The sequence below is a fragment of the Diplotaxodon limnothrissa genome, linkage group LG7, assembly GCF_057381915.1.
Source record: "Diplotaxodon limnothrissa isolate DT_005_m linkage group LG7, D_limnothrissa_male_GT1.1, whole genome shotgun sequence".
In the NCBI taxonomy this organism is placed as follows: Eukaryota; Metazoa; Chordata; class Actinopteri; order Cichliformes; family Cichlidae; genus Diplotaxodon; species Diplotaxodon limnothrissa.
In genome coordinates, this window is record NC_140602.1 from 57093500 (window position 1) to 57165438 (window position 71939).

Here is a 71939-nt window from a genome sequence, read left to right on the forward strand (position 1 = left end):
TTTTGAAGCTATAAAGATTGTCTACATACCAGTTGTCAGAAAATTCCTTTGCTTTTATAACTGCTATAACTGTTAAACCTCTGCAGCACTCCATCTCAAGCATGCCATCTGACACTGGATAAAGCTGACATATATGGATTGTGAAAAATGTATAGCATATATGTCTGTATACAACTCTCCGTGAGCTGAAGATTCTTTTAATTGGGTACAATTAAAAAAATATTTAAAATAGTTCAAATCAGACAGCTGTCAAAGTTACATCCCTTTTATTGTGAGTATCATGTGTTTTGCCTGATAATAATGGTGCTGCTGGTAATTTGAGAAAGGATACCTTGGCTTTGAAATAAATATTAACTGACAATTTTAAGCCATTGCAAGTCTGTTATGCTTAAGTATGAAGTGTATCGTTTACAAATGGTTAGGCTATAACGTTTTTTTCTGTACAAATTTAGTACAGACCATTTTAGTGATTAGACTGCCTGGTCAGAAAGTTTTCAGTGAGAATTCTCCATTCTCACTGTCATAAAAAATGAAGGATGTTCTGAAAGGCCAGACATTTAATATAAATAAAATTTTACTTATCATCTCCAAAGGATATGATCACTCTTCTTGAGTGATCAATCTGCATCTTTTGCTATCCACAGTTTAGAACAGTTAAGACTTGAAGATAAATGGTGATCCTAGTCTTTATTAAGGGTGGCTGTAGCTCAGGAGGTAGAACAGATCACCTACTAATTGGAAGATTGATGGGTTGATCCAGGCTGCATGACAGATGTCAGTGGGCAAAACACTAACCCAACGTTGTTCTCCGTGCATCCATCAGAGTGTGAATACTTGAAAGAAAGCGCAATATAGGAACCCGTCCACTTACTATTATGTGTTGGATATTGAAGTTTTCATCAATGATTGTTATTTTTGTTTCTCTGCAGCACCGACAGAAACTATGGCCTGTTTTTCCAGACCTCCTGCACTCCCCCAGTTTGGCACTCTTATGGGCTTGTCTGTTTGATGTGCGCAGTATTTCTCTGCCGTGTAAGTGGGGAGCCATTTTCACTCATGCGGATGACAATTATAATTCGACTAGAAAGAGAAACTGCTGAGTTGGCAAAGCCTGCCTGCCTTGGGAAGGTCAAAGCATTCCTGTGTCACTGACAAATGAGCTATATTTCAGGCCACTGCTTGCTACCGTTCTGCTCTGTTGTCCTTAAAATAGGAATGGCATGAGGAGGGGACACACCCACATGTGCTGGCATAGTGTAAAAAATGTACTCTGTTTATGTTCCTCGTTCTCGGTATTCAGTGCTTTACTCAGACATGCTGCATCCTTAATAGACAACATGCAGATTGATACCTAAAAATATTTCTCTTTATGTTAAGTCATATCAAATCAAATAACCAATGAAATTTGATTAAACAAGTTTATCAAATGAAAATGTTTTTCTTTTGGACAACATTTGATTATTGATGGGTTTAGATTTTATTATTGTCATTTGTATTAGGAAACATTTAACCATATATGCTTAGAGGTGTATAATCAATTGTGTAGTGATAGGATGTGTGATCTTTAGCAGGCTACAAAGGCTTGGTGTGTATTCCACACTGGAATGCACACCTACATCCTAGGAGCATGAGAGAGGTCGTACCTTGTTTTATGGTAGGATTAACGTAGCTACGTCTGTTCTAGTCTAAGTGCTTTTTGTTTAGATGAACTGCTGGACTTCTTCACCATGTTATCTAGGGTGAACCATCTAGGGTGAGGGGGAGGCTACCTTCTTCCTGACCAAGGATGTTTGCTTTTGTGCTTTCATGTTATATGACCCTTTGATCAGCAGTACCACACACACACACACACACACACACACAGTATTCTTTGTTCACATGTATACGTATGCAAGATGCTATATGTTAATGACCCTATGCATATTCATGTAACCACAATAAAAGGAGTGCTATGGGGAACCTGGCTGAGAGTCTGACAGAGGTCAAGTGGTGGGACGACACTTAGCTCCAGGCAGGTCTCCCTCATGTATGAGTAAACCAGAGAACTTTGGTGCCTTGTCTCTTGCTTTTTGCTGCGTAGCAAATTGTCCTTAACGTTCCAGCGAATAGGTTCAAGCTACAAACCTATCATTTATCTTTGATAAAAGTCACACAATTGACATTAACAACCCCAAAAGGAATGTTACCGGTACATAGATGTTTTGTCATTTATTCAAGAAAATGATCAATATATGTATTATTCTTCTATGGGAGACGCAAGTACTCCCTTGACATCAATTCAGTTCAATTTTATTTATTTATACAGTACCAAATCACAACAGTCACCTCAAGGCGCTTTATATTTTAAGGTAGACCCTACAATAATACATACAGAGAAAAACCCAACAAACTGAACTATGTCACTTTCAGCATTATAGATGGTCTGTAACCACATGTTTCATTGTATCTTGATACTGTTTTTCTTACTGGTTTGAGTAAAATGCTTTATATTTATAAATGTTAGCATTACATTTATGTGGTCTATGTAACTGTTCAGTTCAGGACTAAAATGGTATGTGGGGCCTAAAATAAGATTTTGAGGAACAACCTCTGATCTTTTGTTGCTTTATTTCTTCCACAAGCAAAAAAATCAATCCAAACTCACTCTTTCTTTGCCTCTTTTCCGTATTTAAAGAAGAGATGCCAACTCTGTCCCCATGTAGGTTAAAACAAACCAAGTAAAAGATGGCCTTGATTTAAACATGTCATCTGTCATAACTGATCAAAATATTTTTGCAAACTTTTGTTCCTTTCATTAATATAAAAACATTCAATCAAATTCTTGGCTTGAATTTTTTTCCTTCTTTTGTAGCTAATTCATTTCTTTAAACTCTCTTAGCTTTAACAACACTTAGTTAAACTTAATAAATTAGTCAGCAGCAAAACAGTAGGCAGCAAGTGGTAAATAACAGGAGGCAAATAGGCATCTCCATCTCACATGAGTAATCATGCTTCTCACGTGAAATAGCGCGACGGCTGGGATACTGCCATGCTTATTACAGCACCTGCGAAAGAGTGTCTCCACTGCGAGGTTTCACACAGTTCAGTGGCTCAGTGTATCCTCTCACAGGAGTCAAGCTTGATTCTGTAAATCAATTATGGAAAGGGCTTAGTAACTGTGGTTTGACAAAGTACGTTAATGAGTGACTGCAGGTGTGAAAGACTGAATGTGTGTGTCATGCCACCTCGGGCTTTTGGTTGGATTATCAAACAATGAGCCCGAGGGCACAGACCACTAATTATTATGAAAATACAGCATCTGGATCAAGCAATTTACTGCACTAAATCACTTTCGTCATTGCTTTCCTCTAATGCACGCTGTATTCTTTTTTTATTTCATATCTAATTTATAGATTAAACAAAAAAGGCTTATTTATAGTGCAATATGTGCAATAGTGCTGTATTTCCTTAGTATAGGGGAAATAGGCAGAGCTGATAAGGAGATGTTGAACATATACCCTACTTAACCAAACTACCACACTGCCTTCTACTGGTCTCACCTAGCAAAGACAGGTGCTTTCCTCCAATTGAAATTGGCTTCTTTAGTTCAGTATAAACTTCTTCAAAAAGTCCATTTACACACTTACTCATAAACAGCTCAACAATGAGGTTGTATTTTAATGCTTTAAACCCTTGATATACTAATTTTGTATTTTTAAAAAATCCTTTACAACTCCAGTTAAAGTTACAGTTAAAATCATAAAGAGTTCATTTGCAGGCCCCTTCAACATTATTACTAATAAACAGTTGTGTTTTACTGCTATTAAGCAATGCACAGCTGGATTTGAATGGTGCTATATAAACATCAAATTATAGTAATTATGATTATTTCACTTGTGACAGTATATTTACTGCTTTACTACATAATGGCATGTGTTTCAATTATTTTACCCACCATAATTTAAATATTTTTGATGGGACAGCATTTAACAGCCACCCTCCAACTAACTTTGACCAGACACACAATGCTGTGAGCCAGAGGGAATAAATAAGAGAATAGCAAAAGTAGAGCAACAGCTAAACTTATAAGCACAACCAATTGACCAAAGGAGGCCAACTTAGTGTGGAGCGTTTTCATATAGATCTTCAGCTCTCCCGTGAGGCCATTCTTGCAGATGTTAGGGCAGAACTCTGACTAGACACATAAACTAGAAACAGACTGTAGCAGAGGGTGGCCACTAACTGCTCCAGACTTCAGACTTGATAAATAACACCATTCAGATTTCACACAGCTTCTGGTAAAACTCTCACTGACTTCCAGGAAGTAAACAATGAATTTCAGTATCTTTACATAAGTCTTTGATGTCACCTGACATTTAAAAGTGATTTTCTAAGTACATGAAAAGTTCTGGTCTTAAAGAGCTTTGTGCTTTAAACAACCTAACATATGTAATTTAAAAAAGTATGCAAAGCCCTAAAACTGCAAAAGCTCAAACTTAATTTTCTGCATGTAGCAATCTGAAAAACCATGGAAGCCCTTTATGGACTTGAACTTACCCCACCTTCCCTTCATATGCTTTATACAACATCTCATGCACCAGTTTGTTTGTTTTTTCCCCAACAATTAACTGCTTTTCATCTCACCAATCTGGAGCAACTCATGGTTCAGTATCTTCTCCAAGTAAACATTGGCATACAGACTGAAGCAGCCAAGGTTTGAACTACCAACTTTCCAACTAGCACATGGCCTGCTCAACCTCCTGAGCCACAGTCACAGTCACCAAAGCTACAGTACAGTTTACTACAGTACAAATGTCATACCTTAAACATAATGACTCAGACATGTCAAAACCTGTTGCAGTTAACCATTATTGTGGTTAAACAAGCAACAACAACACTCTGAAAAAAGTGTAGGTTCAGAGTGCACAGGCAGTGAGAGTGAGCTGGGCGATTATACTAACAATGAAGAGAAACTATGTGAAGAGCAAGTATAAGAAGAGTAATTTCATATTAGACAGAAAAAAACTGAAAAAAGTGAATGATGAACAGTCATGTGAAAAAGAAAGCTTTCACTGGTGAAAAACTCTAATGCTTTTTTCTTATTTTCTCTGAAGAACCTTTCCAAGATATCAACTATACATAGTCCGAGCTGTTGGACCTGTATGGGATAAATCCACTCACCCATACACAGAGATAAAGAGAGGGAATTTTATCTGTTATCTACACCATAGACCACCAGCAGAGGGCATGCAAGGCAGATCATAGTCTGATCCAAGCCTATAGTCCGGCCTTCTGAACGAATTATTGTGCAAGAAATGCAACTGATCAACAATCACATCCGTATGGAGAAAGTTTCTTTTGTAACAGGTTGTAACAGGAAGAAAACTACAATCAGAGCTACCAAACAACCAACTGCTAAAAATCTCATGCCTTTTTAAATCTAATACTTTCTTTCACCTCGCTGAGAATAAATATTCCTGCCCCCAGAGAAGTGTGTGGCACCTGATGGAGCAGCTGTTTCCTTCCTTTTTACCCACTTGGAGCTGCTGACCCACGAGGAATATTCAGCTCGAAAGAGGATGTGATTTAATCACATTACTGCATGATCAGCCCTATCTGACTCGTGGTTCTAGTTCTTGACTCCTCACTTCTTAATGACTCACAGATTCTCCAAGTCTGAAATAATTAGTATGCCCCATTTAATCATCAGCTGAAATCCTCTCTAGTAAAACAACATGTTACAAACCCTTTCCCAGACCAGACCACCGAGTTGCCCAGCGACTGCCTGGATTTTCAGAGACTTAATATGAAAAGAAGGGATTGGCTTGTAGAAGCTCAGCCACAGCTGATTTCACTTGTAAAGTCCAATACTGCTTTTCTTACACATTTTTTTCCAATGAAAATACTCACTTCTTTCTGTCTCACAAGGTTAAACTACAGATAAAAATTTAATTGTGCGAACAGAACATATGAAAATAAATGCTTTAAAATGGCTCTGTTAAAAAGATTGCGATAAAATAATTCAATATCAGAAATTTATTTCTATTGAGTAAAGACTGATAAGCAAATTCACTTTACTGTAATGACTGCAGCAGTGAAATAGCTGTTGAAAATATGTCTAAAAGTTTAATCTTCCTGCCACTCAGATTTTTTCCTCTAATGGAAGAAAATAGTTGGATTGTGCTCCTAACAGGAGTCTTGTGGTTTCGAAGTCTCATGGTTTCATGAAAATGCATCCAACTAAAAAAAAAAACACCCATGACATGGTTCTTTTCTCCTCTCCTCTCCTCTTTCCTTCCCTTCCCTTCCCCTTCCTTTCCTTTCCTTTCCTTTCCTTTCCTTTCCTTTCCTTTCCTTTCTGTAACTGACAAAACTGCTGTTTGAATTTCACATGACAAGGCCTGATAGTCTGAGATAGATATATTGCCTAAGGATTATCATATGACTCAGGGTTGCCATAAGTACAGGTCTGTACAGGCTTATATTAAACAAGAACAGGAGACAGGGGGAAGGGATTTCTTATGAATGAATGTGTTATTCAATGTGGAATAAGCAACTAGAATTAGAGTGTTCAAATTCAAATTCAAATTTTATTTGTCACACACACAACCATACACAGTATGACATGAGGTGAAATGCTTGTAGCTGTGCAGTGCAATGCCCGACCATTAAATGACAGTGGTTTTACAGTATTTACAATTTACAGGTTATACAAAATTTACAGATTTAACTTAGAAATTTACAGTAAAAAAAATGTGAAAATAGCAGAAAGAGATTATAAATTATAGGAAGTGTGCATGAAGAAAAACCAGGTGTGTGTGGTGATGTGATGTGTGTGAGAGTCCAGTTATATAGTGATGTGATGTGTGTGGGAGAGTCCTACACCTGGCTCAGGGCCCGAATAGCCTGGGGGAAGAAGCTCCTCATTCTCTCTGTTATGACATTAAATATTTTATCCAGACTATTTTGTTTTGTATGTTAAATTGTATTTTCTTCATTGGGCTGTATTAACTAATTATCTTGTTAAGGAAGACTAATCAATTGAGGAAAAGTATAATGTATTTGCATCTGATTTACAAGATAATAAAGGCTAACTATACAATATATTAAAAATATCTGTGATTAAAGCCTCAACCTTGTTAAACTTATTAAAAACTATTTTCTCCCCAGCACACCTTAAGCTATTTTCTTTTCTCGAACTCCGGAGTGTATTTTTTAGCCCTTCTAAATGTATTTACAGTAAGCTACTATAAAAGGTGGGCGGGGCCTGTTTCCAATTTAGGAGGGGATTTGATGACGTGCTTCAGCCAGCGCCCCTGCGCACCACACAATTGAGAACAGGCGCTCTAGCACGAACCAAGAGGAAGCCCCAGACGTCAGTTGAACATGGCGTTGAGCTGGATAGCTGTCAAAAACCTACCTAGGAAAAAAAGCGCTGTAAGGGTCACGGCGTTTTTCTGAAACTCTACTGCGGATTAGTCGTAAATACTGAAGCTATTTTGAACACGTTTATCTGCTTTTCATCCGAGTCTCTTATTTCTGGGACTCAGTGAACGCTGAAGAAAAGGGCGGTAGAGCGGTGTTGACAGCTAAGGTACCGGACTCAGCTAACGTTGATCTCTGTCAGAAAATGTGTTGAAACCTCCTTTGCTAACTAACGTTTACTAGCTGGGAGCTAGCTGTTGATTTTGTGTGTCCTAAGATATTAGTCAGTCGATAAGAGCGCAACATGGTTCTATAAACTGTTGCTCGTTTTTTCTTTCTTTTTTGGTTTTGTTTTGTTTATTTGTTTGTTTTTTCGGGTCCAAGAAACTGGGCTACTATATTGTCATTCCAAACCTAACGTCATATGCCAGGTTTGTGTCCCCGGTGTTAGTGAGATAGGTTACGAAAATGTCAGATAATCAGAGTTGGAACTCCTCCGGTTCTGAGGAAGATATAGAGCCTCGAGAAGAGCCTGGACATCCCATTGGCATCGCCGAGTTCAGCGGATACCTTAGTAAGGTAAGTCACGTTTGAAAGCCTTTTTTATGTATTTATTTTCCTCGCTCAGTCTCGCTGTCATGTCCCGTGGGTCTAAGTGGCACAGCTGTGTCCGTATACGTATCAGGAAAAAATCTGGGTAATGTGGTGACAAATCGTGGTATGTCTCCTTTAGGAAAAGGTTATCCAGTGAATCCGCCCAACAACATTTCCATCAACGTTATAGCTATATCAGACCAGTAATCCCTCTGAAGTAAAAGGAAAGCCCCCAGTGAAACCAGATGACCAGCTTGTGTAATGCACAGGTCTTGTAGCCCTCAAGCTACTAGATGTAACATTTATTTAAAGCCTGTACTGTAAAGCAATTCAACAAAACGTTTGCTTAGTATAACTAGACTAGTATTGTTGTTCAACTGTCCTGATTTTCTTTAGTAAAGGGACTGTTAAGTCTTCTGGTAGACAAAGTCTAATCTCTGTAACCTATTTTGCCATATGGTTTTGCTCATGTGTGTCACCCTTTTTTGGGCAAATTGAGCAAGGTTTTAATTTGTTAAGCTGCTGACAAGCTAATGTGGTAATCTCACTGTACACAGGCTGTCTCTGAACAGATCGCACGCTGACCTGCTAACCAAGCATATTGTGCGATTAAGCAGATCTGTAACCAGATGAGCTCACCTGTTAAATCGAACTAAGCTATACATACGTCATAGGTCTTGAGGTTTAATGAGTCTAAACCTTAGATTAAATTCTATGTGTCAGAATGTTTTTCATGGAAAATTTAAGTTTGTTTTGATTTATTCAGTCCCCTACTGTGAAAATGCTTGCTGTTTTAGTGCAGTCTAATACCACAGAAACTATCTTGTTCAGATGGTACCAAACAGCAGTACAACTGCCAGCATCAGTATCTAGCATTTTGGCTAGATCACTCCTCATGGAGCCAGAACAGCTCAGTCCCATCTTGGGGTATGATCCACAGATCAGTCCATCCCACACATGCACAATTGGACTTAGATGCTTGGTATTTGAATGTTATCCTTGAACAGTTTTTACAGTTTGTGCAGGTAGTCCGCAACAGTGTTAATGCACGTGGTAGCTGTAAAAGTAACATCCTTATTAATGGACCTGAGGTCTCCAAGGAGAGCATTATGCTTCTTAAGCCTGCAGGCCTTTTTCCTAAGTGCATTCGGTAGGTAGCAGTCTCTTCCCCAGGTAAACAGCTCACCTGGCTGTCCTCATGAAGTAAAAGAAAACACAATCTATTAGGGCAAGTCACCTTGTTCAATTGCTCTAGGGTCCAGTTCTGGGTGTTTTGTGGTTGAAAGTGGTCAGCTTGGGCACTTGGCTGAAAAGTAGCCATGAAGTTTTCAGCAGTTTGTGCTACAGTAGCTCTTCAGTAAGGCTGAAATTCAACTTCACATAGATCAGCCATAATGAGCCTTGGGCAACTGGGAACCGAGGTGTTAAAAATTTAATTTTATTACTAAATTGCACGTGTTTGAACTTTCTTGTCCCCCAGTATAGAAAAGTATTGACGCTGCTAATTTTTATTTTCAGTGGACAAACTACATCCACGGCTGGCAGGACCGTTGGGTTGTGCTGAAAAACAACACACTGAGCTACTACAAGTCTCAGGATGAGACAGAGTATGGCTGCCGGGGTTCCCTCTGTCTTAGCAAAGCTGTTATTACTGTGAGTACTGCACTTGTAATTTACCAGAGGCGACTGATTACTGACCAGCTAAAGTTGTGAAACTTGTGCAAATGTGGTTCTTACAAAACATCTTGCAAGAATGGCTGCTCTTCTAACACTTCACTAAGAACTACATCATGTGACTCTCATTCTTGTGCAACTGTAATTAGGATAGACCAAAAAATACAACTCCAAGCTGTTAGAAGCAGAGATCACCATGCTCATCAGATCTTTCATATAATCCTGTCAGAGAAATTTATGTTCCCACTCTTTCACCTTTCATCTATTCTCACTGGGATCCCGAGGTCAGCTCTTTCTGACAGGCTCTTTCCAAACAGTAACAGGGGAAATGAATAAGTTATCGTTTCTAGGCAGCGCTTTGCTATTAGATCTGTTTGTTCAGCTTTAACCATTCCCAGCACATCTAAAAATTAACTTTTGCTCAGCACTCTCTAGGGAATTAGCTTCTCACTCCAGTGAAAACACCCCATATTTTTGGAAAAATAGCAGGTGATGTCCATTCACAGACAGTTATTGCAGTGTAGTGACAGGCGTGTTACTTACTTAGTGTATGTCATCTATTGAGTAACATGCTTCATTGCATTGAATCAGTTAGCCATATTTACAATCACACCATACTCACCGGTCAAATGTTTACAGTTTTCTGACTTCTTCCTTTTGTCATTTCTGTTATGGGCTCAAAATCAAAATTTTACATTGGAATAGAAACAAACTGAAGGTTAAAAATGTTCCACATAACAAAACATACATGAATGTCATGTCTGCATACTATGGCTGCAACTAAAGATTATTTTGGTAGTTGACTAATGTACCAATTTGAAAATAATCAAACGTATTTTTAAAATTACTCAATAGAACATCAGAACAAAAATGAAATAAATAACATTAAGTAATACAAATTACAGTGCTAGTAGTATTTAAAAAATAATGTGCAAATAGAAAAGTAAAAAAATGGCTTCTGTCAATAAGCTTAAATAAAGCTTCAAATCAAATAAAAAAGATTTTATTTTCCAGCCCAAAATAACAAGTTTCCAAAGTTTCCAGATGATTCAGTTCATGAATTCATGAATGCCGTGGACGTGCTCTGGAGTGAGGCTTGCTCTTATCTTTGAGATAATGTTCCCAGCTGCTGATAACAACCCTAAAGATGCTCTGTCATGACTTCAGCCATTTGAGAAGTGCATAAGCCTCTTTACAGGACAAACTTATCTATACACCTGTGCTTAATACTAGTAAAACAGAATTAGAATAGATCAGTACTAGTCACAAATCTTGTTGTATATCATAGTTTCTCAGATGGTGTAGTGTTCAAATATGGTCCAACCCACAAGTTAACGACCTAATGTTAGCTGGAAGAGATTTACTATTCAGAATAAATGCTAATATTATTGTGAAGGGGAAAAAGGAGGGGAAAACTAGGAGACAGTGTAGCTGCTTCTGTTTAATGGTTCAGTGTCATCAGTTATGCAAACTGCATACATATTATATCTTTATTCCAGAGGGAAGTAACGGAAGTCTATGTTGCACTCCTAATAGATTTTATTCAGGGTAATGACAGTTAAGAGATTTTGCTTAATGCATCATTTTGTGTGTGTGCGTGTGCGCATGTGTTTGAGACTATTTCTCTCTTGGGGTCAGTTTCCATAGTATCAATATTAAGTTTTGGGTAAACCAAACAAGACTCCTCCAATAACTCATCAGCTCATTCGTAGTGTTGGCATTGATTCTTTGGTGGTGTATAAATTATAGTTTGTTATAAATGCTTTGACTATGAGAAATTCTCAAGCAGTGAAACTGATAAAGGCTTACAGTTAAATCTCTGATATTAAAGTATTGTGTGGAAAATGTGGAATTGATAAGGAACTTCTTCTATTATCCTTTAATCACCTGCTAACTTTTATTAGCTCAAGATTTATTTCTGAGTCGGTCTGTTTTCTGTTTGTTGACTTGGTCCTGAACTGTTTTGTCATGTTGTTCCAAGTTGTGGTTATAATGTGATTGTAGGATAAGTGTATCTACAAAGGCTGACATGACCATTGCCATTTTTAGCTCCATGGTCAGTTAATAAGCACACTGGCCTACTTAGACTCTCTCACTGGAACTGGTGAGCAGTAGATGTTTTCGTCTGTATGAGGTAAATGCAAAAATGGATGGTGATATCCTGGGTCTTTCTGCAATGGTATTTATGTCACAATGAACCACTTGAAAGAGTTGGAGAAAAAGAAGAAGTTAAATAGACCAATGCCAGTGAAGCTTTGCAAGGTGCCTTTAGCCAGCAAGTGTGTCTCTTCCTGATAGTGTGTGACTTCCTTCACAGTGAAGAAACATGTGCCTTATTGTGTAAGTAACTAAGAAAATGTTCATGGCATCATTGACTCTTGCTGATTTAGCTTTCCTTTTCCCTTTGACCACTTGGTGAGTCAATGCTTCCTCTACTATGACTGTAAGTGAATCCTGTTTTGGTCCCAGACAGATGCAGAAAAATGTTCCTGGCACTTGGTCTTAGTTCAGTGTTGAAGGAATAAGAACATATTATATTGTTATATTGTGTTGTTATATGTCTGAAGTTCATTTAGGTGGAGAATTAATATATTGTTTAGATTACATTTAGCTCTTTCAAAGTTTAGTAGGGTGTTTCAGGGTTTACTGTGGTTTCACTCCCTCCTCCTTTTTTTTTCTTCTACTGAATTGTTGTGACTTCTTTTCTTGTACTCCTATTCATGCAGTTCGGGAGATTGTGACTGCAGACACGTACACAAGCTAAAAAGAGGTTAGATGGGAGAGGACAGAAGGGGACGCTTTTTGGTGCTTTGTAGGAAGTTTATATTTATAAGAGAATAGAGACAGGGTGGGGCTGTTTTGCCTCATCATTTTCATGACCAAACCATAAATATTTTAGCTGTAAATAAGTTCATAAAATGTAGTTATTTATCTACCGTGCTGGGTGGAAAACTACCAAACAAATAAGATTCATAGACACAGCCACTTGTATAATAGTCTCTGATACTAATTCACACACACACACACACATAGATGGATGGATGGATATCTATAGCTAGAGATAGGTGCGTGAATTATAAAGTACAGTAGCAATTCACATAAAGGCAGGGATTGTGGGGGATGCTGCCAGAGGCCTTTGGCAGCAAACACAGGCAAGGAGAACGGCACAATACCCTGAATAAAAAGAATCAAAAGAATCGCTGAAATAATCACTCACTAACACTCCCTCTTAAAGGCATCACTAATGGTCACAATCTGCTATCTAGGTTAAATAGTGAAAGTAACATTATGAGGCAAAGAGAACTGCATGTTTGAGCCAACCTTTATTAGATATTGGCCTTTGAAGATGTAAAAAAAAAAGTATCGATTTGTCAGGGGACCTTCAGAGCTTTACTGCAGTCACATCTAAAATATCCATCCCTTTGTTTAATGCCTGTTTGTTCTGTCCATGGTCACAGGGGACTAATAAGGTAATGGACTCTGGACAACATGTATTCACTAGGCCTTCATATTCACTTTGATAGTTAATTCATCAAACTGCACAAATAAACTGACACAGAATAAACAATCCATGCACTTTTATTTAATTGTTTTTTTCGTCTGCTTGCCTTTCTCATGTGGCTGTGTTTGTTGTCAGCATGCCATGTCATCTTGTGAAAGAGCATGTCAGAAATGGATTTTTTTTTTTTGTTTCCCTTGGATCCAAGTAACTTCTCAGACTTGGTGCAGGTTCCTATTTGCCATGATTATCTGTTAGTAGGCCAACATCCAGCAACCAGATGTCACCAGAATCCAGATTTATACACTTCCAAGTTTTGTGCATGACTGCAACCAGCTCTCTCACGTGTGTTTCCATAGTTTTAGTATAGTATAGTTGTAGTAGATAAGCAATATTTGTAGTAGTGGGGGAGCTTTTAACAAGTGATTTTTCTCAAAAAGAGTGGTCATTGCTTATATGGAGGTTAATCTCCCTCATTTAGATATATGAAAAATGCAAAGACAACAGCTACTTGTGATTTCTGTAGGTTTGAATCCAGTCCTTTGTTTCTTTTAACTGATACAGGGTCAAGGATGCCACATGCTTACTTCCTTCCTTGCATTTGTTTCCTCTTCACATGTGTCTCTGTGACAGCTGTTGGTTTTATGTAAGTGCTGCTGGTAACTCCTAAATGAGCGTTTGATTAGGAGGGCATTCAGTATTCACTCAGATGCTGTGGTATTGACATTGAGCATCTGCTCTTGGCCCCAGTGCTGCCCAGATGCCAGGCAATATAGTCAAACCACACTCTTCCAATGAAATCTACTTAAATTCCCTGTAGTGGGCCATTTCTTACTCTGCCAATGGACTCAAGCATTCTGCAGTTAAGCTCAAGCCATCTCGAAGCGTATTAGATCACACAAGAGCAAAGTATGGCCAGTAGACTGTCTTAGACTGGGGTGCTATGTGATAAAATCAAATAAAAATGAAATCCACAGACCAAAAATCATGTTAATGGTGATTTCAACAAATCAATCCGTCTTTGGTTATTTTTAACGGAGAGGTTATTATATGGAAGAGTTGCACATTAAATCTTGTTTTACTGTGAAGAGGGACAATAAAGGAATTCTATCCAGTTCATCTGTCCCTTGGACTGTATGTTTCAGTATCGCACAACATGCCAGACTGCCAGTCTTAGATTGTCCCGGGACATTAATATTCTAGGAACGTGTTGATGCAGAGCTGTATTAGGGTTGAGTCTATCAAGACAAAAGAAGTTTGATTTTTTTTTTTCACTGGAAAATATTTGACTGCTCTTTGGAAACAAATGAAACTGTCTGCCTTGAGTTCACATTTATAACATAAGTGTATGCACACTAAGTTTCATTCATGACGTGTGCAGTGGTACATATTTGACAATCAGTCCGATATAAACTACTTTAGAAGTTGATGCACCATGTAATCGTTTTATTTAAGTAATCTCTTCATTGTGACGACATGTTTCAACTCATATGTCCCAGTGTGTTGCCCTTTGCTTACTTTACCTTAGTATGAACTATTTCAAAAAAATAAATAAATTGCTCATCCTTGTATTAGACAGTGAGCTCATAATTGCTCGTAAATGTATGTAGCTCTATGTAGCTTGGTTCACAGAATTAAAAAAAATACTTTATAGTAGTGTTAATGTGTTATAGATTAAATGGAGGTTCATAGATTGGAATAATCAATTAAGTAAAATTACAATGTTTGCCCTCACAAGTTGATATTGATTCAGTAACCCAGGAAATCGATAATTGCATTAATTAAACACTAAAACTGTTAACTTCAGTCACTTTTTCTCCCTGGAAAAAAAATCATGGCAATGAAGTCTTTGCAGTGTTGGATCCCCTTATAGCCCTCCATTATAAAGGACTAAAATTGTTATATTTATTGCAAACACAATAAATACAGGTTACAGATGTGTTTATTTATTGTGGCGAGCATACGAAAGTAGAGATTTTTTTTTCTTTCCTTCTATTAAACTGCATTTCTGTTCATTAAGAATTTTCATTTCTCTGTGCCCTCTAACCTCTATCTGTGACTCTTTGAACAAGCCAGGCTTTTACTCATACTACCCTTTGCAATTAGACGTTGAAAGCAGTTTAGCTTTGGGACTTAACTGCAGAAGTGTCTTTTCACAAGGTCTGATGCTACATACGTAAATGCCATCATTACCTCTTCCATTACTGTCACACAAAGTCTGGTTGCATGCAACACCAACACAGTGGATTTGCAGTTCTGACAGTATACTGGAGAGCTATTAGGAGTGTGCTCCATTGTGCAAAAATGCTTTACAAGTTATCTGCCACTGCTCCACCTGTAATACACCATTTTAAAATTGAGACTTCTGTGCCTGTCATGCACTCTTCTTTGTCTTCCATCACTTTGTGATATATAGATTGGTCTAAACTAAAGACAGGCTATTATTAAAGGAAAAGCAGGAACAGATTGCTGCCCACCATGTAACATACAAGGGACAGCAGTTTGCTTTTGGACTGTCTTTTTAATAGCTACTTTCATGGGTGACCACCCCTCACATATGCCTTGCTGTGCTCTCCTAAACAGGAAAGTCAGCTGGTTTTCCTGTTGGATTGAAAATAACATGAAAGCAAATTCTGAATTTTATGGCTATATCACTACAGATATCAAGTCAGCTTGGTTCCCATAACTGGCCTCATTTACCAGAATCTCACACACTGATTAACCTAGTTTTTGTCCTATATTCTTTTTCTGTGTGTATATTTTTTTTTTTCAGCCTCATGAATTTGATGAGTGCCGGCTGGATATGAGTGTAAACGACAGTGTGTGGTACCTCAGAGCTCAGGACCCCGAGCACAGACACCAGTGGATTGAATCGATTGAACTGCACAGGGTAAGTCTTTAATACAGCAGACCATGAACTGGTGTTATCAAAAGAGATCAAATTCTTGTCATATTTAGAGATGTCATCTCATTCAGAGATTTGTAAGTGTGTGTTTATTGTTTGCTTGTGTGTGTGCTTGTATGTATTTCTTAGAGTATCAGAGAAGGGAGGAGAGAGAAGGGAGGAGTCCAGGGAAGAATAATCATCCCTCCACCACTGGTGCGTTTGTTGGCAAGACCAAAGGAGTGTAGGAGCTCTTGTGCATTTGTCTGTAGCACAGTAGTGTTACAGCACGTGTTTCTGTTTGCACAAATTCATATTTATTTATTTTTATCCATAATTGTGTACTCTGTGTGGGCACTTTAATCCTAGACGGTTCTCTACTGGTGCGTAAGGGCTTTTTAACAAAGTAGGTATACATAGCTCAGTTATTCTAACACTGGAGTTAGCTGAGGCTTAGCATGATCCTTTTTCAAACACAGACACTGAACACATAGGTAACTTGCTGAGGAAGCTGTTTGAAGAGCACAACTAAGATTTGTTTAAATCATTTTTGTTGACATTACCCAGATATCTCAGATAACCCATGACTATGCAATCTGTATTTATTTATTTTTTTTGCTTTGGCATCAGTGGCAGAGTGAATTTACACACTTTTAGAGTAGAAGTTTGTCATTTACATGTTTTAGTGCATGGAGAGCAACAGTGGTAGCCAGCATATTTATTCCATGGATAAAAGACAGTAGTGGCTTTGAGGACACTCTTATGTTTATGCATGTACATCCATATTACTCAATGTATGTCACATGTGTGAATATGTTTTGCATTTTTTGCCACAAAGATAATTCTTTGTGGCATGTGTGATTTAGCATTTATGCCTGTGTTTAAAAAAGGCAAGAAATCACACAAACTAATTTTTAAATAGAGATTTTGTGTGTGACTATTTAAAGGGGCCCTGCTACACTCATTTCAAATGCAATATTCCTTTACCACGCCTTCTGCCTCTCTGCTTACACACATGCTGCTCACACATGGTACTTGATTTTAGGAAATCCCCGCTCTTTACCCTCCTCCTCCCCGTCTTCGATCATCTAAGCACCAGTGACTCGGACAAAGAATAACAAAGAATGAATCTTCAGCATATACAAGCATACCCGGCCTTCCCACCCACAATGAGTCATTGCCTAAAACCCTTCTTCTTAGAAGGCCCCGCTTCCCTGTCTAAACTACATTACTCACAGCACTTAGCAACCAGCGTCTCCAGGGAGACACAACACACTACAAGCTCAGGGATCAGTCATCTTACACTTTGAAAAAGTGACACATCCTAAAATGAAGCAACTCTTGTTCCTAGGATACTGTCAGTGTTTAGATAAACTATGTTTGTTTTAAGTTCTGTATGTTCAGATATATGGCCTAACGTACTGTAATCTAATATATTGTGTCTGCCTTATACAATTATTTTATTATACTTATTCATTATTAGAAAATGATAAAGTCTGTTTCTGCTCAGGCAGAAGGCTTTCTATGAGGACCAGATGTTGCATCTTCTTTTTTCCAAAGAGCATGTTTATATGTATTCAGTGGGGCTGTAATCACCAGGCACACTAAATATTTGTACACCTATTATTTACCCTGCAGCATGCAACCTAATGACCTGTGCATGTGTGTGGGTCTTATTGACAAGGCATCCAACATCTGATACTTTATACTGTGTTAATTTGTATTTTCAGATTTTTATCCTGCCATGGATAGAAACCCTCTACTTGCTTGGATAGTTACTTTTTTGTCATCAAACAGGTTAAAATGTCTTTATATAAACATTTAGCAAGGGCCATTTGTACTGGTTAAGTCAGTGGGGCAGCAGAATGTTGGCTAAAGGGCAAGCAGCAGTGACAGAAATCCATCTGAACACAGGCAGAGCTACTTCTGGTCACTGACCGACAGTAACCCCAAGCTCTTGTGCCTGTCATGTGCGTTTACGTTTCATGCCCTCTGCTGGCTCAACTTGAAACTATCTTTTAAAGGGACAGGTACTGCAGCTCTTGTTTCTCGTCAGTGCAGCTGAACCTTTTCTCTGTGTTGTCATTACTGTCTATTTTGAGGGCCAGTCTATTATGTAAGAGGCAAATTGAACCAGCCTGGCTTACAGGAAGCCAGCTGATATTTCAGTTGTGCTGTCATGGTCACTAAAACCTTGTCACGTGCTGCTGTTGTCACGGTGTCTGAAAAATTGTTGTACCTGCTTGAATGTAATGTGAAAAGAATTTCAGTGTTTACTTACTGTATGTTGTTTTTCAAAGGGTGACAACAATTTTTATTAAAAAATTGACAACAATTTTAATTTTAATTTTTATTAAAATTGTTGTCATAGAATAGTAGGACTAATGGTGACTACATCTGAATGCTTTATAAGGAAAAAGCTAAAAAGATACATATTTGTTTTATAAAGAACTTGGTTAGTGTCTCTGATTTTGCTTAAAGGGGACCTATTAGTGTTGCAATATGCTCATATTAAACATGGCTTAAGTGTCAAACTGATCAGTGTATTTACACATAATTCCCAAGCTTTATGCTCATATCCTAAAAAGTTGATTCTGTTCATCTGGACGTAGTATTTTCAGTGGGAGAAACATGTTGTTGAAGAAGTCACTTGGATGACTTGAGACTAAACAGAAACAGATGAGTCATGAAACGTTTCTCCCACTGAAAACACCACATTAGTACAATATAGTTTATTTATTTATTTTTACAGATTTTTTTAGTCTTTTATAATTAACTGTTGTTTTCTGTATGTGTCTGATGTATTTGTTTGTTTGTTTTCGGTCTTTTTTTTTTGTCCTCCTGGAATATAGTTGCTTTGCTTTACAGCTCTCCTATTAAATAATTACAATCCATTTTCAAAGGTGTTGTAACAAACTAAATTGTTTACAGTTTGCTGTATTTATTTTTGCAGGCTGATTCTGGTTATGGCTCTGAGTCCAGTCTGCGGAGACATGGCTCCATGCTGTCTCTCACCTCAGCCACCAGTGGCTACTCTGCCACCTCCACATCTTCCTTCAAGGTGAGTTTTCCTGGTACTGTTTACTCGAGCTGAGGAAGTCAGTGGGTACAGTCTAGGATCTGTACACATGAGGGCTCTATTTGTGATGTTTGGTTAGTTGTAGATGCACAGGCTGATCATTTTTGTCTGGTTGCATGTTGATAATGTAAACTAAGGTTTATAGCTAAATCTGTTGTTTCTTCAGAAGGGTCACAGCCTGAGAGAGAAGCTGGCCGAGATGGAGACGTTCAGAGATATCTTGTGCAGGCAGGTGGACACACTCCAGAAATACTTTGATAGCTGTGCAGATGCTGTGTCAAAGGATGAACTGCAGAGGGATAAAAGTAAGAACCACAGCCACCCACACACCTACAAAACCATTGTTTTGGTGATCCAGTTTGGATATATATTTTGTCTTTTTAACATTTGAAAGAGAAAAAAAAATCCACTTGGTCAGAGCGTTTTAAACTTTTTAAATCAACTTTCTTTTTATGTAGCTGGATTTAAATAGTTGATCATTTCAGGCAAAAAAACCCAAAACAAACATTTTCGTTTTCAGCTTCTCAAAAATGAGGATTTCAGTTTTTTTTTCCCTTGAATGTATTCCCTTCATTTTACCCAAACTTTAGCATTCATATTTTACCTAGAACTGATGATAAATATTTGCTTAGGAGAAACTTGGGCTGGGTCTGGTAAGGAATGTGTTTATGTGGTGTGACTCACCCACCCCTCATACTGTCTTGGCTGGCTGAACATTTGTTCACGGCAGCCTGCACTGGGCACTGTCGTTGACCGCAGTGAATAAAGCTCTGCTTTTGTTCTCCTCACCTCCCTCTCTGCGCCTCTTTGCCTCTCTCACCCTGTTTTCATTCTGAAGATGAAACCGGACCATTGTCATGTTGTGCAGCACAGCAGCGATCTGTCAGTCTGATTTTATCTGTGCTGCAGCTTAAGTTGCAAATGGGCCACTAGGTGCTTTCCTGTTCTGTAGCCCTCACAGGGTCCTGAAAGAAAAGACTTGCCTGTAGCAACACAAATCTGTTTGGTTTTCTTGTGTTTCCCTGAACCTTTCTTATGTTTTTTCCCCAGTTGTGGAAGATGATGAGGATGACTTTCCCAACACCCGCACAGATGGAGAGTTTCTGCACAACAATAATGGCAGCAAAGAAAAATGTGAGTATTGCGGGCACTCTTTCAGAGAGCCTGTGAACTTGTTTTTAAATGTATTTCTGTCTAGATCACTGAAAAAATACCTAATATCAGGTTGTGATATCACATGTCATTTAGAGTTATCAAAGTTATTTGTTAAAATATTAAAAAATAACTTGTACCAAAAGCTGTTAACTTGCATATAAGAAAGCTCTGAGAAAGGGTAATAGCAGCCAGAGACCAATAGCCAGCATGCTGCAGGTTGTGAGTTGTAAGTTTCTACTTTCAGATCTGTATGATGTCACTGAGAAAGGAAAGCTTTAGTATGGTCATCTCTGCTTTAATTGAGCCCATGTATTGTGAAACCTCTAGTAAGAAGAGGCTTTAGGAAGTCTAAAGCTTGCAAAATAGTTACATTTACACTCAACTTTTTAAGGGGCAAAGCGATAAAGCCTTAAAAATTATGTTTATTTTTCATAGCATTTACTGTACTTCCTCTGCTCCTCTGATTTGCAGCGCTCCAGTCCTTGAATCCCAAAGGAATCAATGGCATAGATTTTAAGGGAGAGGCCATTACATTCAAGGCTACAACAGCTGGAATCTTAGCCACTCTGTCCCACTGCATCGACCTGATGGTGAAGAGAGAGGACAGCTGGCAAAAGAGACTGGATAAGGTTTGTAATCTCTGGCTCAACAGTGTCCAGATGAGTTTCATCTACAATTCTTGCTTCTTCAAATTTAGGCTTATTTTCTGTGTGTAGGAGATGGAAAAGAGAAGAAGAATAGAGGAAAGCTACAAATCAGCCCTCAATGAGTTGAAGAAAAAGTCTCACTTTGGAGGTCCAGATTATGAGGTAATGTGTAAATTTCATTCGCAGTACAATATTAATAATGGCTTATAGGAGAGCCTTTCAGTTAATGTTCTCATTCTACTGGCAGGAAGGTCCAAACAGCCTCATCAATGAGGATGAATTTTTTGATGCAGTGGAAGCTGCTCTTGACAGACAGGACAAAATAGAAGAACAGGTAATCTAAATATCAGAGTACAGTTTACCATCAACTATTTAGATACACTAATTATACTCTGTTTGTGTTTAGTCTCAAACTGAGAAGACAAGAATACAGAGATCTGACGCCGTTTCTCTTGGAGATGCCTATTCAAGCTCCGGCACACACAGATTCTCCAACAAGGTTGTTAAACCCTTCACTCAGATGTTATTACTTGTCATCATCTGTGGACTCATTGTTTGCCATGATAGATTGTCGAATCCTCAGTAAATATAGATGCCCACTTCTTGAACAGGCATTTGCATTTACTGAGGATTTACTAGCAGCATGAAATGCTAGCTCTGATTTTTATTTGTGTCCAATGTAAGACTTGGTAGTACGCAGAGAAAGCGCAAATGGGCTCTTAATGTTTTGTGAAAGAAATTCTGTGAATTTAAAAAAAACTTTAATGTTCCAGATTCTATCATCTTTAGCATTTAGAGGTTCGATTAATTTTTGTTCACATTTCTCGTTTGACTTTTCAATTTAATTTCCTTCATTTTGCTAAGGTGTGCCTGATTTGTAGATGTAGGCAATCCAGCATTACTACTAGAGAAATGACACAAAGGAAAAACAAGCCTGTGCTCTTTAGTGCAGCAGGCAAATCAACTAATCATCCTCTTAAGAACGGATGGAAACTGGTAAATGGGCTGTGTGGGTTTTCCTGTTACAAACATCGATCATCAATAAGGCAGTTTTGTGGTTTCAGGACACTTTTCTTCATTTCCACTAACAGGGTGCTGTTCTGGAACCTTTTTGAGAACCAGAGCACATTTAGTGAATGTTACATAGCATTTCTAGAGGTTGGGTCCCTTCCTATTGGAAGAAAATCATGGTGGGCAGAATCTGAGAGTGACCTTTAATAATAATTGGTGAACTTGTTGTGGTAGCCCCTCACATATTGTTAAAAAAAAGCTACTCCTTCCTGAACAATACCCAAGTCAGTCGATGTTTTTGCAGACTGAAGGAAGGCACTGTACAGCTGTAATCAGTTTCTATTCATATTAATGATAATGAATTATTTCCAATGTTGATAAATGTTCTAAAAGTAGGAAGTTAATATTTTGTCTTTTAAGACATGGTTTTAAGTTTTTGTCCACATTCGGTTTTTATTAGCCATATATTTACTCTCAATCTTTTCAAACTGATCAGTATCATCTTTTCTTTTCGCTCCTGGCTTTGTGTTGTAGGTGGAGGAGATGGTGCAGAGTCACATGACCTACTCCTTGCAGGATGTTGGTGGAGACGCCAACTGGCAGCTGGTCGTTGAAGAAGGTGAAATGAAGGTATGAGGAAGATCTGAATGTAAAATGGTGCTCGCATGCGCGTTAACTTATTTTGAAAAGGTTATTGTAAACTGAATTTGTTCTTAACGTAACATTTATCTAAACCAGTTTATTGGATGACATGTGTTTAAGCCTCGTTATATAAGAAAAAGTGATTACACATAAATGTGCCTTATGTATCCAGGTATACAGGAGAGAGGTAGAAGAAAATGGGATTGTACTGGATCCGCTGAAGGCCACTCATTCAGTAAAGGGGGTGACTGGTCATGAGGTGTGCCACTACTTTTGGGACACTGCCTACCGCAGTGACTGGGAGAGTAAGTCTGTGAACTTAAAATCAATTCAAGTCTAATTTCAGACAATTGTTGCTGTTGTAGTGGTGTGTTGTAAATATGAAAGTGAACTCTAAATGTTCACTTTCATATTTATTTATTTTTTTATATACTCTTTGATCTGTGATTACAAAGAGAGTGGATATGAGATATGTGTGCTTAAGTGGTCTGTGTTTTCTTATTTGGTGGGTGTATCAGAAGCATTACACTATCAGCAGTGACAAACACCGCCATATTACAAGGAAAAGAGGATCCCAGTTTACAAGAAGCAGCCAATCAAAAGAAAGCTGGTTGAAAGGGAAGGGGGAGAGAAAATGATTTGTTTGAGATTGAGGCTGAACTTGAGGGCTGCGCCAGAGCTCAGTATGAGATAAATAATCCTTATTTTAAACTGAATTGTGCAACACTAGTCCAGTAGACTGTGGAGGTGGAAACGAGTATAATAAACCCTCTTATAAATGTTATATTTAATGGGTTTGATGTAATACTGCTATTTTCTTTTCTTTTCTTTTTTGCTTCCTTTAGCTACCATTGAAAACTTTAATGTTGTGGAGACGCTGTCGGAAAATGCAGTTATTGTATATCAAACACACAAGGTGAGAGCTACAAGCTGAGTATCAAACACTGTATGCAGTGAAGTACACTGTTTTAAGCTACTTAAATACCTCACCATTGATTAGAGCATGAATCATTCTTATCACATCTGAAACAACAAGAAAGAATTTGTGTTGCAGCGGGTGTGGCCTGCCTCTCAGAGGGATGTGTTATACCTTTCTGCCATGAGGAAAATTATGGCCAGCAATGAGAATGATCCAGACACCTGGCTGGTCTGTAATTTCTCTGTGGATCATGAAAATGCACTGGTGAGCAGTCAAGCCTCCTGAAATCTGACACAGAGCTTCTTCTTTTTAAAAAAATAAATGTGTAATGCTGACACATTTGTTCATTCTCTATCCTATCGCTTTCCACAGCCAACCAGCAGGTGTGTGCGTGCCAAAATCAACATTGCCATGATCTGCCAGACACTCGTCAGTCCACCAGACGGAGATAAAGAGATCAGCAGGGACAACATCCTTTGTAAAATCACCTATGTCGCCAATGGTGTGTGTCACTGTTTTAGCCACAGCTGATGTTAGCAGTCAGGGTGCTGTTTAGGTTGTTTAGTGGGTTACTGTTGTTGTTGTCTTTCTGTCTTTTTGGTTATTATTTTTTAACACAATTCAATCATTAGGGGGAGACTGGTTTGTGGTTGCGCATCGCTGCCGCGAGAGATTGTTCAGTCCTTTTCAGTGGTGTTATCTCCAGAAACTTTAACTTCATTAGATACAGTTTAATTATTTGATCCCCTGCTAAATCTTTAAGTTTGCTCACTTATAAAGGCATGAACAGTCTCATTTTTATGAATCTGGTGTCCATGAATTTTGCATTTTCATCCAAACATTTAAAATCACCATTTGAGTTAGAATTTGAGTTTAACCAAAATAAGTGATTGGTACCTTCATTTAAAACAGCCAATAAATGGAAATTTAAAAAGTAAAGAGATGAAAGAATCACTCTTCAAAGTGTCTTCCCTTTTTGGCAATACATGCTTAGAATGCTACAAAACACAACAATCATCAGATCTGAGTAGAGAAGGGCGTGGTGTAAACAAGTTATCCATGACTTGTACAGTAAAATAATAAGTCCAGTAAGTGCACATAGTAAAAGTGAGGGAAATCGCTTTATGTTTGGTTTGTTTGAAAGAAAAAATATATAGTATTTGCATTAAAAATCCCATATAGGTCGGGCTCTATTTAAAATTGTTAGTTTGTTCATTTACTTTACAGCCTCTGGACATGGCTGAGCACTTGGCAATAGCAGAAAGGAAGAACTCCTTTTTTTAACAGGAACAGAGTTGTGGCTAAGGGAGGAGCAACAATCTGCCTTTTTCATTTTTTAACATCTCATGTGCCAGATTTTTATGCCAACATCTTACTGCTGGGGCTCAGGTTTTTCCCTCTTTAGCATTAAGTAGACTTTCTGCCAGCGGGCCCAAACAAAGAGCCATGCAAACGTAGTGACTTTAAATTGAAAGCTACCTACATATGTTTACTAATTATGGTAGGTTATATCAATGTTTAATGTATGAAAATGGGGTTAACCATGATTCAGTGCTCTTTCTTTACTGTATGCTTGAAGCTGGAAATAATCTTTATGTCGTCTGTGTGCAGTGAATCCAGGAGGCTGGGCTCCTGCCTCTGTGCTCAGGGCCGTGGCTAAGAGGGAGTACCCCAAGTTCCTCAAACGCTTCACCTCTTACGTCCAGGAAAAAACTGCTGGCAAACCCATCTTATTCTGAAGCACACAGGCAAGACATCACACACAAGTGTTCCAATGTTTTGTGTGTGTGTTTTTTACCACTGAATACTTGTTGAATACAAATGCAACAAATCAACACAAAGCATCTCCATTTTTTTCAGTGTTGAAACGCAAGGCCAGAACTTCACCTGAAGCTTTAAGCACACACTGTAAGCAAATTGTCAGCTGCTCTGTTGTCCTCAACAGAATTTATTAAAGTTCCCCTCAAAAAGGGGTTAAAGGGCTCCCACCCTTCCTGATTTCTGAATTCAAATAAAAATATGTTGACCTCAAATAATATAATCTCTGAAATGGGACTTCATTTAGAAAATGATGGCCTGCAGTCATTCAGACTTAAACGATTGTAACCCAGAAAGGATTTCCAAATGTCTCTCTTGAGAGATACCCGGCCAGCTGTGAGGCAGTTAGTTCTTGTCCCTGCAGCAGCACTTAATGCTATCTTTAACGCTATCAGGTTGTCTCTGTTTAGAGAGAACAAATGATATAAATCTATGTTCTGTAAGGTTGTAAAAATAAACAGAAATGTTAGATAATTGAAATTAAATATTCAGCTCTGGTTTGATGTTTATTTTTTCAAATACCTAACTCGTACATTTACAGCTTTCCTTTAAGCTGCTCACATTTCCTAGTAAAACAACATGAATGATTTGAGCCAACTGTAATCTTTTCTAAAGGTTACAGAGGTCCAGAGGGCTGTCATTCACACATGACCCCTATGACATTAAAACTTGATCTGACTTGTGCTCTCTGATGAAGACGCCTCTTTTTGGTTCTGAAGGAGGGACAGGACATCATGTACGTTACCTGTATGGCTTTATAGTTACATCACTGTTAATATGTTGGAGTGTCTTTGAACATATTTCAAGTGTTTCATGAATTGTAATTAGTGACATTAGCATTTTTGCTGAAGATCTGCAAAGCTTTTTTTTTTTTTTTTTTTAACTTGAGCCCAAATGCCTTAGTTTTCCAGCAAACTGTAGATCCAGACTTGGATAAAGAGGGTGCTCTTAGTGCACCCTTTGAAATCACTAGTGAAGTGCCTCATGGCTATGCTCCCCTTGTTAATGTTTAATTAAAGCTTGAATGAACCATGTGATATGTTACAGAAGGCTGGCAGGATGTTTTCACAAGTATTCTGAAGATTTCTGAATCAAATTTGGATTAATTTTACTAGAAGCCATCAACTTTTCTGTCAGTATTTCTGGGATTTGTTACAAAATTAATCGGTTAAAATGTCTTTGTATCATGTATTTTCTGTCTGAAGATGTCGATTGTACATGTACAGGACTGTTAAGTCTATAGAGTTAAGTAAGACTCTGCTTAGCTTAAGTAAAGTTTTTCTTATTAGTGACGCACCAAAATATCGGTACCTCCTGATATTGGCCTTGTTGGCTGATATAGTGACGTCATTTGCCGATATTTTCCCGTTATAGAACGCGGTGTGATGAAGAGATCCATGACTTTAAAATGGGTCGGTTCTTTTTATAATTGTTTGTTTCCCTGGGCAGAAGGGGAATAAATAACCAAAAAGACAAACTGCTGGCACCAACCATTGCTGTTGGCCATATTGTTTTTGGTTCACAAGAAGTGCATCCCTGTTTTGTTTTGTTTTTTTCTAGGAACAGTTTTCATGCAATACACTGCTAAACATTTAACCCTCCTGCCATCCTTTAAAAAACTCACACCCATCACCCTAGGGACCATTCTCAGCCACGCCATAAAAAGACCATATATCCATATTTTATTCCACTTTAAATTAGCCAACCTTGTAAAACTACTTCTCCCTGAAATATTCATGTAAAGTTTTAATTATATTTTCGTTGTTTTAACCCTTCAAATCCCAGTGTTATTACATGAGCGCCCTGTGTTATAAGCCCCAAAAACCAAAAAACGAAACTAAATATTTCCACAAAAAACCAGTTGAAGTAATATGTGATTGTCATTATAAGTAGGCCTTTAGATGGACCAAAGATTGGCACCAACATACATTTTGACCTGCCATTATTTTTTTTGCATTTTTTTTTGCAATTTAAAAATTAAAACTTCAAGGCCCTGAGTCTTCATTGACATCCAAGAAAAGAAGAAAAAATAAAATCATATGATGATAATTTGGGGTTGAAAAATAGCGTTTATAATGGAAGTCAATGGGCAGAAAATGGTCCCCAGGGTGATGGGTGTGGGGATTTCTGCTGCTCAGCCATTTTAGGCTGATTTAAGGAATTCACACTGGAATATTAACATTGACAGGTAAAAACTATCCTGTGGCAAGTTTGGTTATATTCCACTGAACACAGTGGAAATGGCAGCCATTTAACACATAGCAGTGGCACAAAAAGGTCCCAAGAAGGCAGGAAGGTTAAGTAAATGTAAAAATGTAAATGTTAAAAGCCAAGTTCTTTTTGTCAAGCACACAGGATGGATAAAGATTTCTTTTCCCTACAAGCTTCAAATTTAAGATATCAGTATTGTTGCCAGGGTACTTCTTTTTTTTTTTTTTAAGTTGCATTTTCACCTGTTGAGAGCATAGTGTTTTTTTTTTTCTTTGTTTTTCTGGGGTGGTGTCATTGGCAGATTTGTAGCTGTTTCAGGCTTCACTCAAAAGCATTTAATTTTTTTCAAGCTCTTTGCTGAAAAATGTTGGCGATATAAAATGATGCTCAGCCACGCAGCTAAGAGTAACAACACCATGCTGAAGCTCATTCACCTAAAACAGGCATTTGTAATACAGGTTTGTCAAATCCGAATGTAATTTGATTTTTTTTTTTTTTTTTTGTAAATCTGTTTATACTTATGCTGTGGGATCAACTTATAAATGTACTGTGATAACATGGCTCTGCCCTGTTTTTAAAGTGGAATAAATAAGTTTATCCTCCAGTTTGTATTGTTTGGGGTCATTTGTTGCCATTTTTTGTATTTTGTATGTGTATAACATAATTCTGTTGGCTCCATAATGTAGTGGGTTACACATTTGCCTAACAAGTGAAAGAGTCCTGATTTGATTCTTGGAGGAGACACTAAATCCCTTCGGGGTTGTATGATGAAGGGCATCCACTGCATTTAAAAAACAAACTGCCCATTTGAACATAAAATTACTTTTCATTTCAAATGAATAAACTATGTGCATAGAATCACCAGTTATTAAAATAACTTAGCTTTACCCCCATATTAGGTTTTTAAAAAGCTTTTTCTTTTCTCCTCCTGGAAGTCTAATGCAGTCTTCTTTACTGTGTAAGAATAGATTTCATGTCAGGCTTCTTTAAGTGCCTCGTCTCTCTCTTAAGCCTGTATTTGACTCAGTTTGTTCATCTGCTAACTGGAAAAGGCCCCAAGTGTTGATTCCAGTTTTGTTAATGTTAAAGAAAGACAAACACGGTATTGTCAACAAAAACTTGTCATTTATTTTTTAAAATAAGACAGTTAAGTTTACTTTTATCATAATTGGTTATTCTAAAGTGTGCAGCGCAAGGCTCAATTTCTAAAACATACTGTATGTAAGGGCACTTCTGAGTGTCACTGCTTTCTGAAAATGAGCAGGACCTGCAGTCAGTGATAATTTATACCCAGTCCTTCAGTTCCACAGATGACAGTGTACCGTAAAGGTTTAATTATTATGGCTTCCAATTTTCCTCAAAAACTTGTAGAAGTAGTTGATCAGAATCTGAACCAAACACATCCTTCTGCTGGCAACAGCTTCATTCATTGAAGCGAGAATTCCAACACCCACGGGCAATCTACAGTATACACAGTATACAGTAGCACCTTCACTCAGGGAGGGATGAGCATATCTACGTAGTGGTGCCTACAACACTGGTAAAAACACATTTGCACATAAAGTTGACTTTCAGAACCTGAGCACAAGCTGCCCACTACACTCTCTCAAGCAAGCTTTTGATAAATGCAAAGATCCATTTGTCCCAAAAAATAAAAATAAAAACGATGATGATGACTGCATGAGGATCTCATTTCATTCAGCTCATGTAAAAGCCATTCGGACATCCCATCCATCCTTTGCGACCCATCAGAGGCACAGGACTCTTGTAACTTGTGCAGCACGATGGATTTTACTTGTCTAAACACCATCAGTCTCTTGCACTTCTCTCAAAGATCAGTAGCAGAATTAACAGGTTCTCAAACAATATTACAAAGTTCAGATGCAGAAAAATGGCAGAAATTAACAACCAAAACTTAAGGCCTCAGCTCACAAACCAGTGAGGTAATAAAACAAAGCAAGCACATGTTGGCTCTGTTCATTAACACTCTGATATCTGGATGTCCACAGGTTCGCTTTTAGAACCGCATCACGACGGCCCATCGATGTTAGTGTCACGCCGTATTCTCTGAACACAGGTTTGTTTTCGATCTAAGAGACAAAAAAAGAGAATTTCAAAGTGGACACAATAAAACACTAACAGATATCAACAAAGGAAAACTTAAACGGTGATACATTATAAGTATGGGCTATTTTGGATGCACTTTGGAAAAACCAGACTTCAAAACATTTTTTAGGAACAAAATGTAGAGACTCTGGATTTTACATTTGAAAACAAGAGACTTTAAAGATATGACAAAACCTCATGTGGCATGTCATGTGATCTGTGTATATCAGGTGATTTTGTAAGGTTTTGTAAGTGAGAGGGATGTTACATGTAGTTTTAGACATTTAAATGCACAAAAAGGTTTTTGAAAGAAAAAATTGCCTGATTTGTGATGTTAAATTTAAGTGTGTGTAGTAAACAATCACCTTTTTTCCAGGTTTGGATGCATTTGTTAAAAAAAAAAAGTTTTACTTGTGGTCAAATTGCTTCGTATTTCTTTGTGGATTGGAGCACACATTTGTGGGGCCTTTGTAATCCTTTTGAGGCAAAAATATATCCTTCTAATAAGTAAACTGAATTTCTTTGATAACTTATCCTGGAGGGCTAATTGTAAAAACTACACAACGTATTCATTTAGCCGAATACACAATTGTGATCACTCAGTCTTCACTATGAAGCTCTGACAGTGACGAGTCCGTTGACTTTACACGGGCAGCCTGTCCACGTTTTTGATTGGTCAGATGCTGACAGCAACACACCTTTCACAATAACATTCACACAGCTGTATTGGGAAACTCTGGTTTGACTAATTGGATTGTGGTTAACCACCTTCGTGTGAATGCTTTGCTCTCTGTCAGTCAGGATAAGTAAAGCCATATAATGAAAGGAGATGCTGGTTATGGTACGCTTGCTTCTTAGAACAGACATGTCAACTCATTTTCCTAAAAAACACACGACATGAAAATAAAACGGCACAAATTCTCAAATCTGACCAGGCATTGCTGTAAAAAACCCAAAAGAATGAGACATCTCACCTGTTGTGGGTCATGTGGCTCTTGACTAGGTGTCCAGCAGCGAGAGCAGCCATCAGGGAGAGCTCTCCTGCCAGAACAGTGGCACAGACTACACGGGCCAGCTGACGGGCATTGTCACCTGGCTGGTTGGGATTGCTAACACCAAGCATCTGCAGGTACAGAGGTTTGGTGTTAGAGGGGAAAAAATATCCTAAAAACGCATCAACAAATGGCAGCTATGTTACATGTAGTTGAGACTACCTGCAGACAGGCCTGCTGTGGCGACAGGTTGGTGCCTCCTCCCACAGTGCCGAGCTCTATAGAAGGCATAGTGCAACTGATGTACAGGTCCTCCCCACCTGGACCGACAGCCTCCATCTGAGTAATGCAGTTAGAGCTTCCCACTGTCTGAGCTGGGTCCTTAACCGCAACACAAACAAATACTTGTTCTTTAATAATATGTCTTTTTGTTGGATCATATACCATGCCACAGACATAATGTTTCACTATTTAAACCTTTTTTTAAATGTATTTATTTTATTTTTTTGTGTTAATTTAAGGTTCTATTACTTGTCCACAGGCAATGTAGATAGCAGCGACAATGTTGGCAGCATGAGCATTGAAGCCACCTATACTGCCAGCCATGGCTGACCCCACCAAGTTCTTGTTTATGTTCAGGTCCACCAGAGCAGCTGTGCTGCTCTTCAGCACCTGGGGAAACATTAAAGGGTGATTTTACAAACTGCAGAAAAACAGAAAAACTGGAGGGGAAGAAACTGTGGCCGCTGTCATTAGATTTGTCAGGATCCAGCTTTGAATTGTTTTTACCTCTCTCACAACTTTAGCAGGAATGGTGGCCTCGCATACAGCAGACTTGCCTCGGCCCAGAATCCAGTTGATTGCGGCAGGCTTCTTGTCTGTGCAAAAGTTGCCACTGAGCGAAAGCACCTCTACGTCTGGATGCTGCTGCTGGAGTACATGCAGAGCATGCTCAGTGCCCTGAAGAAAAAGACAGAAAGCACTCAGCACTGAAGTCAACATTTAAATAACAAGACCGAATTACAGAAGACTTCTCATACCTTCGAGAGCATGTTCATACCCATGGCATCGCCTGTTTGAGACTGGAAGCGAATGTATAGGTTTCTGCCAGCTATGCCCACCAACAATTTCTCCAGACGAGCAAACCTACAAAGAGTACTCACTAGTTATCATCTGTGTACCAAAAACACAGTCATCAATCAGTCATAGCTCTTCCACTGACCTGCTGGTCTCATCAAATGCCTCTTTAATCATGCTAAATCCGTCCGAGGTCTCAAGCCAGACTTTGACCTCTGCAGCCCGGCACGCTGAGGGCAGCCTGACCAGAGGACCCCTGGTCATGCTGTCAGCTAGAATCCGGCTGATGCAACCCCCACTCAGCTGGACAGGAAAGAAAACACTGTCAGCAGGGAGCACACACAGAAATAACAGCAGCCAGAGTTAGATACAATAATTTTCCATTGCAGTGAGGATGACCTTTTTTATGACCTTACATCCTCTAAAACTGGCTGCATATAGGAGGGCGATAAAAGTCCAAATCAGTTTCACTACCTGCCAATGAGCCATACCATTTTAGTTTTGGTTCATAAATTGTTTGGGGTTTTTTACCCAAACCACACTTTATGTTTTTAGATTTAGGTTAGTTTTTAAAATAACCATCTTTCTTGAGCATTGTAGTGACATCACACAGACCCAATAATTAAGGGCAAAGTGCACAACACCTCTCCAGGGTTTTGCCACAATGACTCACATGCACAGATTCGCTAAGTAAAAACAAGATCAACTGAACTCCCAAGCCTAGCAATTAATTACTCACCTTATCAGCTGAGACCATTTATAGAGGATGGACGATAGCCACACTGATATCAAAAATCTAGTTTTATGCTGAGTGCTTTCACAATTGCTGCCTTGATGTTTTGAAATGACTCAGTCAGAAGAGAGCCACACCACAACCTATAAACTGCTTTAATCTCTTTTTTTTTTGACTGCAATGGAAACCTGCAACTGAAGCTAATAACTCCTCAGGAAAGTCTTTACTGAGGTCACAGATCAACTAGACAATCAGATTCACTGCCACCTGCTGGTCATTAGACAGAACGCAGATTAAAGGCCCTCGCACTTTGGCTTATCAAGACTTGTGACTTATTCACAAGTGGCCAGACATCAGACATTATATTCCTGGCACGCCACAAATTTACACATGACTTTCTGGTCAGTGATGTTTCCTCCGCCCAAACACTGAAGTATTATTTACTACATATAGAGTTTTTTAAGTCCATGCTAACTGAACCACATAACCTTCTATATTATTAATCTTTCTTGACTGCCATTGCCAAATTCTATGACTTGTCAGTTTTTCCATGAATCTACAAACCCTGTAGATTTATTTATTTGCATCTACTGAAAAGATAGTTACTCTTCCCTCAGGGCTCCACACGAGACACACTTACAAAAAGTGCCCTGCATCCTCGGTTGGCGCTGGCTACCAGGCAGCCTTCTGTGGTGGCCAAAGGAACATAAAACTCCTTCTTGTCCAACAGAAGAGGGCCAGCCACTCCCACTGGCACTGGCATGTAGCCAATGACATTCTCACAGCAAGTACCCATCACCTAAAAGGCAAAGACAACACAAACTAAGCACAACTAAGAACAGAGTAAAGGAAAAAATGAACATAAAAACATTTGATTTAAAAAAAAAAAATAAATATTTATATATATATATATATATATATATATATATATATATATATATATATATATGATTTAAAACTGACAACTGAAGATAAACATTTTTCCCAAGAATAAACAGGACTACACTTTAAAAGGACTGTCAGTACCTGTGAGTAGTTGTAGTCTTTGTAAGGTAGAGAAGCCAAGGCAGTGGGAACAGGAAGTTTGGATGATAACAGTTCTCTCCTGATGGCCACGCCCCTCTCTGGAGTCTCAAGGACACCTTCAAGTTTATAATTCATAATCTTGCGCAGGGTTACAAGATTCATCACCTCTGCATCACTCAGCAAATGGGCACCTCTCTGGAAAGAATCGTGGGCAAAACAGTGATATTTTTGAAGAATCTGAGGAACACAGAACATCATATATCTAGCTTTGTATTGTGCTTCCAGTATAACCTGACAACTTACCTGAGAATCTGAGAGGATGGCCATACATTCCTCCAGACTTCGGGGCTCCGACGTACAAACACTTGGAGGAGCACATTGTGTCTGAGCAAGAGAATCCCCAGAAGATGTACCACAAAATGCATTCTGAATCACATCTGCAGCAGAGGAATCACATGAAAAAACACAGCAGTTAGATCATCTTCATCACTGGGTACACGCGTTATCAAAGCTAGAAGCACCCGCTACGAGTCTCACCCTCTTCTCTAAATGATATGTCAGCTTCAGAGGAAAGTTTCACGTCTGAAGCAGCTGCTAAAGAGGTAGGGATGGTTGCCAAAACACTATTAGATGTCTTCTGGGGTTTCAGGGCTGGGAGGGACCTCATGCAGCAGTCCTCTGTCACCCAGGGCTTCGGACTGGGAGTGGAGCTTATAATGGTACTCTTGAGTGAAAGCGAGGACTCTGTCTCTGCTTGCTCAAAAAATACATACTTTACGGCCAGAATCAGAGCAAGACCGAGGGTTATCACCTGTTCCAGGTCGATACTGGAGAGAGAAAAAGTCATATATCAGTGGACGCAGGAATCAATAATACAAACATTGCAATATTCCATGGTTTACCTGGTGAGCTTAAGAGGCAATATGGTGCTAGGAGAGTCCAGTCTCTTTGCTACAGGCCCTTCCACTGTGCGGTTTTGACCTGAATGTTCAGCTGTCAGTCGAGTGTGAGCATGAACCAAAGCCAATCCCAGAGACTGAAAGACAACATCACACAGGCATCATCATTCAGACCTAAAAATGCTTTATAATACACAATGTTGAAGACTAATCTAAATAAACATCCCCACCATAGATGATGGGAACTCACCATTATGATTTTAACCCTTTGAGTCACAGGATTGGGCTTGTTATCCTCTTCCTCAGCTAGCACACGGGAGAAGTGGCTCAGCTGCCAGATGGGGCGCCCCTCACGACTCTCCCTTGACAGCTACACACAAATATGCAGGACCACAAAAAATATTAATAAAAAAAATATATCACAGTTAAACTCTAGCAACTTGTTTCCTTATCTTATCTGTGTTTATTTCTCCAAATTGTTGCATACACATCTCACCTCCAGCACCAGAGAGACACAGGCAGGGAAGAACGTCATGAAGACAAAGTAATTGGCCAGAACAGACATGCAGCCAAAACAACACATGATCTCCAACTGAGGCACACCTAGAAAAAAGGAAGAAACACAGCTGACTTCTGCTTTTCTACTCGATCAAGCATAACCACAATATTTCTAACACACAGAGCATCACTGATGATGCTTATAGGTGGAGAAACAGCAGTAATCCTTACCAGACATGGTTCCGATTCCTATAACCAGACACTCAACCACAGCATCCAGGGTGAATGTTGGGCCCAGGATGGCCATGCCGTGAGAAATGTTCTCCCTCACCTCCTCCTATTCCCAACACACAAGACCAATTCGTTAGTTAAGGATGCTTTACACTTATGTCCCCCATATGAATAAAGCCACATTTCATACATATGGTAAGACCAAATATGTGCGAAATTACCTGAGAGTTTGAGCTGAGGGCAAATTTAGCCAACGCACAGGCTCTAGACAGGTCAATAAGCAGGAGGAAAAAGGGCAGCGCTTCACTGCAAGGAGAGCAGACAAGTGTCAGCCAGGGAGTGACCTGGAATACTTTCCTTCAGTGTCATCTTACAATTACAGATCAGTGAACTTAATCTTACAGCTGAATTAAATCCTTGTCTCTAATGCAAAGGAGCTGCAGAGCTTCAAATGTATTGCCCTAAAATTGTGAAACAATGTGTACATCACCCTGCTGGTAAATGTTAACTATTTTGTCTACCTGATCTCACTAGCACATTAGCTGCCTCTTATCCTGCTACTACCAACTGTGTTAGCTACGCAACTAGTTTTAACATGGATTAGTGATTTTAAAAAAACCCTCTCACTAACAATCATTTGCAGAAAGAAGGCCTCCCCTATAGTCAACACAGAAAAAGTAATAACTTTTGACAACAAAGTAAGCTGGCAGCAAGTTAAAGCTCTGTAAGATCAGCCTCTTCTGAGGAGGAAGTACAGTGTAATGTAACATCAGTCTAACTGAAACTCTTTGCATAACCTCGAACAGGGACAACATGTATATCCTTATCCTTACTTATTTTCTTACTTAGATTTATTATTGCTCATTAATAACACAAAGGTGTTTCTTACTGGATTAACTATGTTAATCAACAGAATAATAATTTAATAGAATACTTAATTGCTAAAATAATCCACTGCCTATGTACACTCTCAATATGTCACAGACCACTTTAAGAACCACTCTCCTAGCGTATATGTGAGTCCATTGGAAACACTTACTTCAGACCTGTCAGCTCCTTCCCAAAGAAATGGATGACGACTGTACTGAAGACAAAGCTGGAAAATACTGTAAATAATCCAGCAATACCTGGAGACGGAGGAGAAATGGAATGTTGGTGTATTTTTATGATAAATTTGCTAGCCAGTCATTTGTTTTTCAGTCTAAATGAAAAGCAAAGAAACAAACCAACCCAAGTAGTTTGGGGTTAAAAATGTAATACATTAAAATCATGTTCTATATTAAATCCACTGACAACATTTTATGGCAATTCAAACAGCTGAAGCTGGAAAGTAGTAAAAGAAAAACTGTGGCCACTAATGAGTGGTGATTATACAGCCAAAACAAATCTGTATGATGTGAGAAGAAGTGTTTACTACTGTCCAAAACTGGGGGAAAAAAACCCAACAAACATCTCATGATACTGACCTAGAATATATTTGGATCCAAGCTGTCTGAGATTCTTGAACTGGAAATAAATATAAATAATGGCCATGCACCGAGTGACTGTCAGAATAACTGCATCACTGCTCTGGATTTTCTGCAAGAAAAAAAAAACAGACATTAGTGTAGACCCTCAGGGGCGATCGTGGCTCAAGAGTTGGCAGTTGGTCTTGTAATTGGAAGGTTGCTGGTTCGAGCCCCGGCTCGGACGTTGTGTCGTTGGGCAAGACACTTCACCCGTTGCCTACTGGTGGTGGTCAGAGGGCCCAGTGGCCCCAGTGTCCAGCAGCCTCGCCTCTGTCAGTGTGCCCCAAGGCAGCTGTGGCTACAATGTAGCTTGCCATCACATGTGTGTGAATGTGTGTGAATGGGTGAATGACTGAATGTAGTGTAAAGTTCTTTGGGGTCCATAGGGAGTAAGTAAAAGCGCTATACAAATACAGGCCATTTACCATTTTACAAAACTCCGACAACATTTCTTAGAGAGTGCCACACCAGCCTCACCTCCTCCTCAACTTTGGGGCATTGGTTCCACTTGCACATCTGGTTGCTTGTTGCCAGGCTGTTCATAGACACGAAGCATACTGTCAAAGCCAGGGTCCCCACGATTACCTCCCATGGGTGCGAGGCCACCAGCAACCCATGAAGTCTAAATAGACGTGCCAACATGGTCTCAGGATATCTTCCTACTACACAAGATCCCAGAATCACCTGCGTTACAAGAACATTGTCCAGTCACTGGTAGTTAGCAAGACTGACTTCTGTACGGCTTTAAAATCAAAATGCAGCTTGTGTGATGATGGCGAAATATAGTGAAAGACGATCGTCAAGTTTAATATACACACTCGGTCGCCGCAGTGCTGTCAAAAGGATTTAAACAATAGGATTCACAAAGGTATCATTACTCCTGGTTAGCATTACCTAGATGTTAACACACTGAGGCTATATTAGCGCAGCTTAGCTAATGCTAGTTACCGTAACATCGGTCAACATTAGCTACGCTGACTAATTTTACAGCCTGTCACCAAAATAACTTAATCCCCCTGGCTCATTACATTTTAAGTACTACTCTGCATTATACGGAAACCTGTAAACATACAAAGAGTTTCTTCGTGGTCAGAGAGTCCTTTCCATAGCGACAGTGCCCTTCCCACAAATCGCTTAGCCTGCTACATTGCCTGATCTGATGTAATGAAACTAATATGGCGATCCGGAAATACTGACGTCAATCCGCTTGTGAAGTCCTGACGTATGAACCCTGCTTCCGGCTCCAAGCTCCTGCTGAGTTAATAGAGGCTGTTGCCGTTATACCGTTTAGTAGTTTAGTAGTACAGTGTATCTTATTTTATTTAACACAAACAAGCCCTCAAGAATAATCAGTGGTCGTTGTCTGCATCTGTGGCTTTTATCAGCGCTGTTCATGTGGATCACGTCTCTGCTTTTTTTCATTCAAAGACGAAGGTAGTGGCCTACTTTTGCCCAGCGAGATTTTTTTTTAAAAAAAGTATTTGTCCGCTTCCTGATTTCTTAGTAATCAAATAAATATTAGACAAAGATAATCTAAGTAACCAAAAATGCAGTTTTTAAATTATGATTTCATTTATTTATGGGAAAAGGGTTATTCAAACTTACCTGGCCCCATGTAAAAAAAAAAAAAAAAAGCTTCCTAAACCCAATAACTGGGTGATAACAATGACAATGGCAATGTGGAAGAATCTTAGCCCACTGGTCTGTATAATTGTTTAAATTCACCTACATTAAAGGGTTTGGAGCTTAAATAACCTGTTTAATGTCACACCAAAGATTTCCATTCGTTTTTGAGTCCAGACTTTCTTTAGGTCACTTTAAAACCTTCATTCTATTTATTTATTTATTTATTTATTACTGCGGTATTTTGGATCTTTGTCCTGCTGCATAACCCAAGTGTGCTTCAGCTTTAAGGTAGAAACTGATGGCTGGACATTCTCCTTTTGCAGTTTCTGGTAAAGAGCAGAATTCATGGTTCCATCAATTCACCCAGGTCCTTAAGCAGCAAAGGATGCCCAGACCATCACACTACCACCACCATGTTTGACTGTTGATATGATGATCTTTTTCTGAAATGCTGTGTTAGTTTTACCCCAGATGTAACGGGACTCAAACCTTTCAAAAACTTCTCATCCTTTCAAAAACCACTTTTTCTCATCCGTCCACAGAATATTTTCCCAAAAGTCTTGGGGATCATCAAGACATTTTTTTGTAAATGCGAGACTAATCTTTGTGTTATTTTTAGTCAGCAGTGGTACTTTCCTTGGAACTTTCCCATGGATGCCATTTTTGATCAGTGTCTGTCTTATTGTTGAATCATGAACACTGACCATACGTGAGAGTAGCCTGCAGTTCTTTAAATGTTTTTCTGGGTTCTTCTGTCTTTCCAAGCATCCATTGAATGGACAGATAACATCTGATAACATCCAAAGAGAGGACATTTGGGTAGCATTTCTGCCTTAATAAATGAAATCATAATTTAAAAAAATATCATCCATTCATTCTTTTCCACTTATCTTTGTCAGGATCACCCATCCCAGCCACCATATCACCAGTCTGTTGCACATCTAACACATAGAGACAGACAACCATTCGCACTCACATTCATGAGTTACCAATTAGAATTACCAATTAACCTAACCCCACTACTGCATGGCTTTGGACATGTGTGGGAGCTGGAGTGCCCAGAGAGAACCCACTCTTACACAGAGAGAACATGCAAACTCCACACAGAAAGGCCCCAACCAGGTGGTGGAATTGAACTCAGAACCTTCTTGCTGTGAGGCAACAGTGCTAATAACCACACTGCTCCATTTAATTTTAAAAACTGCATTTTGTATTTACTTGGATTATGTCTGTATAATATTAAATTTGGTTTGAGTGCGAACATTTATGAAAAAACAAAGCTATGGAATCAGGAAGGAGGTAAATACTTTTTCACAGAGCTGTAGCTAGATGCTGAGTTGTCTAATACGAGTTTTTTTTTCTCATTCATTGCCTTCATTTGCCTACAAAGACTGCCTCAACATTTTTTGATCAAATTACTCCTTACGTAATTACTTACCTACTTACTGAATCTGTCATAATCGACTTTTAGTCCAAGGATATTTTGTGAATAAGGCCCTTGATCTAGCTGCTTGAATCAAGCTTCAAGACCTGAAATATTTGTGTTTATATTGTGCTCACATAGTGGTCACTCCTACATAAAGCTGTGCTTATGTATGAAAACCTGGAGCCAGGCTGGGAACTTGGCAGAGACAGAGTGTCCTTTCACAGTGTGCAGAAGGTGGCTCTTGGATAGGTTTACAGCAGTCTAACAGCATTTTTTTCTTTTTCTTTTTTTCTTTTTTTTGTTGGCCCAACCCTCCAGCTCCTGTTATGGCTCCTAATCTGACTTTTCTTCTTATATACAACACTAGCAGGAATATTTTCCATCCAAAGGTCTCATTATTAATTTGCATCCAGTATACAGGGAGTGCAGAATTATTAGGCAAGTTGTATTTTTGAGGAATAATTTTATTATTGAACAACAACCATGTTCTCAATGAACCCAAAAAACTCATTAATATCAAAGCTGAATGTTTTTGGAAGTAGTTTTTAGTTTGTTTTTAGTTTTAGCTATTTTAGGGGGATATCTGTGTGTGCAGGTGACTATTACTGTGCATAATTATTAGGCAACTTAACAAAAAACAAATATATACCCATTTCAATTATTTATTTTTACCAGTGACACCAATATAACATCTCCACATTCACAAATATACATTTCTGACATTCAAAAACAAAACAAAAACAAATCAGCGACCAATATAGCCACCTTTCTTTGCAAGGACACTCAAAAGCCTGCCATCCATGGATTCTGTCAGTGTTTTGATCTGTTCACCATCAACATTGCGTGCAGCAGCAACCACAGCCTCCCAGACACTGTTCAGAGAGGTGTACTGTTTTCCCTCCTTGTAAATCTCACATTTGATGATGAACCACAGGTTCTCAATGGGGTTCAGATCAGGTGAACAAGGAGGCCATGTCATTAGTTTTTCTTCTTTTATACCCTTTCTTGCCAGCCACGCTGTGGAGTACTTGGACGCGTGTGATGGAGCATTGTCCTGCATGAAAATCATGTTTTTCTTGAAGGATGCAGACTTCTTCCTGTACCACTGCTTGAAGAAGGTGTCTTCCAGAAACTGGCAGTAGGACTGGGAGTTGAGCTTGACTCCATCCTCAGCGGCTGCACGCTTGACTTTTCTCAGTTCATGGGCAGTTATTTTGCGCCTTGGTTTTTCCACACACTTCTTGCGACCCTTTTGACTATTTTGAATGAAACGCTTGTTGTTCGATGATCACGCTTCAGAAGCTTTGCAATTTTGAGACTGCTGCATCCCTCTGCAAGATATCTCACTATTTTTGACTTTTCTGAGCCTGTCAAGTCCTTCTTTTGACCCGTTTTGCCAAAGGAAAGGACACCTGATATAGGGTGTTGATGTCATTAGACCACACCCCTTCTCATTACAGAGATGCACATCACCTAATATGCTTAATTGGTAGTTGGCTTTCGAGCCTATACAGCTTGGAGTAAGACAACATGCATGAAGAGGATGATGTGGACAAAATACTCATTTACCTAATAATTCTGCACTCCCTGTAATCTTACAACATATTCACAGCCACAACATTATAATCATATAAACCAGCTAGGCGTAATTCCCTTTCACCTTTATTGTATTTAAAGAACATTTCTGAGCAGAAAAGACTGTAAGATAGTTAAAAAATGATTGTCCTTTCATCTTGTTGGATGTGGAAATTTCATATTTCCAACAAACAGTGTCAAACTCTTATGAGAACTTTTATGAGCTTTTCTTATATGAAAATATCGTGGTAGTGTTAAGCAACCACTGTTTGGTGATGACTGTAATAAATGGAAACAGTATTTGTTTTCCTCTCGCACATGCTCAGTGAAGCGAGGCTTATTCTCGGAAGACACACAGAGAGTGGGTGAGAGCGTGAGCAGATCCCGGTGGGGGTTTTAATTCTTCTTTTAATTTTTGAAAGTAATTTTTCTTTCATTTATAAATAGATTCATTGGTTTAAAAACAGCATTTGCATTGCATTTCATTTTCAATATTTGTTTCTAAAGTATAATAAAGCATGTGACTGGGTTTAATGGCTCTCTGTTAGTTGTGTCACATGTAAAACTAAAAAAAAAAAAAAACGCAAGTGGTTTCCGGTGTTTCTTTCAGTTTCTTTGTGTTTTTGTTTTTTTAGGTTAGCTTCATAAAACCAACTTGAAGAGAGAAGAAACAAAAGACACACAGACCAATATGCCTGCACACCTGCACGCTATGCTTTTTTTTTTTTTTTTCAACAAATGCCTGGACTTTTGTTTTGCATGGTGTATTTAAGTATGACTTTCATGGCATTACTGATAATAATAACCAATCTGCATGACTTTGAGTTGACATTTATGACCCAGCAAAATCACCAATCTACATTCCAACCTGGCTCATATTAGTCACTCGTGTAGGTAGCATATAGAATTTTCACGTGTGTTTTAATAGGTTGATTATAGTTTAAATGCGTTTAAGCCAGTATCTTAGAATTCTTTTGAAGAATTAGTTTGCTTTTCTGTCATAAAGAGATAATCAGGATTGTGTTATTTCAGAACAAAGCCAAGTCACTGAACGACCGTCGTAGATTGATTTTTTTTTATTCTTTCTCCACCCCCCACCCCCCAAAAACATAGAAATGACCTCACTGTTGAGTTTTCTCACACACCACCTCCAAGTTTTAAGTCTTGAGAGCTCCCACGATTGGTACAGCTCTCTTCCTTCTCACCCTTCCCTTAGTGAGTTCAGATGACTCCAGACACGGGGTTTTAATTCAAACTATTTTAACCAGGTTTGTTCAGGAAGCAGTCGTTTCAGTAAAGCGCATTTGCAGGGGAAACCATTTTTTATTTGCTCCTTCCCCCCTCTTAAAAAAAGTTTTGTTTTTTTGCTTTTTTACCTACTACAGAGACAAACCAATGATTACACACAAAACACGTCTTTCTGCTTTTTCTTGCTTTTCAGTTCGTTTCTTTCTTTCGGTTTTTTTTTTTTTTTACTTGAGCTGTAATTAGTTTCCTGAACCCCTCCCTCTTTTCCGGGTTATTTCTCTGTCCTGTGGTCCTCAGCTCAGCGCGGTTATGACAGCTTGTCGCGCTTCTTCTGAACACGGTTTCCGCTGATTAACAACGTATAATCAGACATTCAAGTTTGCGTTGTCCACAGATGTCGCGACAGCAGTGTGGGAAAAGTGGAAGGGCAGGGAAGACGAATGCCCACTCTTTTTTCTGACAGGTAAGTTTTCATTCTTCCTTTTTTTCATTCTTCACTTTTGTGAGTCGAAGTTTTACTGTCGAAGCAGCGAAGACGGAACATTTGCATTGAACCCACGTTTTGACAACTTTCAGGTTTAAAAACTGCTTGCCAGGTCTTTTGGGGAGACCGGCACCAGCGTGAAGAGCAAGGTGAGGGCTTTTCACAGTATGGAAGGTATCCATCACATCTAAATTAGCTCTCCCGTTTGCTATATCATAGATGGCAACTGCCTCCCAATTTCACTTCTGTCTCTTTCTGTCTGCTTAAAGAGATGAGATCATATAAGCTATATATTCTGTGGTGTTCCGTTGTTTTTATTGAAGGTATTTGCAATGATAGTCTTCAAACAACAATAAACAGATCGCACGTTTAGAAGTTTGGAATAAGCTGTTTTGATCTTATTTATTTATTTATTTATTTATTTATTTATTTATTTATTTATTTATTTATTTATTTATTATCGTCCACTCTGAATTGGATAACTCATTTTAACTTCTTTTCTAGTGTATATTCACGTCACCGTTGTGTTTTGGTCACTCTTTTTAAGGGCACACTTATAAATTTCAGACGAATATCTCCTGTTTTGAATCGGGAGATGTTGGGTTTTTTTTGTTTTGTTTTTTAAAACTAGGCCTATGAATTTTTAAAGCAAATGACAATGAGGCAACTATATCCATGTGAAATCTGTAAAACTAAATTTCCAAACGTAAAGGTATTTTTAATAGCAATTAGATGTCTCTCTGTGTGTTGTATACTTCTCATTATATAAAGAAAAAAAATCATATATGTCAGATCTGAATAAGACCCTGTTTTCTGTTTTATTTCGTGAATAATAACGTCCGCATATACAATAAAGAAATGCAAAATGTTACCTTTGTACTGTAGAAACTGTAAGTATTAAGATAAGATAAGATAAGATAAGACTTTATTAATCCCACAACGGGGAAATTTTTGCGTCACCTCAGCTCAGGTACAGATATATGAAGGAAATACAAAAACACAAATAAGTACAATCAATGAAAAAAAGTAAGATAATACACTATATTACAAGCGTACTTAGGAGTTGGTGAAATCTGATTCTGTGTTTCCTCAGAAATTCTTAAGTAAATAATTCTTGATAGAATATTTATTTTATTTTTTTAAAACCAGAGAATTTATTGAACCTTCCCACCATTAAAAAAAATCAATTGAATGTAAATTTACATATATATGTATGCATTTGTATAATTTTTGCCACATCTATTTATTGCTTAAAAATAAATTAAAATCAGTTTTGTTAGGGAAAAAGTGATGAAGTCTCACAAACTCATGTATCAAATCTTGTGCAATTGGCGTTACGAAGTGACACTTTCTTTCTTTTGGACACTTGTCACATTTCTATGAAGGTAACACAAGATAAGATAAGAAAAGATTTTTATTGTCACTGTTACCAGAACAATGAAACACAGTTGTCATCTCTCCATTGGCAGAATGGAGAGCACAGAGAATGTACACAAAAAGGATATGCACAAGTTGTATACACACACACACACACACACACACATACATACGTACGTACGTACGTGTGTGTGTTTATGTATGTTATACTGTAATAAATACAGTTTATAAATATAGTGCGAGTGTCCTTGAGTGTTAGCAGCACAGTTAACCTTCAATCAGGGTGTAGGTAGGGTACGTTTGACAGACTGTGGGTAGAAGCTTCTATTGAATCTGTTTGTCTTTGCAAGGCTTCACTGGATGTGCTAAAGTTATTGCAAAATAAACAAATATGGAGTAACCCTATTCTAAAAGAAACTGAACATTTTTTTAAGGTGGTTAGGTATTTCTGAAGAATAACATTATCAGTTGGGTTTATGTTCCTTCATGTTGTGTTTTCTCTCACTACAGAATGACCATGCGATGTTTATCGCTGCGACTAAGACGAAAGCAGTTCCTTCCTTCCCTCCTGTCATTGCTGACTATATCCATCCTGCTATTGGTCTGTGTCAAGCACAGCTACATCACTGAACCTTCACATATTGGTACGGACATGCAGATAATTCCCAAGTACAATATTGATTGCTCTGCTATTTATGACATGGACCCAGTGGAGGTGGGGAAATCTCTGCTGATCAAAAAGAAAGACGTTGTGGAGATTAAAGATGAAAGTCTAGCTTATCTTACCTCTAACTGTACTTTATTCAGAAAGTACAGGGGTTATGATAATGTGTGTGCCACAGAAGAGGAGCAAGACTTTCCTATTGCTTATTCTTTGGTTGTGCATAAATCTGCCTGGATGGTAGAGAGACTCATCAATGCACTGTACTCACCCAGTAATATCTACTGTATCCACTATGATCAAAAGTCCTCTGCTCAGTTCATATCAGCTATGGAGGGTTTGGCCCAGTGTCTGCCCAATGTCTTCATTACCAGCAAGAAAGAATCAGTATATTATGCAAGCATTAGCCGATTAAAGGCTGATCTCAACTGTCTGTCTGACCTTTTGGGTTCAGAAGTCAAGTGGAAGTATGTCATCAACCTCTGTGGCCAAGACTTCCCTCTCAAGTCCAACGTGGAGCTAGTGTCAGAACTAAAGCAACTGAATGGCAGAAACATGCTAGAGACGAGCCGACCCACACCAGCTAAGAAACAACGGTTCACCTTTCACTATGAGCTGAAAGATGCCAGCTTTGAATATCAAAAACTGCCAGTGAAAACAGAGTATGTAAAGAACCCACCACCACACAATATTGAGGTGTTCTCTGGAAATGCCTACTTTGTGCTTTCCCGGAAGTTCATTGAGCATATGAATGCCTCAGGTGTAGTGAAAGATTTTTTGTCCTGGTCAGAGGACACCTACTCCCCAGATGAACACTTCTGGGCAACACTTGTGCGACTGCCAGGTGTCCCTGGAGAGGTGGCTAGATCCAAGCCTGATATCACAGACCTGATGAGCAAAACCAGGCTGGTGAAGTGGCAGTACCTGGAGGAGCAGCTGTACCCACCGTGCACAGGGACACACATTCGCAGCGTTTGTATATTTGGTGCTGCGGAAATGCGTTGGTTGCTGAACTATGGCCACTGGTTTGCCAATAAGTTTGACCCCAAAGTGGACCCTGTACTCATTCAGTGCCTTGAGGAGAAGCTGAAGGAAAAGCAGAAGTTATTTCAATCAGTATCACTGACTTGTCGTAAAGGTTAAACGATGGCTAAAATGGATCAGGAACAAATATTATGTTCTTTCAGTGATTTTTCAAATTTGACTGCTATTTCTTATACATCATTATCTTTGAAGTTACAAATCAACATAATTGATTAATTATAATGAGCTATAAGTAATAGCGAAGGGGACTAATCACTGTTTTCTGGTCTTTTAGAAACAAAAGTTTAAGTGGGAAAGACAAAATGCAGCGTTGAGATATGAAAATGGTGTTTACAGCTCTAATATGTTGCAACGTCGTTTGTTTAAGGAAAGCTGCCGAGCTCCGTTCTTTTCTCAGGGTGTTTCTGTCTCACTTGAGTCACTTGTTTATCTACAAAGATAATGTTGGTTTTATGGTAAATGGTAAATGGACTGATTCTTATATAGCGCTTTTCTACTCTCCCGGAGTACTCAAAGTGCTCTATAAATTTTATGTATTTTTTTATGTATTCAGTTTTTAAGAGATTTATTTCTTAGATTTCTGTCTTCACAGAAAAGTCCAGTTTACAAAAAACACACCCACGAGGAACATGTCTTAGCAGAAACAGTCGTCTGCTTCTCATTGTGAATGGGGAAAACAGGGATAATATTTGTTTTTGTTAATTGGTTGAATGAAACTGTAATGAGAGGTAATTATACAATAATGACTGGTTACATTTTAAAAGCTAACATGCTCTTGCCTGTTTCTGACGGATTCCCTTTTCCTCTGATACATGTGTTAAAGTTTTACTACAGATTCAGTTTTCGGATCATTCTGATGGTGCTCTTGCAAACTATAATAACAAAATATTATTTCCTCAACACACAGCATGCTATCTGGACAGCCCCTTTTTCCATGAAATGCAATGGAACACACTGGATTGGTTTTTACACAGAATACTGTGTAAAACAGAGGAGAGGTCATCTATTCTATGTCATCTATTCCTCACAAATTAATCGAGAGCTAATTTGTTTGCAACAATCCAACTGGTTGATGGATACAAGCTGCTTTAGTAAGGGTTGATTCCAACTATATATGTAATGCAGGTTTGCATCAAACTATAACGTAAATTGGAAAAATAAACAGCCTCTCAGTGTTAGACTGTATATAAAAGATTAACAGAACTTGTTAGGTTATAAAAGTAAAGGTCATGGAGGAAACAAATGCAGTATGTGCCTGTTGATGGGGAAATAAGCCCGATGTTCATCTGATATGGCATTATCAAGTGACCTGCTTTAAACATGTCCTTAAATAGTTCCTTGTGATTTTCTAGTCTTTGATGCTTGAATTGAGTTGAACACAACAAGGTGTTCATTTTACAAATTATGGTCCTCAAATAAAGTGAAAAATGACAACATGATTCAGAATGGGCGTACTCTGTTATTTATAGCTAGTACTACTGAGCATGGATCGTTGCTTGGTTTCTCATTCAGATCCACCCCAAAAGTTATGCCTGGTTGGGGAAAAAAAACAAAACAAAACAAAAAACAGCAAAAACAAAAACCACAATAGTCAAAAGACTCTAAATAAAGGGTGGCCTCTTTTAATTACAGTTTATACTTTTCTTTTTTCTTTACTGCTTTCACACAGATGTTTTGAGTTTTACGATAGACAGGAAATGAACACTGCAAAAAAAAGTTCTGCTACAATTGGGATTGTGTACTGAAATACCTTAAATGGTTATTCATTTTAAAGCATTACTGCAACATGAATCGATATGCACACAAGAAAGTAAAAAAAAGAGGCTATCTCAAGAGGATCTCTATTGTTATCTGAGCTCTATTTACATGTTTACAAATGTCAGCAGTGGATAAACATAGGAACATATTGCAGCTACCACAACTCTGAGCAAAACAATAACTTGAAAAAAATGTGGTTCACATAAATCAACCATGGTTGTTTACAATTATAATTAGCACTGAGCTACGAGGCTCCTATTGTCGAGATTTCATCCTTGAGAACATAAACAGGAGAAGAGCAGATTGTCATGGTTCTCGCAGGACTGCTCTCTTTTGCATCCACTGTCTCTCTTTCTTGTTCTTTCGATTCTTAGGTGGAGTTGGGCAGGCGCTGGTGCATTGCGCTGACCCACTTTCAGCCAGCCTGCTTACCATTATCACATCACTTATGGGAGTAAAAGGGTCAGCAGAAACCTTACTCCTTGCCAGCTCATCTTCACCCTTGTGGTGGTAATCAGGTTCTCAACTTATGAGTGCCTTCGTTACCTGACCTTGTTCTCCTGTTTGTGCTCCGAGTTGATTCAGTGCCTTGGCTGGACTTGAGTTACCTGCAAATTGAGATGGGCAAACTAGGGCTTTCTGAAACAATGGAAAGTCTGAAGCAATTGTGCTGGATTTGTGTTGATGTTTTGAAACAATCTGACATCTAATCTATGTTTGCTCATCTTTAACGACATCATTTATTTACAGAACATTGAGCATGTCACAGATGGAGTCATGAAAGCTTATTCAATTACAGTAAATCATAGACTTTATGGGATGTTCCAGTTTTGCATATGAATAAAATGACCCGTATGAGAACACTACACATGTAAGGACAAGTAGAAGCTTGTTTTTTTTCTGCAAATCTATCACTGACACAATCAGCAACAACACCAAAACAACCCTCATGTTACTGTGGAAACTGACTTGTTTCGGCATTAACCCATGATATCTTACAGGTTTCTGACAGCAGGTAACTGGGAGAAAATCCTTATATACTGCTGAGGAATGCCAGTTACAAAAAAATTGTGCAGACTGGCAACAGCAGTTAATACGATGCAAACCAACCAGAAACACACAGATGAAAGGAGTCCGTAAAAGACTAATGGACAAGCTTTTTGTTATTGTTTGTTCTAATGTGTTTAGCCTACATGCTAATCTAATCACTCTAGATAAAGGTCTAACAGTCACTTACTCTTTTCTTTTTTTGTGGTCAGACTGTGTTATGAACATATTTCAAATGACAATTTATAGATGCTGATTGGCTGTCAGTGCTGCTGTGTAAGCTGTAAACCAGTAAACCAGTACTTGTAACCTGTTTGGTAAGTATCGTTTCTGCATAATGCTCAAACAGAAAGTTCGTGCATAATATGACTCATCTTAAGGTATGCAGAGTGTCTATTGAAAGAATGTCTCTGACAAAATGTACAGTTTTCACAATCTTCCCTTTGTATAAGCTGTAATAATATTTCACTCCCACTGACATCTGAGGATTTGATCCCCATAGTGCTTTGCTGAGATAATGTACTTAACCTGGCACATCTCATGTAACTACTTCAGCCCTCTACTACTAATTCCTAGTGCATAGCCTAGTAGTGCATAAAAACTCAGAAACAGTATTTCCCAGAAATGTCACAATTTTCTCCATATTTCTGGTTAAAGGTTTGTATGACTTGCACACTGCTCATTTTAACTTTCCCAGTAACTATATTACATGGGCTCAGACTCCGAATGCTGACAAGTGAAGTGCCCATTTTAGTTTCCTGTAAGAAAAGTGTTAATGTTTCTGGTCTGCAGTTCCTTTGAAATCATTTCCTTTTAACCCACAATTACTTTTCAGTACTTTTTCTTTTTTTCTTAGTTTTTCTTAATTTCTTTTTAAACAAAGCAGTCATTGTTCTCTACACATACTATTTTCTTTAGAGTATTAGTTCTTTTCCCTCTTTGCTTTTTAAACATGAGTTATGTGTTAGAAAGTGTAGTTTCTTTGACTCATCCCTTATTCCCAGAAGAACTTAACTCAATTCAAGCTGCTAAGGCTTTTGCACACAGAGGCAGTGGTAGTGTTCAGGAAAAGGTCACAGTAAAACCCTCAAATAGCACATGAAATTGTAGCCCCTCACTTACCACATGTCTGAGAGGTGTCTGATTTCTACCAGGGCTGCGTTGCTCTGTTTTGAGCATAAAAGTTATACTAATGTTTATTTTGCACATCATGAAGAGCACACATGGTATGACAGATGAGGTCAGCTTAATTCAGATTCTAAAATATAAAAGAGGTTTTGTTTGTGCAGTGGTGATGCATCTTGGTCTTATTAGGTACACTGTTAAGTCAGCCAAAGAAACCCCTTGGCCCCTGTTCAAGGGGGTGAAGTCTTCTAATGGAAATAACTTTTAAGCCTCAGTGAATCATTTCTTAACAAGCCTCACAGTTCAGCCTCGAAGAAGAAGAAGTTTTACTTCTCAGATTCGCTGAGGTATTTTGATGAAATAGCATTACAAAATGCAAAAACAATGAAGTTAAAAACGTTAAAAGAGATTCCAATGATTTGAAAATAGTACACAGAACACTCTTTCTGTTTTAAAACAGAAATGTATTTATTTATTTTCGGAAAACAAGAGGTTTCTATGAAGAGTGTCTGGCCTCTCCCTTAGAGATAGGATGAAGAGTTCAATCATTTATGAATGGCTCTGACCCAAGACAATTTGGAGAGATTATATTTCTTAAGGCTGGAATGAGAACGCCTTGGTGTTCCCTCAGATACACTAAAGCAGGTGATTGGGGAAAGGGAAGTCTGTGTTTTTCTGTGGTGGAAGCTGCCCTGGAAGAGCATAAATGGACAGATGGATTCGTTCACTATGTTAGGACATGTGGGAACAAGGGCAAATCTTTCATGTCCTATTTCTCTGGAAAAGGCCCTTTGCTTGCTCAGCTACTTGCTAGTGGAGCCACAGGCTACAATGCCAAATAATACTTGCCTGTAATGTGCTTCACAGCATTGTCACAAGACATAATGTTCCCCTCTGTGATAATGTTTATGATGCACCTGAGCCTTATGAGGACCCAGAAAATCCTCCTGCAATCCCTCTGACTAGGGAGATGCAGCTGTTCAAAATTACTCTTAAGTGTTTTGTTCAACTAATCAAGTTGGTCCTATAAATTCAGCATTGGCACTGCTGGTGGGTGTCAGGAACCATTATGATGTATTTGTAGGACTGAGTCACAATGGGCTGGGGTGTTAGGAGGACAGCAGAGTTAGTTAAATTCAGATGGAAGAAGGCCAAGTCAAGAAGGGACCATGCTGAAGCCAAAAACACTCAAACTGGTGACAAATCTTACCAGAGCACAGACTACAGAGATATGGTCCTTAATATTATTGGAGGTGCAAACTGACAAACTTTGCATGGGATTCAAAGTACTGTAAGGGATGCTGAGCCCACAAATGTAGAGAAAACTGATCCAGTTCTTTCTAATGAAGAGGACACACTTGTTCTTGTTGTGGACAGTGGATCAGCTCTAGTAGAACCAGCATCTACTGCATCAGAAGGTATCAAATAAGGCTTAAAGAAGTCTTTGTCAAAGACAGATAATGATGATGATTATGTTACATGGTGTCAGGCTGGCGTCTGGTTCCTGGTCCCCGCTTCGATCTCCACACCTGCTCATCATCACTCACCTGCTGCTCATCATTCATGATTGCTCCTGCCATTATTTAAGGCCTGTGGAGCAGGGAAATTATTTTACTGCTATTGTTAAATAATTGTCATCATTACCATTGCATTAATAATATAATCTGGAGTTTATATTGCATTCAGGGGTTAAACAGTGTGTCTTTCAGAAAGGCTAAAAGTAACAGGACAGGAAACAGGCTTGCAGAGTTTTGCAGAAGTGAAAGCAAAGTCTAAGTTATTCTGAGGAGCAGGCCAGACGAGGCCATTTGAATCACTAGGTTATTTAAAATGATCATTGCTTTAACAAAGTAACAGATAGCTTTAAGAAGGCCTTAAGATGCTTATGCACACAGTTATTATGTTTAGTAGAGGTTCTTGATTAAAACATTTATTTAGTAGAAGACATACACATAGTCTCAGTGAGCCTCCGTTCTGGTGAAAGGTCAGAAGTGCAACAGGTGACACAGAGAGCATGTGAGGTCAACACACACACACACACATTAGTTAGATTTATTTAGAGAAGAGGTTACTCATGTCTGGCTGTAACTGCAAAAGTGTTTCGGTAAAAGAGGAACCGTTCCTTGTTGTCTCGGCAAGAAAGAGGAACAAGACAAGAACTGAAAGGTAGACAGGAAGGGCCAGCCATGAAAATAGAAGATGATCTTCTGGGGTAAAAGCCAGAAGATCATCTTGTATAAATCTATGTATAAAATGTATCTGTGACGCATGAAGGGGCGTCAGTAAATCAAACCCTGATGCTATAAAATATCTGTTCATGCTTTGATTAAGTCGAGGACTACTGGCTGTCTGCGTACAGAGTGTCTTCCCACACGTGTGTTCATTAAAATCATTGTTTGACCAAGATCTTCTGGACCAAGAGTGGTTTGTACTCTCCCTCCTCAATTTTGAACCTTAACATTTGGGGGCTTCGTCCGGTGGTTGAGGAGGGAGGATTGGAGGTGTAGACGGTGATGTATGGTCCGTTGTGGTCAGACAGGCAGGCGTGACCCGGCAACCAAACTGAGGGGACAGGCGCCTTTAAAAAGAGGTAGGCACAGGCCTGTTGATTTTATCCGAAGTGTGCTGAATTGGATGATAAAATTAAATGTCTATTCAGTAAAAGTTGCCGGTAAATGTCTGCTTTGATTTTGATGAGAATCTCATGACAGTACTGAGGATTTAAAAGCAGTTGGACTGCTGGTAATGATTGAATGCGGTTGGACCGCTAAAAGGAAAAGCAGTTGGACTGCTGGTAATGATTGAATGCGGTTGGACCGCTAAAAGGAAAAGCAGTTGGACTGCTCAATGATTTTAGTATGTTAGGGAATTTGGTTATTTTTTGGTTATAAGGTTGGACCTGCTTCAGTCTTACACTTTGTTGGGTGTTTTACTGTTGTTCCAAAGTATTATAAATTATCTTAGAACGGAACCGTGGGGGTTCTAGGAAGCGCAGAGCCCGGAGGTTACGCTCCCTCCTTGTCGTGGACGCGCGACATTGACCTGTCGGCGAACAGGGTTAGTTCAGTTTGGCTTAACTGTGGGGTACAGGGCATCCTGGAATTAAGCTAGGAGTTAGAGTCTCCTTACCGTTTGGAACGGTACCTGCGCTTTTTTGGTCAGAAGAAGTTGGACTTCGGGCGTGTAACTTTAACTTAAAACTTCAGGGTAAGCCTTGGCTGGGAAACGCCAAAAATAGAGCTTCAGGCAAAGTTTGGGTTGGTTGACGCTTTTAAATTGTGTTAGGGACTTTAGAGATGAGGCCAGAAACTGTTGGACAGATACTGGTGAATTGGTCGCAAAAAACTCAGGGAGTTTATCCGCTGGGCGGTTATTTTAAATTTGTCGAAATTGTGTAGGCGCTAAAGCTGACAGATCTGACAGTGGTTGTAAATATAAGACGTCGTTGTAATATAGAATAAGAACATTTGGTGTGAGAGATCTCTGTGTGTCGAGTCAGTAATGCACTGACTGCCTGCTGCTATTTTTAGACGGTGTGTGTGAGTGAAAATGCAAATGAGTAAGCAGTGAACTGTTTAAGCCACAGTTGGTTTTACAAATACTGCTGCAAACATTGTTGAGTGTGTGTTTAAAATGCCATTTATGTTTATTAGAGGACTATAAATAAAGTTTTGAGTTGCCGTAGTGGATGTATAGTAATTGACTGAGTTTGGATGTAGATATATAAATATATTGAGTGCACTGTATATACTTAAGACTAACACATCACTTTCAGTAGTAACTTTTCTCCAGCATTAGTTGCTGGTGTGTTTTATTTTTAAGTGTGTGAATGCGGTGACTAGAAGGTTTTGAATGATGAATAAAGGTGTGAGAGGTATTTCTTTGGTGATGTAAAGTAGGATGTTTTAAAGTTTGAAAGTGTTTTTAATTTAAGAGATGCATGAGTGATGTTATAAGAGTTTAGTTTATTTAAAAGGTGTGTGTGAGAGGATTATGAAATCATTGTGTGAATGATGCTACATTTTAGATCAAAAGTTAGTAGAATTACAGAGGGTTTGTAGATTGTAAATACAAAATAAGTTTGATTAGCCTGGAGAAACAGCAGAGCAGCTGCGTGCTGTGTGTGTGTAACAGGAAATGGTGTGGGTGACAGGAAGTTTGCATGCCCATATAAGGTGACGAGTGAGCACCCAGAGAGAGAAACAGATGAGCTAAACTCTAGGCAGATTAAGTATGGAGGTTTTGAGAAAAGAAATGAAAAGGATATTAATTGTATGTTTTAGTGTGTCAACACAGATTACAGATAAATAAAGGTGGACTTCTCTCAACCTGGAATTTTGAGTACGGCGCCAAAACCACTAGAGTAGCATAATTGGGAGAAAACAGGCCAGATTTTGGCTTAAAATTTTACAGCTTGACCTCGCACTTGTCCCCATCCTGAGAAGAAGCTCAAAGGACAGTTAATCTCCTGATGAAGACCGACAGAACATCGTGGACTTGAGAAGAATTAATAGCAGGCAAAGACAGTGCAACGGAAACCACACTGACGACACCAGCAGCAGCATGTAAGGAACCACGAGGTGGAAACATGTACTGTAAATGACAGGCTGGGCAGTTGAACAGTGGGATAATGAACGGTGGTAAAGCACTGGACACTGATTGTCAGATTTGCCATGCTTGGAGTAATCTTGAAAGAGATGACTGAGAGGATCAACAGAAAAGAAGAAACCACGTGATGAAACATGCACGGTGGACAGCAGGCTGGTAAGAACAGTGTGACATGACTGTTTAAAGGCACTGAATGTGGTATTTTGCCAGGCTGGGACTTGATCCAAAAGGAAAATACTGAAGAGAAACAGAGAAGAAACAGACTGTGTTTGCTGGAATTCAAGACAACAAAAGGACACTGAGAGAAGAGGACAGTGACCAGTGAGAGGCGAAGCCGGACGAGTTCGACTGTGAGAATACAGGGTGTAATTGGACTGAAAGTGAAGCTTGAACTCATGATGGTTTAGAGATGTCCACCGTCACAAACAAAGAGGTAAACAAGAATAGAAAACATACATAGACAAAGTGTTACATGTGAAATTATTTTTGGAAAGAATCAGAAGTGAGATAATTTTGAATTAAGAAATCAGGGAAAAGATGCATGAATTAAACTTGACTATAACATATAGAGGCAATGAAGAAAGCAGCTTACACTCACTGAACATTAACAAAATACATAGGAAAAGCAATGAAGACCTGCTTACACGTATATACATGACATAAGTTGGGATTTCTGACCAGAGAAAGGGAAACGGGTAGTTTAAGTACTTATGATAATAATGAAAATGTCTCAGTTGTGTTTCTTTAGGGGCTAAACAGACCTGGATAATTCTCCACATGCAGCGATCGGAAGAAACCTGTAGGTTAACTTGACTGGACATGCCAAGGCAAGTTTCTGGTTGAATTGTTCACAGCGCCATGTCTCCATAAACCTGACAAGTGGGCCCTAACTTCTGGCTGAGGAGCAGGAAGGGTGTTAATAAGGTGGGAACTTAAAATTTGGGTTAGCAAATTTGGGAAAGACAACTGACGGCTTAAGTGGAGAATTGTGCAGGAGTCTGACACACTGGAAAAGCAACATATGCAAATTCACATACACAAACAGAAAATGCATTAACCTTATAAAGACAAGACAAGCTCATGGAGTTTAATGCATAGACACTGATTAAACCTGGCTAAGAACACAAACATATGCAATGAAGAACAGCTTGCTATTGTGTATGAATGATACAATGGTGTGAATGTTTAATAAAATGCATTTGAGTTTGTAATTGAGGAATAGAAGAAGCCATATGACAAAGGGAGTGAGTTATGTAAACAAAAAGTGATTAAAGTAGTTTTAAAAGAGTGACTTAGGAGTGCTCTCTCGTACTGAGTGATCAAAACCAGTGATCACTGTAGAAAGAAATAAAATAATTTAATAAGGTGGTAATGTTTAAACATATGTTTCTGTTGTTACAGCAACTCATTGAGAGATGACTCAGTATGCAAATTAGTTGGAGTGAGTGGTGACGAAGGAACTTCCTGTGTGTGTGTGTGACTGAGGAAGTGACTTTCAGAAGAGGAAGCATAGCAGAGAAGAGAAGTGCAGATTGGGGTAGGGAATTTATAGTTTAGTGATTATATGATGTCGTAAGGGGTCTTATGCTGAATTTAAGAGCATAAGGGGGTGATTTTTGTGTGCAAATTGTGTGGTTTTAATGAGACTTTTGGTGTATTGAGGAGGTGAAATTATGTGGTGGCAAAACTTTTGTGTGTTTAAGGTTGTTGAGGTTGTTGTGGTGATGGGTTGATTCTGTCAGTTAGGTTTGGGTTGTTGTTTTTGTTTTTAATAGAGGGAGTTTTAGGAAACATGGACATGTCTAAAATTGGGCCCATTATTTTGTAACAGTGCACTTAAAGAAAACCTGTCAGGTGATTTTGATTTTGTTTTTATGAGCTAACAATCAGCTCTATTTTTCCATTTCTGTTTTAAGCAGGCCTGCAACAGTGAATAACGGCGCTGAAAATTCTCGGGAGGAGCAAATATAAGGGGGCTTTCCAGATTTCAATTGGCTGAGGAGAAAGCTACCTGGGGACTATTCAGGTCGTAAGTCCCTGTAAAAAGGATTTTATGCGAGTCAATCCAGTCCAAAAGCATAAAGAAATATTTTCCTATGGAAAATAAAAAATGACTGAGCTCATTTTGCTGAGGGTGGAGAATCTGATGCGGGAAGCTCCACTATTAGCAAATATATGGTGTGACTGCATGTGAATGTGTGACTGGATGAAGGTGTGGATGAATACATGTGGACAGACAATTTGCTTTTACCAGAGAAAATTTCTGTTTTGTTTTGTTGACTGGGGTTAGATTATGGGATTATAGTATATTGTTGGGAGAATGCCAAATGCTAAAGGGGAAATATTTTTTGATGTAACTCAGTTACCATTAATTGTAGAAACACATGACTGATAACTGTTCTGTTTTAAGTTTATTTTTATGACATAGATTGGATCATGAGTGGGGAAACTGAGCATTTTTAAGTTTTGTATAGTATCTTGACACATGAAATGTATCAAGATAAAGGGGGTTTAGGGTTTAATAATTTAATTGTTTAATAATTTAGGATCATTTTAGGACTTTTGGGGTTTTTGATCATTTGGATATGGTAAAACTGAAACTGTTATTTTTAAGTTAAGGTTAAAGGATTAAAGTGAACTTGTCACGGTTTGCGGGGCAAGCCGTGTGGAGTTGTAGAAAAGGACCCAAAAGGCGGCAGCTCTGGTGCAGGTGAATATTTATTTACAACGGTGGGCACAAAACAGCACTGGTGGAAAAACAAGAAACCGGAAACCTAAACTGGGTAAGCTAATAACACAAACCAGAAACGAGGATGCAGGGAGGTCCGGGGAAATACACAAGAGACGCAGGGAGACCGAGGGAAACAACACAGACGAACCAGCAACTACCATAACAGAAGACACAACTTAAATACACCCAGAGAACACAGGGAGATTACACACAGGTGGGGAACACAGGTGACACTGATAAACATAACGAGACAGGGCAGGAGTGAACACAACATTACGCATACTGACGAGAGACTGTCAAAGTAAAACAGGAAGTACACAGAGGTTCAGACAGGAGGAGAGAAAGCACGGGGAGAACACAGACATAACAGGCTGGGGGAAACATGGAATAAACACAAAGAGAGACGAGAGCTCATAAATACACAGAGGGGCACAAGGGGGTAAGAGTCACAAAGGGAAAAAACACTTAGGGAACACCACAACAGGACACCTCAGAAAACCTGGCCTAAATAAGGAGCGAAAATACAAGGAACCAAGAATACTGGGCCAACATGGCCCAGGACCATGACAGAACTGAATCCTGTTTAGAAGATACAATGCCGGTTTTTGAAAGCTGTGAATAAATCTTAGAGGGAAAATTAGTGAGGGTTGAAGGAGTAGAACAGGTTTGATTTCTTTTTTGATTTTTAGAAGAAGTGGTTATAATGTAGGCGTACACATACAGATATTACATAGGTTTATCTTTAGGATAAAGGGGGAGCTTGTACGTAGAAATGATTTTTATACATATTGCATTTTGTGCTTTTAAAGGAGTTGTGGCTCAAATTTGTCTCTGGAGGGTCACGAGCCTTTGGCTAGCGCTATGATTAGCCAATCTACTGTGAGGATAATATGAGTTCATGAAGGATTGCACACGCTTACAGACACAGAGTCCAGAAACACACATGACAGTATTGATTCCAGGCAAAAGGCCTCAAATTCATTTAGCTTTTAACTGAACTTAAAAGAAGGACCAAAGAGGAAGGAAAGCATATATTTTGGTTAAGTCTGATAAATTAGAATTAGAAGGTATTGTTACATTAAAAGGAGCAAAACGAAATAAAAAGGCTATACCAAAATGGGTTATAACATAGGAAATGTGAGGTTAAAATGAAGTTAACACATAGGAGTTGTTTCAAGGCAGCATTTAGCTATGATGAAATGTATACAGGAGTAATTGCTTATATGCTTAAACTTAATTGATTAAAGTGGTTGTTTTCTTTTGGATCTTTTAGAGTAGAGGAACTTGCAGCAGCGACAATTTGTGCACAGGATGTTGATGATCAGATAAGGGAAAAATAGAGCGAGCAACCGGACGTGAAAGCAGGGCTTAAAGAGTTTTAAAGTGATGAGGAACGTTGAAGAATATATATAAATGCAAGTCAATAAGTTAAGAGCATAATTAGGATCATGCTTTTGATTAAAGAGTCCCAAAAAGGGTAAGTTAGGGAGATGCAAGAAAAGGTGTTTTGTTTCCTTTGCAGAAGATCTCGGCGACCACAGGAGGGGCGAGGATCCTGGAGATCTCGAGGCCTGCTGAACCACCAGAGAGGGTCTGAGCGAGGACACAATGTATTGCGACCTCTGGTGTTCCAGAGGTCGAGAGAGGGAGTGTGGAGCAGGGAAATTATTTTACTGCTATTGTTAAATAATTGTCATCATTACCATTGCATTAATAATATAATCTGGAGTTTATATTGCATTCAGGGGTTAAACAGTGTGTCTTTCAGAAAGGCTAAAAGTAACAGGACAGGAAACAGGCTTGCAGAGAGTTTTGCAGAAGTGAAAGCAAAGTCTAAGTTATTCTGAGGAGCAGGCCAGACGAGGCCATTTGAATCACTAGGTTATTTAAAATGATCATTGCTTTAACAAAGTAACAGATAGCTTTAAGAAGGCCTTAAGATGCTTATGCACACAGTTATTATGTTTAGTAGAGGTTCTTGATTAAAACATTTATTTAGTAGAAGACATACACATAGTCTCAGTGAGCCTCCGTTCTGGTGAAAGGTCAGAAGTGCAACAGGTGACACAGAGAGCATGTGAGGTCAACACACACACACACACATTAGTTAGATTTATTTAGAGAAGAGGTTACTCATGTCTGGCTGTAACTGCAAAAGTGTTTCGGTAAAAGAGGAACCGTTCCTTGTTGTCTCGGCAAGAAAGAGGAACAAGACAAGAACTGAAAGGTAGACAGGAAGGGCCAGCCATGAAAATAGAAGATGATCTTCTGGGGTAAAAGCCAGAAGATCATCTTGTATAAATCTATGTATAAAATGTATCTGTGACGCATGAAGGGGCGTCAGTAAATCAAACCCTGATGCTATAAAATATCTGTTCATGCTTTGATTAAGTCGAGGACTACTGGCTGTCTGCGTACAGAGTGTCTTCCCACACGTGTGTTCATTAAAATCATTGTTTGACCAAGATCTTCTGGACCAAGAGTGGTTTGTACTCTCCCTCCTCAATTTTGAACCTTAACAGGCCACACTGGAGTGCTGGTTTTTGCTGGGTTGTTGTACTCACCTTGGTTAGTGTAGCGCCAACTCGCTTTGTGAATCATATCGTATCTCATTATGTTTCCTGGTTTTCCTAATGAACGTTTCTATTCTCTGTACTGACCCTTAGACACTGAGTGAGTGTGACTGAGTCACAGACTGTGTGAAGAGGAGTGTCCTGGACCTGCCCCTGGATTTGTGTTAGAGTCCTGCCTGACATCTGTGACAACATAGTCTTTGAAATTGTGTAACTTATTTTTTAAAGAACACCTTCATATGCCATATTGTTTATATTTATTAGTTGTTTAGTCAGTGGACTGAATGTTACACAGAAAGTTACCACCAGAGCTCTTCTTTGTAACACTTGAAATAAACACACTTAAAAGTACTGTGTGATTACTGTTCTAACTGTTCTCTGTAATATTTGAAAAAATGTTTCAGTATTTTAGACTTCTTTTTTTTCTTTTTTCCTTCTTTTTTTTTTTTTTCTTTTTTTTTTTTTTTGAATAATGAGGACAAAAGTAAGCCGGATTATGTGAGCCATTGAAAACCAAGGAAAAACCAAAAGCAGATGATTTTTATCTGCATTACACCTTTTAAACAACAGGGCCCTGAGGATTAGGATAGGCCAACAGTCCTTTTAGGCATTCTAGGTCACTGACTGGAGCACCAGTACAGAAGAGTTGAACAAGGCTTTGCTGTATAGTGTTCCAGGAAATGAAGTTATTCATGCCAGTCAGTTCAGTTAGTCGGTCAACCATTAAAGTTGGTTTGAGAGCAAGTGAACTTGATTTATGGAATGTCTGATCCCAGGAGAAGGGTAGATCTTAGATTTGAACCTTTAGATTTGAACCTTAATTGCACACGCACACACCACTTGAAGAACCAAACAGAACAACATAATCTGCAAAAAGCAAAGGTAAAATCCTGTAGCCACTAAAGTGGAGACCCTCCACCTGGTTACATCTGGCTACATCTAGATATTCTGTTCACAAAACCTATGAACAGAGTCAGTGACCAAGGGCAGCCCTGGTGGAGTCTAGCATTAACCGGAAAACAAGTCTAACCTCCACAGTATACCCACATGAACCCGGTAAAACTACTTCTCCAAGTCCACAAAACATATGTAGACTTTTTTACAGGTTGGGGAAACCCCCCTACACCCTTGAACATCTTTGAGAGGATAAAGCCGTGGCCCATTGTTCCATGGCCAGGTCAAAAACTGCATTGTTCCTCTTAAAGTGAAGGTTTAACTAACAGATGGACTCACATCACTAGTACCGAAGTGTAGATTGTCCCGGGCTGAGAAGTGTGATACACCTATGGTTGCAGTACACCTTCTCCACACCCAAGGCACCGCCCAGATGTCCAGGCAACATTGCAGAGACAGGTCAGTCAGGACAACCCTACAACATCCAGTCAGTGCAGTCAGTGCTATCAGTACCAGACTCATCATAGAAGGTGTGATTATAGGATTGAGGAGATAATCAAATCTGAATTTGACATTGGCTGCATCCCACCATCACTGTAAACAAGAAAGTCCTGGGTTCACATCCAGGCTACAATTTTTTTATTGTGGACACATGCACACATGCTCTCCCTGTGCATTAACTGGTGACCCTAATGTGGTCATGGATGGATGAATGGATGGACTGATGCTTGAATGGATTCCTTTTGGGGTTTTCTTTTTGTTTAGTTTTCTTTTCTTATTTAAATAGGGTTGTAATGTTCTCAACTTAATAATAATAAAACTAATAAAACAAGTAAACATATAACATACATAATTTCCTAATCAAGTATTCTGATGAACCTTTTGTTAAATATGTTTCTGCTTTGAGGTTTTGACTCCAGTTTACACAAGGCTGCATTAAAAGTTCACGAGGTGAGCAAAACTCTTTCGTTAAGTGAAACTCTCGAATCTATTAGTGGAAAATATTTGCTCATGCGATCTACAAAAGCAGTTACTCAAGGTGTGGTTGTGTAAAAGCATTTGTAGAGCAGCCTTGTGAAGCAAAGTAGATGTCAGAGTACATTACAAGCCTATTTTAGACAGAAGGTTTCTAGTAGAGTTCATTAAGGGGCTATTTAAGAGGTCAGTAAGTTGACTTTAATTGCAATTAAAAGGTTATTTGTCACAGAAAAAAAAGTACTATTTTCAAAACGTAGGTAAATTAATTTTTGTTTTGAAAGTTTGATTGTTTTGCAGCAAAAATCTTTATATCATTGTGGAGGAGGACAAAAATACCACATTAAAGTGAAAAGTATCATAATAAGAGGCAAACTCACTGAGAATTATCTCTACTCTGCACTTCTCAGTAGTGCGGAACATTTAAGCTTATTGTTTTTGTCATAACGGCTGCAAATGTACTTTTTTGGTTCACTCACATGAGATGCAGAAGGCTGTTTTCACTGACTAAATCTTTGTAAACCCCCCCAGTACAACACCTGCCCAGTATCAAACAGCAATGAGGCTTTTGCAAATGAACATTGACTGGCATCACTTATTCCTCAGCTTATCATCGTAATCGCCAGCTCAGTGTTTATATTACTGGATTTTACTAGAGTAGCTTTACACGATTAACAGTTAAAATAATCCTTGTTTATTTCACGTACTGGTCTTTGGTGCAGCCTGCCATGTCATACTTTGTCTGAAACAAGCTGTTTTAGTTTCCTTCCCTTGCCCAAGAAAATGTATTACTATTATTATTTATTTATTATCCACTCTTCATCACAAGGATGACTAAACATATAAGCATTACTTCATTATTATGTCCTCATTAAGGACAGAGTTGTTGACTCTTCACTGAGGTGTCCTTTGTCATCTGCTTCTTGCTTTAATGCCTACAGGACCTGACCAGGCATACAGCCAGAGAAGACATCTGCCTACACGCTAGGTTGGTCACAGGCATCGCTCTAAGAGCTGCACTTCCCTAAAGGAAGCATGAGAATCACCTTACACAGGGAACAGGTGGGGGATTAGAGGAGATTTGATCCACTGAGTATTTAAGATATTTCTCGTTGTTCATTTTATGGTTTTGAACCCCCTATGAATTTATTTGAAATCATTTTCACACTGTTTTTACTTATACACATCTGTAAGTATTAACTTTAGCCTTAGACGTTGCTGGTCTAAAAGCACAAAATGATAATAAACTTTAAAAAAAAAAGGCTCACCAGTGTTGAAAGGGTACCTATTCTGCACATTTCCAGCTCCACTTATTTATTCTTGAACTTAAGTTTTGAACGATTGTGAAACAGTTTTTGTCTCTTACTGGGCCTTGGTGAGCAAAGTAGAAGCTTTATGCAGCAGGAAGGTGGGGCTTCTGGGCTAACAGCCATAACTGTGTGCCAGGCATTACTATATTAAGAATACTTCCTCTTTCTGACATCGTAATGAGCTAAAGAAAACGGTCTAAAAAAGAACATTGGGAGGAGCCTGAAGTTTCTGGTTAACATAGATAACTTATTGGTAAAGTTTGGTATTGACAGAACAGCACAAGAGACATTACCGTATTGAAGCCCACTCTCACACTACCGACTTCATTTCATGAGTTCTTTGAATCTATTTTAACTTTTAAAACAAATTCTACAGTAGACCAGTGCTCATATTAAATCATGTTTTGACTCAAAATTACACTCACAGTGAGTTTCAGTTTGGTTTCACTGGTCCCTTAATGTGACATGCCTTTGTATTTGAATCATTTATTCCAGCAAAGAGCAGACTTTTTTTCAGTTGTAGTTTGTTAGATTAAACTTTGAGGCCTTAAATAGTGCCTTACATATTCATTATAGCACTTTAAAACTATTTATCTTGGCTTTAGTTGTGAGATTTTGCTGTTTGTGTTGATAGGCTTTAGTTATCTCACCTCCTAAAAAAGAAACGTGTAGAGTGGCTTTAATGTGTCTTTATAGACCCACCACCCACATGTTTGATAAGCTAGTTCAGGAGTAGCAAAAGAATAAACTGTGCATATTTGGAAACTCATTTCAACACATCTGGCTCAGACTAGTCCCACTAGGATCAGTTATCTAAACAGTGGTCAGTGCACTAATTGACATTATAAGAGCAATTTATAATGTCTTATGTTTTAGAATGTGGTAGATTGCGTAGAATGTAGTTAATTAATTATTTTAGTCAAACAAAATGCCAATGATCTTGTTACTCACACCAGGAGATTCCTTTTTCTGTTAAGCTTTCTATTTCTGTTATTCAAGACATCAGTCTCTAGAGCTCAAGAGTTTCAATTCTTGCTTAAAGGGAAAGGAAAAAAACTGAGTTTTGAATTTGTTTTTCCTCCCTTTTAACAAACTTTGAAACATGGTTTTGTAATGTTAGCTGCTCACTATTAAAAGATATGGTATTCCTGTGAGACGTGTAGAGAACAAACCGAACAGTCACGTAGTTCTAAATATTCCAATAATTTCTTTTCACTTTTTTCCTTTCTGATCACATCTGTCTACTTTGTCATGTTGCTGACATCTAGAGATGCATGCTTGTTCTTATTGTAATTGCAAGGACATTAAATAATCCAATGGTGTTTCATAGGTTTGGGATTCACTGTTAGAAGTTTGGATTGTGGCGCGTGAATGATATGAAATAGAATATGAGCGCTGTTTCTCCAATTCATCAGTTTAGTTTATATGCTCTACGTTTGATTCCTGCATTAAAAAGTAAATTCCAAAATGTAAAAACAAAATAAAGAAAAAAAGTTTTTCCGAAGAGTCCTTGAAGATTTTCAGGGTCAGAAATGTTGGACTCCAAAAGCATTTTAGATTCTAGAGAATCAGTGAATCTGGTATTTTTATTTTATTATATTTGAGTCACATTTGGGCTTTGAGAAAAGATTTTACAGTAAAATGTTCAAAAATTGAAAGGCTGTAGCAATTGGTGTCAGAATAGGATGTAGCAAAGTGAAAGTGTGTTAGAGCAGAAGCAACATTTGAATAAATGGTGTCTCACAGTGATCACATGTCAACTTTAAGGTGAAGGGGACTAAACCTCCACAGGGAAGCACTCCTGACATACTTTTGTATGTTTCTGATTTTCTGAAATTTCTGAAATACCGGTTATTCTTGCATCACTTGTTAGCTGTTGTGTAGCAACAATGACTGGTATCTTAAAATTAATGTACCAGGTTCCCATGAAGAAACAATTAGTAGCTACAGTTGTATGGACCAACAGGATGAGCTAAGAGAAAGCAGAACCAGGTAGCAGACTTTATGAGCTCGCCAGAATCAAAAATAGGAAAGGAAACAAACACCAGCTCCTCCCATTTCCCCTTTTCACACATTTCGCCTTGTGCTTGCACTAAACAAATAGTTCTCACCATCATGAACATGAAGCAATTTTGAGTAAAATGAAACAAAAATATATAAAATCAAATCTATATTTATTCAAATACTTAATATTTAAATAAAAATGAGCTTGATATAGAGAGAAACCAATTAAGACTATTTCATTTGACTGCTTCAATTACTTAAAGTCAGCACTTTGGGCAAGTACTGTATGCTTTGATCTTTCTTTTATGTGTTATATCACTTCATTTACACGTAGAGGCCTGATTAATTATTGCTTCTTAAATTTCCTAATATGTTCAAGACATTGGAGTTAAGACTTGTTATGTATATCCTAATTTGCTCTGGTAAACAAGATTAAAGATCTTTTGGAATATTTTATTTTATGTTTTATTATTCACATAATATACAGCATTACAGTTACAACTATGTAATACAGAAATACCATAATAAGGAAACATTTCGAATGAACACGTTCCAGGTTGCATAATGTTCATACAGAACACAGAAAACCTTATAAATGTTCACAGTAAACCGTTTCAGTAATCACTCTTTCGACACTAAAGTACTGCGTGTTAATGTTTATCGTCCCCATTGTTTAGCCACTCCAGTCTCTTAAGCAAAGATACTGATTAAATGACCAGCATTACCTTAAAACATGACATTGCTATTTACCTGAGGCCGTGCTTTTTGTCTTAGAGTGCTTGTATTACCTTTACACACAATGTAAATTCAAATGTGAATGTACCCTTGTAAAAGTTTTCAAGTCAAAGACTTTAACTTTAGAGCAGCTTTTAGTTTCTTCATGGCACAGATTCAACAAGGTACTGGTAATGCTCCTGAGAAATTTGGGTCCATGTTGACATGACAGAGTCACACAGTTGCTGCAGATTTGCTGGCTGCACATATTTGTGATCCTGTTCCACCACATCCCAGAGATGCTCATTTGCATTGAGATCTGATGACTGTGGAGGTCATTTGAGTGCAATGAATTCAATGTCATGTTAAAGAAATGGGTTTGTGATGATTTTAGCTTCTGATTGATACACTAAAGATGGGAGATGGGTGGTTGTAAAGGGATGGACATGGCCAACAGCAATACTCAGGTAGGCTGTGGCATTTATCTACTGTTCATATTGATTTTAAAGAGTTGATACTGTGCCATGAAAACATCCCCTACATCATTACACCACCGACACCAGCATGAACCAGCATCTACTGATACAAGGTGGGATGGATCCATGTTTTTATATTGTTTACTTTAAATTCAGACACAAATCAAGACTAATCAGACCACTTCACTTTTTAAAAATTTTGTTTTTATTTCTGTTGTTCAATTTTTCATCTTTTTTCACTCACTATGTGTGTATACACCTCTTTGTATTTGATTATTAGTCATTATTAATTTATGGTTCTCTTCCACAATGTGTTTTTATCCTGTCTTCCTCCTTTCACCCCAACTGGTCATGGCATATGGTCACCCCTCACTGAGCCTGATTCTGCTGGAGGTGTAAACTTCAGCTGGTCACCTTGACCACGTCTGTAAACATAAATGCACTGAGGTGCGGCCATGTAACTGATTAAATTATTAACAACCAGCTGAACAATTGTACCCAATAAATTTTCCAGAGAGTGTTTACATTTTGTTACAGCAATGTCTGCTCATATAAACCATGACTACATAATGAAGGGAGGTAAAACAGCTTGTTTGATGATTAACTAAGGGCCTGAACCAAGGCAGTATCTAATGAAGTGGCCAGTGAGTGTATTTGCCTATGTAAGAGTTTTCTCTTTGCTTTCCGTCTCTAAGGTGAGATATGAAAAACTAAACTGAACTGACTGTATTTTGGAAAAATGTAAAGTTTAGAAAGTATAATCAACTTTTTTAAAACATTGCATTTATAAAAAAAAAAAAAAAGATTTGTATCTTTTGAGAAATTGAAAAATTTACAGGGAGTAACAGTGTGGTGGCAGTCAGTGTGTATATGCAGTGATTTCATTAGGCTGTGCAATGAAACCTCCTTTCAGTAAACCTAGAATAAATCATGGTATATAGTAAATAATATTATATAGCACTAACATGTAACATGTAACATGACATATAACATTTATCACTAAAAAACAGAGTTGTTTGTTAGTGCTATTTTTGACTAGAGAGCTTGGAGATCTTACATCCCATGAAGTGCACATTGTGTTGGATCTCACATCTATTGGCCTAAGCTGCAAATTTACCTGAGATTTGGGTCTGTGTTCTGCTACGAAGCAAATATGTATCTTTCCCTGAATGTTGAACTCTTATATTCAGTGATGGTAATGTGTCACTTAATAATTTTCTTTGTGAAATTATTACAACTGATTGAGTATATGATAGAAATTAAATAGCATTTTACATTTTACTCCTTGCCTAAATTTATGTGAAAATATGGCAGAGTTTGTGACATAGAGCTGGAGGCTAAATAAATTATCTTTTAAATTAAATTTAGAAGATCTGCTGAATTTAGCTGTTTATGATATGCACAAAGAGCAGAAAAGACTGAAAAGAAAAATGAGGCAATGTTCTGCTTGTACAAAAATTTAACTACAAAGAAAGAACACCAAGGTCTCTGCTCATCACAGAGTTTTTTTGTTTTGTTTTTTTTAAAAAGCTTCTTCTTTTTTTTAATCTCTTTTTTTCTTTTCTAAAAATTTCCTGACCTTGATGACAAAATACGTGCATTCTTACCACTTTATTTGGCTCTGCTGGATACAAGAAGTGCTTCCGTTATATTTGACTTGCAAAGTCATTATACAGGCAGTGCCTGTGCTTCTCTGTGTTTTTCTATTCAAATCTGCATCTTCTTCAGTTATCCTGCTCTAACACAAAAACTATGAGGTCAGCCGTGATCTGCGTCTTTGCAGTGGCAGTCTGGATCCACTTGGTGGTGCTGTGGTTGTGTGATAGAGGAAGAGGCTCTGCACATACTGTAGGCCTTGCTCTCCGTTTTTTCTTATTTCAGACAAAAACGGGCCCGTTTCCAAGTTTAAAATCTCAAAACGTTAAATGTGAACAAAATGATAACAATGATGAGAAGTGAAAACCGACATGTTATTGCTGAAGAGTAAAAGACTGACCTGATTGGCTACCTCCTGGACTTTTTTTTTGGTGGTGGGGGGGGACAACCATAACAATAATAATATTTATATTTATAACAAGGTGCAATAATAACAATGTGCAATACACATACACTTATTCTTAATTTTATTTGTTGTGTTGTGATGTGCCGTGTCGTGTTGTGTTGTACGTAGTGCTGACGTGGGACAGTTTTCCAATTTCATTGAACTATTGTACTGTACTGTATATGTATGACTGTGCAATGACAATAAAGAGTTATTTTATCTTATCTTATAGAGTTATCTTACTACACCTATGAATGTAGTATGTTTCAAACACATATTCCTAACTTCCTTTTTAACAGGGTGGCCAGACCTTTATATTCGTATTATATTTTTAAAGAGATTTTTCTCAGTTATAAGTATCCCATGGTATTATTTCGTTATGTATCAGGAAGTGAGTGACTCTATCCATCTATCATCTTCACATATGACATATATGCTGTGAAATTGTGTTTGTGAACTTCTGTGCCAAATTTAAGTAATTATGTTTTTAAAAATTCTTTTCAGGACTCCATCCTTTGCTCTAATTTGTTCTTTAAATGTAGCTATGGTTTATGGCAGAGACCAAAACTCAAATATTAACAGTTATTGTTCAAGATAAACCCGATTAAAGTCAAGTTCTAGTTCTAGTTTGGCTTGTACAGCCCTGACACCCTAGCTGTGCATGGCTTCCTCCTCTTCTACTCATGTTATAGTGAGCATGTATCACTTTATGGCACCCATCTATCCTGCAAACCTTGAAAAGGCTGCTGAGGCTCTGAATAAATCTGGGGAAGACACTCTGACAGTCCCTGATCTGCCTGTCCATGTTCCCTGAAATCTCTCTCAGCTATCGTAACTTTGGTTTTCCACGTCATGACATATTCCTCTTGTGAAGGCAGGGGCCCTATGTTTGAATGTGTGTGTGTGTGTGTGTGTGTGTGTGTGTGTGTGTGTGTGTGTGTGCGTGCGTGCGTGCGTGCGTGCGTGCGTGCGTGCGTACACACCATCAGATAAAGTGGCTCAGCTTTAATGTCACTTGTCAAGAGCAGTTGGCAGATAAATTTACAAAATATAGCTGCATGATACAGCTTATTTTTTGAGTTTGGTGGCAGCGCGAGTAGCTGTGATCTAAGTGACGAAGCCTGTGCTGCAAGGAAATCTGGCATACATACATGTTTGTGTGTGTAAAAAAGCATGTGAATGTAATTAATGATGTGTTCCTCCTCTTCATAGGGTAATAGGATTTCCCCACCCCGGGCGGTAAGGATAGAAAGGAGAAGGGGGGAACGGCTATGCACATATGTATGTGAGAGTGTGTTTGCTGCAGAGTTAGTGAATGGGAGCCCCATGTAGTGATGCCATAGAGGACTCTTCTCTGTGTGTGTGTGTGTGTGTGTGTGTGTGTGTGTGTGTGTGTGTGTGTGTGCATGTTTGTACGTGATAGGGGGAGGGGGGAACAAGCGAGTGATTTATAACAGCTACTTCAGGTCTCTCCTCTCTCCCACAGCAGCACTGCAAACACATCCATTACAAACGTACTGATGTTAATGGGATTGTTGCGTGTGTGTGTGTGTGTGTGTGTGTGTGTGTGTGTGTATGCATTCTCATATATGTGTGTGCATGATCCAGAGGCTGCACAATTGTGAATGTGCACCTTAAAGAGAGAGTGTGTGTGTGTGTGTGTGTGTGTGTGTGTGTGTGTGTGTGTGTGTGAGAGAGAGAGAGAGAGAGAGAGAGAGAGCGAGAGAGAGAGAGAGAGCGAGAGAGAATGATAACCAGATGCTACTGGGTGAAAGGAAGGTGAAGGTTACCAGAGGTGTTTAGGCCTTGGTACAAGTTTCTGTGCATATGTGTGCCATTTGTGTTATTCTATTTGTGCATATACATGTTTGCAGGTGTATGCATATACACAGAGACCTGACTTGTTTTGGGCAACTACCAATACATTGCCAGAATTTTTCTCTCTCTCCTATGTGTGTGTGTGAGGGTCTAAAAGAGAGTGTGTATCTTGCTCTGCTGGAGAAGTTGGAGTGATAAAAACCTGAATTGAGGAAAATACTCCAGAGAGTAAACAAAGGGGGCAAGGAAGAAATAAATAAAGAGGATGTAGAGCTTTTTGGTAATGGACTGGTAGATGCTGAGGACCACATCCACCTCTGTGTGTGCGCAAGTGTGTGAGAAAGTGTGTTAACATATATAAGAATCTCACACACACACACACACACACACACACACACACACACACACACACACACACACACACAGTGTCTGCCTGTCTCCTCTCACATTACCCTTTACATTAAAACCAGTCAGGGGGAAAATTACTGCAGACCTGGCCACCGTCTGTCCACCTGGCCCCACAGAGAGAGAGGAGAGGATAAAGAGGGGGATAAGGGGATGAGGAGGTTGGGGGGTGGGGGGGGGGGGGGGGGGGTTCAAGGGACCTGGAGAGGGACAAGGCTGCCAAGGGGCACTGGTCTGAAGTCAGTTTCATACAAGAAGGGGATTTCTGGTGTTGGGTTTGTGCCTGAGGGCTTTAGACAAATCTTGTCACAGCGGGGTGCGCCGATGTGTGCGGAAACAGGACCCAAAAGCAGATGATGACGAGGAATAGTAATGATTAACAGAAAAGTGAACCTTTATTGCGATGACGGCAGGAAATGAACCAAGAGACCAAAGCAAACAGGCAAAACACTAAGAAACAAAACACTGAACTGACAAAACACTAAGAAACAAAACACTAAAGGTACTAAGACCAAAAACTATAACTATGACCGAGGTGGAAAAATAAACAGACTATGACTCTGGTGAGAATAAACAGACGAACTGACAATGGCATGAAGAAAACAAAAGGCTTAAATACAGACATGAGGTGATCAGGGGAAGTGGCGACACATGAGGAAACAGCTGACTGACATGAATCTAATGACAGGACCAGGAGGAGTGAAACTAAATACAATGACCAAAGAACACATGACACTGTCAGAATAAAACAGGAAACACTAAAACTAGACATGACAATACAAACTTAACATACCAAATACGTGATGAATAATGCAAGAACTCAAACAGAAAACCCAGGAACAATAACTGCCTAAACTAAAGGCAAATAGGAAATACCACAAAACTAACAACATCTCAAAAAATGAGAACAATACAAAGAAAGCTCAAAGTGCTGGGTCGGAGACCCAGCCTGTGACAAATCTTGACTCCAGAGCCAGTTTTAAGGGGATGGAGAAAAGAATTTGATTTATGCTTTCTTCATCTTGCTGTTCATGGTGCATTTTAGTTTTTTGTCAGTCAATTTAACTCAAGTGTGTTATTGCAAGTTAAATGACTGCACTACAGTAACCAATATTTGTTTTATAATAGCAGGAACTCAAATCACTATTTGCAATGTGCAGGGTCTCAATAGCAAATCCACAGAGTATTGTCACCACAGTCACCGTAGTCTTTAACTGCTTTGTTTTTCCAGTTTATAGACTGTATATAAAAGATGGACATGACACACGCGATGTCATTCATTGGTTTGTGGACTACTAATTTGGATCCTCAAGTTCAAGATTTCAGCTACCAGCATCCCTTTCTTTCATTGTGTAGTTATTTATTTATTTATTTGTTTATTATTGCCAAAAGAGTTCATATTTAGATGAGAC

The 71939-nt window shown here is 38.6% G+C and overlaps 3 protein-coding genes across 5 annotated transcripts; 2 read left to right on the plus strand and 1 right to left on the minus strand.

Moving 5' to 3' along the window:
• The first annotated feature begins 7334 nt into the window (after positions 1-7334).
• LOC146629325 (ceramide transfer protein-like) lies at positions 7335-28054 on the plus strand. 2 transcript variants are annotated; one of them, XM_085360008.1, is made up of 18 exons: positions 7335-7983; positions 9517-9651; positions 15945-16061; positions 16206-16271; positions 19009-19116; positions 19301-19439; positions 20185-20268; positions 20761-20918; positions 21006-21098; positions 21184-21270; positions 21343-21435; positions 22482-22577; positions 22762-22894; positions 23435-23505; positions 23644-23772; positions 23881-24010; positions 25120-25256; positions 25369-28054. In XM_085360008.1, the coding sequence occupies exons 1-17, from the start codon at positions 7873-7875 to the stop codon at positions 25245-25247; spliced, it is 1878 nt and encodes a 625-aa protein (XP_085216134.1). In that variant the 5' UTR covers positions 7335-7872; the 3' UTR covers positions 25248-25256; positions 25369-28054. The 2 variants fall into 2 exon arrangements, with proteins under 2 accessions (XP_085216134.1, XP_085216135.1); XM_085360009.1 differs by having other exon boundaries at positions 19304-19439.
• A 599-nt stretch (positions 28055-28653) lies between these two features.
• LOC146629326 (3-hydroxy-3-methylglutaryl-coenzyme A reductase-like) lies at positions 28654-37755 on the minus strand. The gene is made up of 20 exons (XM_085360007.1): positions 37680-37755; positions 37085-37291; positions 36566-36677; positions 36139-36226; positions 35321-35405; positions 35100-35205; positions 34867-34973; positions 34621-34740; positions 34374-34507; positions 34009-34298; positions 33775-33908; positions 33472-33666; positions 33086-33244; positions 31858-32015; positions 31676-31781; positions 31425-31595; positions 31167-31307; positions 30858-31016; positions 30618-30766; positions 28654-29627 (listed from the first exon to the last, which is right to left on the minus strand). Exons 2-20 carry the CDS (start codon positions 37247-37249, stop codon positions 29591-29593), a joined length of 2616 nt encoding a protein of 871 aa, XP_085216133.1. The 5' UTR covers positions 37250-37291; positions 37680-37755; the 3' UTR covers positions 28654-29590.
• A 5043-nt stretch (positions 37756-42798) lies between these two features.
• On the plus strand, positions 42799-47472 carry LOC146629327 (beta-1,3-galactosyl-O-glycosyl-glycoprotein beta-1,6-N-acetylglucosaminyltransferase 4-like). 2 transcript variants are annotated; one of them, XM_085358505.1, is made up of 3 exons: positions 42799-42945; positions 43059-43140; positions 44854-47472. In XM_085358505.1, exon 3 carries the CDS (start codon positions 44855-44857, stop codon positions 46145-46147), a length of 1293 nt encoding a protein of 430 aa, XP_085214631.1. In that variant the 5' UTR covers positions 42799-42945; positions 43059-43140; position 44854; the 3' UTR covers positions 46148-47472. The 2 variants fall into 2 exon arrangements, with proteins under 2 accessions (XP_085214631.1, XP_085214630.1); XM_085358504.1 differs by having other exon boundaries at positions 43059-43115.
• Positions 47473-71939: the final 24467 nt, after the last annotated feature.

Coding starts and splice junctions, on each gene's coding strand:
- LOC146629325 (XM_085360008.1), top strand. CDS start 7,873: ATGTCAGATAATCAGAGTTGGAACTCCTCCGGTTCTGAGGAAGATATA. Junction 22,578..22,761: donor TTGAAGAAGGTGAAATGAAG/GTATGAGGAAGA, acceptor TTATGTATCCAG/GTATACAGGAGAGAGGTAGA. Junction 23,506..23,643: donor TTGTATATCAAACACACAAG/GTGAGAGCTACA, acceptor TTTGTGTTGCAG/CGGGTGTGGCCTGCCTCTCA.
- LOC146629326 (XM_085360007.1), bottom strand. CDS start 37,249: ATGTTGGCACGTCTATTTAGACTTCATGGGTTGCTGGTGGCCTCGCAC. Junction 34,741..34,866: donor GTGTCTCTCTGGTGCTGGAG/GTGAGATGTGTA, acceptor ATTTGTGTGTAG/CTGTCAAGGGAGAGTCGTGA. Junction 29,628..30,617: donor AGCCACATGACCCACAACAG/GTGAGATGTCTC, acceptor TTTGTCTCTTAG/ATCGAAAACAAACCTGTGTT.
- LOC146629327 (XM_085358505.1), top strand. CDS start 44,855: ATGACCATGCGATGTTTATCGCTGCGACTAAGACGAAAGCAGTTCCTT.